The sequence below is a fragment of the Scyliorhinus torazame genome, chromosome 14 (genome assembly GCF_047496885.1).
Source record: "Scyliorhinus torazame isolate Kashiwa2021f chromosome 14, sScyTor2.1, whole genome shotgun sequence".
In the NCBI taxonomy this organism is placed as follows: Eukaryota; Metazoa; Chordata; class Chondrichthyes; order Carcharhiniformes; family Scyliorhinidae; genus Scyliorhinus; species Scyliorhinus torazame.
This window is the reverse complement of record NC_092720.1, coordinates 5,808,987-5,869,934: the sequence shown is the minus strand read 5'-3', so window position 1 is coordinate 5,869,934 and position 60,948 is coordinate 5,808,987. Positions and strand designations below refer to the sequence as shown.

The following is a 60,948-nucleotide window of genomic DNA, read 5'->3' as shown; positions in this document are numbered from 1 at the left end:
CCACCCAGGTTGAGAGGGTTGTTAAGAAGGCGTACGGTGTATTAGCTTTTATTGGTAGAGTGATTGAGTTTCGGAGCCATGAGGTCACGTTGCAGCTGTACAAAACACTGGTGCGGCCGCATTTGGAGTATTGCGTGCAATTCTGGTCGCCGCATTATAGGAAGGATGTGGAAGCATTGGAAAGGGTGCGGAGGAGATTTACCTGAATGTTGCCTGGTATGGAGGGAAGATCTTATGAGGAAAGGCTGAGGGACTTGAGGCTGTTTTTGTTAGAGAGAAGAAGGTTAAGAGGTGACTTAATTGAGGCATACAAGATGATCAGAGGATTGGATAGTGTGAACAGTGAGAGCCTTTTTCCTCAGATGGTGATGTCTAGCACGAGGGGACATAGCTTTAAATTGAGGGGAGATAGGACAGATGTCAGAGGTAGGTTCTTTACTCAGAGAGTAGTAAGGGCGTGGAATGCCCTGCCTGCAACAGTAGTGGACTCGCCAACACTAAGTGCATTCAAATGGTCATTGAATAAACATATGGACAATAAAGGAATAGTGTAGATGGGCTTTAGAGTGGTTTCACAGGTCGGCGCAACATCGAGGGCCGAAGGGCCTGTACTGCGCTGTAATGTTCTATGTTTTATGTTCTACCCTGGCACTGTGAAGGGCAGGGCCTGAGAGGAGCTATGCCCATGAAAGGAGTGATGAGGCGGTATGTAGGGTGAGGAGGTGAGGGGCAGGTATGAAAAGACCTCATAAAGTTTGAGGGGATGAAGGGAGGGGGTCCCGAATAGAGTGAAGCCCTCAGTGACCTAATAGCGGGGCGTCCTCACTTGGTGGGGGGGGAGGGGTTATGCCCATATGTGTGTGTGTGGGTGGGGGGGGGGGGTGACATTGCCCATGGGTGGAGATGTGGGCGACCACCAAGCTCACTTAGAGATTTGGGCACCCTTTCAAACTGGCGGCCCGATCTCTGAGAAACCGGACTGCCCAGCGAGTTCAGCTCCCAGTGATGACAATAATTCTATCTGTGGGTTAAACCGTTTGGAAACTCCCCAGGGCCCCATGTCTAAGTGTGGTTAGATAGCGGGTTAGCTAGCGGTGGGGAACCCGCCGTCAGAGCCAGGGAGAAACCCCTCGTAAAAGCCACTTGAAATGATTCTTAGAAACATTTCTGTTAAATCGCGGCCAATGATGGATATTCTTTTTTTTAAACTTTTCCAATTAAGGGACAATTTAACGTGGCCAATCCTCCTACCTGCATGTGTTTTGGAGCTGTGGGGGTGAGACTCACACAAACACGGGGAGAATGTGCAAACTCCACACGGACAGTGACCCGGGGCCGGAATCGAACCTGGGTCCTCGGTGCCGTGAGGCAGCAGTGCTAACCACTGCGTCGCCGTGCCGCCCGAGGATGGATATCCCTGATAATGCCCCAACAGAAATGGACAGAGTTTTTCAGAACCAATATTGTCCAATAAAATGGACAGGGACTTGGTACAAGTCTGGTCTTGTGAGTGAGATAATGTGAATGGACAGTAGAGGGCGACGGAAGACAGCTCAATCTTTGAAATGTCGCTGGAGCGCACTGAGAAAATCAATTGGAATTTTGGCGGTAACAGCCGCAGCTGTGAGGTCGGATTTTGTGGGAGGTAGAGGCCTGTCTTTAGCCCCAGATGTTTTATCATTGTCTCTGGGCGCAATTCTCCCAAAAGTGAACAAAGTTCCCCAGTGAGCGTATTTAGCTGTGTTCACCCCGGCTCTCACAGTGCTGAGAAAAACATGGCTATTTAACGCGACTAGTGTTGTATAAGGGGCCTGAATGGGGAAGGCGGGGCCGAGGGCGCACACACACCCGTTCTGTACAGTGGGAGCTCCACACGCCGGAACTCCCCAGTGCAGCGAGAGATGGGTGGCGCCCTGATCTCCGAGGCCCCCCGAAGTGATCCCTGCCCTCCCCCCAGTGCGAACGCACTATGGGAGGGTTCTCAGCAAACCCCCCCAACCCCATCCCGGGGACCTCATTTCAGTCACCAGTTTCTAATCAGAATTTGGAGAAATATTGTAACTCCAACAACACACTGATGAGAACTTCACAGTGCTCTGATAATGGGCAGGACGGTCCGAAATAAACTGTTCACACAGATCTGTGCCCCCTGCTCTGCACCCCTTTGAATTATTCTAGTACCCTGGCCTCATCCTGGAGATTGTCGCTGTGTCTATGTTTCCTGGTCAGACTTTTATTTAATTATTCTTATTCATTCGAAGGATGAGGGGGAGGTCGGCCTGGCCAGCATTTAACGGCCATCCCGAATTGCCCTTGAGAAGGTGGTGGGAAGTCGCCTTCTTGGAATTGGATTTGGGTTTGTTTATTGTCACGTGTACCGAGGTACAGGGGAAAGTATTTTTCTGTGAGTAGCTCCAGCAGATCATTAATTACATGAAAAGAAAATATATAATATAGGAGATGGACAGGTCTGTGTGAGAGAGCTCAGTGTCGCCACACTCTGGTGCCATGTTGCAGCAGCTACTGACCTGTGGGAGTGTTTGATGGGGACAGTGTAGAGGGAGCTTTACTCTGTATCTAACCCCGTGCTGTACCTGTCCTGGGAGTGTTTGATGGGGACAGTGTAGAGGGAGCTTTACTCTGTATCTAACCCCGTGCTGTACCTGTCCTGGGAGTGTTTGATGGGGACAGTGTAGAGGGAGCTTTACTCTGTAACTAACCCCGTGCTGTACCTATCCTTGGGGAGTTTGATGGGGACAGTGTAGAGGGAGCTTTACTCTGTACCTAACCCCGTGCTGTACCTGTCCTGGGAGTGTTTGATGGGGACAGTGTAGAGTGAGATTTACTCTGTATCTAACCCAGTGCTGTGCCTGTCCTGGGAGTGTTTGATGGGGACAGTGTAGAAGGAGCTTTACTCTGTATCGAACCCCGAGCTGTACCTGTCCCTGGAGTGTTTGATGGGGACAGTGTAGAGGGAGCTTTACTTTGTATCTAAACACGTGCTGTAACTGTCCTGGGAGTGTTTGATGGGGACAGTGCAGAGGGAGTTTTACTCTGTATCTAACCCAGTGCTGTACCTGTCCTGGGAGTGTTTGATGGGGACAGTGTAGGGGAAGCTAAACTCTGTATCTAACTCCATGCTGCACCTGTCCTGGGAGTGTTTGGTGGGGACAGTGCAGAGGGAGCTTTACTCTGTATCTAACCCAGTGCTGTACCTGTCCTGGGAGTGTTTGGTGGGGGCAGTGCAGAGGGAGCTTTACTCTGTATCTAACCCCATGCTGTTCCTGTCCTGGGAGTGTTTGATGGGGACAGTGTAGAGGGAGCTTTACTCTGTATCTAACCCAGTGCTGTACCTGTCCTGGGAGTGTTTGATGGGGACAGTGTAGAGGGAAATTTACTCTGTATCTAACCCAGTGCTGTACCTGACCTGGGAGTGTTTGATGGGGACAGTGTAGAGGGAGCTTTAGTCTGTATCTAACCCCTTGCTGTACCTGTCCTGGGAGTGTTTGATGGGGACAGTATACAGGGAGCTTTACTCTGTATCTAACCCCTTGCTGTGCCTGTCCTGGGAGTGTTCGATGGGGGCAGTGCAGAGGGAGCTTTACTCTGTATCTAACCCCATGCTGTTCCTGTCCTGGGAGTGTTTGGTGGGGGCAGTGCAGAGGGAGCTTTACTCTGTATCTAACCCCATGCTGTTCCTGTCCTGGGAGTGTTTGATGGGGACAGTGTAGAGGGAGCTTTACTCTGTATCTAACCCAGTGCTGTACCTGTCCTGGGAGTGTTTGATCGGGACAGTGTAGAGGGAAATTTACTCTGTATCTAACCCAGTGCTGTACCTGACCTGGGAGTGTTTGATGGGGACAGTGTAGAGGGAGCTTTAGTCTGTATCTAACCCCTTGCTGTACCTGTCCTGGGAGTGTTTGATGGGGACAGTATACAGGGAGCTTTACTCTGTATCTAACCCCTTGCTGTACCTGTCCTGGGAGTGTTTGATGGGGACATTGCAGAGGGAGCTTTACTCTGTATCTAACCCCTTGCTGTCCCTGTCCTGGGAGTGTTTGATGGGGACAGTGTAGAGAGAGCTTTACTCTGTATCTAACCCCGTGCTGTACCTGACCTGGGAGTGTTTGATGGGGACAGTGTAGAGGGAGCTTTAGTCTGTATCTAACCCGTTCCTGTACCTGTCCTGGGAGTGTTTGATGGGGACAGTATACAGGGAGCTTTACTCTGTATCTAACCGCTTGCTGTACCTGTCCTGGGAGTGTTTGATGGGGACAGTGTAGAGGGAGCTTTACTCTGTATCTAACACCGTGCTGTACCTGTCCCGGGTGTGTTTGATGGGGACAGTGCAGAGGGGGCTTTACTCTGTATCTAACCCAGTGCTGTACCTGTCCTAGGAGTGTTTGATGGGGACAGTGTAGAGGGAGCTTTACTCTGTATCAAACCCCGAGCTGTACCTGTCCTGGGAGTGTTTGATGGGGACAGTGTAGAGGGAGCTTTACTCTGTATCTAATCCCGTGCTTTACCCATCCTGGGAGTGTTTGATGGGGACAGTGTAGAGGGAGCTTTACTCTGTATCTAACCCCGTGCTGTACCTGTCCTGGGAGTGATTGATGCGAATGTATTTTCTGAGCACAATAATTCATTAAATTGCTTTGTTTGAACTCCTTGCTGACAGTTTTTCGTTTATTGTGAAATGTGAGTTGGTGTGAATTTTAAGTCTTGCACAGTGCTCTGCGGCAGAATGACCTGTCTGTGTGCTGGAATTATGTAAAATGTTCTTTATTTCCCGAGTGGATCTTCACTCTCAGTCCTCAGACAGAAGGTCAGGAATCTTCTCCTTCCTGTGGCCTGCATGTTCTATACACGAGAATCAATGGCGTACATCTTTCCTAAGGCACTCCTGCCGGTCTGATACAGGGCCGGATTCCTCGTACTTGTGTCTGCAAAGATAAAGGGGACAATTCTGAAAAGATATTTTGTGTGAAGACATTCAGAGGCTTTGGAGTAACCAGGAGCTCAATGTTTTTCGGTGAAATTTGGGTTGTCACATCAGCCATTTTATTCACATCTGTTGGGAAATATTGTAAACCCTTTTTTATTGAACCGTTTCACAAGCAGGCATCCTAGTAGTCTCTTCTCTCTCCGCCTGCTTACCTCTCTCACTCTTCTCTCTCTAATTTGCTTTTCTTTCTATCTGTCTCCCTCGCTGCGTTTTTCTCTCTTTCATTCCCCTTCTCTCGCTCTCTCTCCTTCTCTTCATTCAGCTCGGGTCTAGCGCAGCACAGAGGGAGGAACACATGAGGATCTTCCTCGGCTGCTCCAATGGTTCACCTGACAGCTGTGGATCGTGTTGTCATGGCTTCAGCTTCCTCAACCAGCATCCTAAATAGATCATGTCTTCATTGCCTCTGGGTTTCCTATAAAGAGCTGGCCAGGCAGTGAAGGAGGTGCAGCCGAGACCCAGTGCGAGATTCCTACCACGATTGGAGCCATTGGGTTTTTGCACCAAAGCAGCTGGTTTCAAGGCTCAACTTTCCTGCTGCCGCGTGGATTTAATGGAGTTGGTTTCACAACTTGTCTGGATGAGTTTTTGTTTTAATTTGTTCACGGGATATGGCATCACTGACCGCGCCAGTAGCTATTGCACATCCCAAATTGCTTTCGAGAAGGTGGTTGGGAGTTGCCTTCTGTCATAGAATTTACAGTGCTGAAGGAGGCCATTCGGCCCATTGAGTCTGCACCAGCCCTTGGAAAGAGCACCCTACCCAAGCCCACACCTCCACCCTATCCCCGTAACCCAGTAACCCTACCGAACCATTTTTGGACACTAAGGGCAATTAATCATGGCCAATCTACCTAACCCGCAGATCTTTGGACTGTGGGAGGAAACCGGAGCACCCGGAGGAAACCCATGCAGACACACGGGAGAACGTGCAGACTCCACACAGACAGTAACCCAAGCTGGGAATCAACCTGGGACTCTGGAGCTGTGAAGCAACTGTGCTAACCACTATGCTACCGTGCTGCCCACATGACATTTTATGAAAATTCTATGAATTCTATCGTCAAGCCTCCAACCTGGGAATTATCCTCAGCTTCAACAGATAGTCCCTTATGATCATCAGCCCGGGACTTTTATTGAAACATGACAATACAACTTTTAGAATGATGGTCCTATGATACTGGGTTCAGCTCTGATTTCTCCATGGCAAAATAGCTCGTAGAGAATGGGCAGAAAGGATAGAGAAACAGTGGAGTGACAGGGATAATGGAGAGTAACCTACCTTTAAAAGGATAGAGGCAGCAGGTAAGGACAGCGCCAGAGAGGAAACAACCCATTGATCCAGCCATGGCCAGCCAGCAGGACCAACCCCACTGATATTGGATACCGAGGAAGACATTCTGGAAGACCAAGGTGGATCTCTCCACGTACACGTCGACAGCATACAAAACTGAACCAGCCATCCCTGGAACCCCTGTCAGATTTAACACAATGAAGAGCTATTATCTGCTGACATCAGCTTCATACAAACGGACAGCACGTCCAGTCTTGCTTCTTTTTGGATGTGGACATCACTGGGAAGGCTGCCAATTATTTACTGTTATTCCAATTGCTTCACAACGTGCGTCTGTGCCCTCAGCTGACTGGACCGCAAGAACGGGAATGACTTCCCTAAACCTCGCTCACGTCTTTAAATCCACGTGAGGAATTCTCCGTCGGCTGGATCCTCCGCTCTGCCGGCAGCGCACCCACATCCGCGGGTTGCCGGCCGGCGAGGGGTGGCCTCAATGGGAAACCCCATTGGTCCGCTGCGAGAACGGGGATTCCGGTTGCCGGTGAGGGCCCACCTCACTGGAAAGCGGGGCTGGTGGACTGCAGAATCCCGCCCAACCTCTTTGATCCCAGTCAATCCTGTGGAACACTTTGGGATGTTTTACTATATTAAAGGTGTTATATGTAAATGCGAGTTCTCACTGTACTCCTCGAATGTGGTGGTGGGCAGCCTTGTTGAACCTGAGCAGTGGGTTTGACACAACTGAATGGCTTGCTGGGCCATTTCGGAGGGAATTCCAGCACATTGTGCGGGCCTAGAGTTACGTATACTCCAGACTGAGAGCGGACAGCAGATTTCCAAAGCTTTAATTTAAAAGGGTAAGTCATGCCAGGAGAACTCAAAGGCTTGGTTTGCTCCTCTTGCTCCATGTGGGAGGCCGGGAACATTTCCAGTGCCCGGGGCCGGCATGTGTGCAGGAAGTGTCTCCAGCTACAGCTCCTGGAAGCCGGGTTTCACAGCTGGAGTGGCTGCTGGGGACACTCTGGAGCATCCACGACGCGGAGAGAGTCATGGATAGCACGTTCAGAGAGGTGGTCACACCGCAGGCTCAGACCCTACAGGCAGGAAGGGAATGGGTGACCACCAGGCAGAGCAAGAGAGCCAGGCAGGCAGTGCAGGAATCTCCTGCGGCCATTCCCCTGCAAAACAGATATACCGCTTTGGATACTGTTTCGAGGAATGACCTCTCAGGGGATAACAGCAACAGCCAAACTCATAAGACCATAAGACAGAGGAGCAGAATTAGGCCACTCGGCCCATCGAGTCTGCTCCGCCATTCAATCATGGCTGATATTTTTCTCATCCCCATTCTCCTGCCTTCTTCCCGTAACCCCTGATTTCCTTATTAATCAAGAACCTATCTATCTCTGTCTTAAAGACACTCAGTGATTTGGCCTCCACAGCCTTCTGCGGTAAAGACGTCCACAGATTCACCACCCTCTCGTGGCACCACGGTTGGTTCTGCTGCAGAGGGGAGGAGTAAAAAGGGAATGCAATAGTTATAGGGGAATCAATTAGATAGGCTTTTCTGTGGTTGCAAACAAGACTCCAGGATGGTGTGTTGCCTCCCTGGTGCTAGGGTCAAGGATGTCTCGGAGCGGGTCCAGGACATTCTGCAGGGGGAGGGTGAACAGCCAGTGGTCATGGTACACATCGGTACCAACAACAGAGGTAAAATAAAAGGGATTGGAGGTCCTAAAAGCAGAATGTAGGGAGTTAGGAAGAAAGTTGAGAAGTCGAACCTCAAAGGTAGTGATTTCAGGATTACTGCCAGTGCCACGTGCTCGGAGTAGAAATAATAGGATGCATCGGATGAATACGTGGCTGAAGGGGGAGGGTTTCTGATTCATGGGGCATTGGGACCGGTTCTGGGGGAGGTGGGACCTGTATAAACTGGACGGGTTACACCTGGGCAGGACCGGGATTGATGTCCTGGGAGGTACTTGCTAGACTGGTTGGGGAGGGTTTAAATTAATATGGTAGGGGGGTGGGAATCTATGTAAGGAGTCAGAGCAGGGGAGTCAAGAACAAGAGAAAAAGACAAAAAGGAGAATAAGAAATGTGATAGGCAGAGAAATCAAGGGGCCTGTATCAGATAATGACACTATAAAAAATAGTAGGGACGGGACAAGGAACCTCAATAAAGCATTAGTAATTGGGGACTCGATAGTCAGGGGCACAGATAGGAGATTTTGTGGGAGCGTGAGAGACTCACGTTTGGTATGTTGCCTCCCAGGTGCAAGGGTACGTGATGTCTCGGATCGTGTTTTCCGGGTCCTTAGGGGGGAGGGGGAGCAGCCCCAAGTCGTGGTCCACATTGGCACTAACGACATAGGTAGGAAAGGGGACAAGGATGTCAGGCAGGCTTTCAGGGAGCTAGGATGGAAGCTCAGAACTAGAACAAACAGAGTTGTTATCTCTGGGTTGTTGCCCGTGCCACGTGATAGTGAGATGAGGAATAGGGAGAGAGAGCAATTAAACACGTGGCTACAGGGATGGTGCAGGCGGGAGGGATTCAGATTTCTGGATAACTGGGGCTCTTTCTGGGGAAGGTGGGACCTCTACAGACAGGATGGTCTACATCTGAACCTGAGGGGCACAAATATCCTGGGGGGGAGATTTGTTAGTGCTCTTTGGGGGGGTTTAAACTAATGCAGCAGGGGCATGGGAACCTGGATTGTAGTTTTAGGGTAAGGGAGAATGAGAGTATAGAGGTCAGGAGCCCAGATTTGACGTCGCAGGAGGGGGCCAGTGTGCAGATAGGTGGTTTGAAGTGTGTCTACTTCAATGCCAGGAGTATACGAAATAAGGTAGGGGAACTGGCAGCATGGGTTGGTACCTGGGACTTCGATGTTGTGGCCATTTCGGAGACATGGATAGAGCAGGGACAGGAATGGATGTTGCAGGTTCCGGGGTTTAGGTGTTTTAGTAAGCTCAGAGAAGGAGGCAAAAGAGGGGGATGTGTGGCGCTGCTAGTCAAGAGCAGTATTACGGTAGTGGAGAGGGTGCTAGATGGGGACCCATCTTCATGGGTAGTATGGGCTGAGGTTAGAAACAGGAAAGGAGAGGTCACCCTGTTGGGAGTTTTCTATAGGCCTCCAAATAGTTCTAGGGATGTAGAGGAAAGGATGGCGAGGATGATCCTGGATAAGAGCGAAAGTAACAGGGTAGTTATTATGGGAGACTTTAACTTTCCAAATATTGACTGGAAAAGATATAGTTTGAGTACATTAGATGGGTCGTTTTTTGTACAGTGTGTGCAGGAGGGTTTCCTGACACAATATGTTGACAGGCCAACAAGAGGCAAGGCCACGTTGGATTTGGTTTTGGGTAATGAACCAGGCCAGGTGTTGGATTTGGAGGTAGGAGAGCACTTTGGGGACAGTGACCACAATTCGGTGACGTTTACGTTAATGATGGAAAGGGATAAGTATACACCGCAGGGCAAGAGCTATAGCTGGGGGAAGGGCAATTATGATGCCATTAGACGTGACTTGGGGGGATAAGGTGGAGAAGTAGGCTGCAAGTGTTGGGCACACTGGATAAGTGGAGCTTGTTCAAGGATCAGCTACTGCGTGTTCTTGATAAGTGTGTACCGGTCAGGCAGGGAGGAAGGCGTCGAGCGAGGGAACCGTGGTTTACCAAGGAAGTGGAATCTCTTGTTAAGAGGAAGAAGGAGGCCTATGTGAAGATGAGGTGTGAAGTTTCAGTTGGGGCGATGGATAGTTACAAGGTAGCGAGGAAGGATCGAAAGAGAGGGCTAAGACGAGCAAGGAGGGGACATGAGAAGTATTTGGCAGGAAGGATCAAGGAAAACCCAAAAGCTTTCTATAGGTATGTCAGGAATAAGCAAATGACTAGGGAAAGAGTAGGACCAGTCAAGGACAGGGGTGGGAAGTTGTGTGTGGAGTCTGAAGAGATAGGCGAGATACCAAATGAATATTTTTCGTCAGTATTCACTCAGGAAAAAGATAATGTTGTGGATGAGAATGCTGAGCCCCAGGCTAATAGAATAGATGGCATTGAGGTACGTAGGGAAGAGGTGTTGGCAATTCTGGACAGGCTGAAAATAGATAAGTCCCCGGGACCTGATGGGATTTATCCTAGGATTCCCTGGGAGGCCAGGGAAGAGATTGCTGGACCTTTGGCTTTGATTTTTATGTCATCATTGGCTACAGGAATAGCGCCAGAGAACTGGAGGATAGCAAATGTGGTCCCTTTGTTCAAAAAGGGGAGCAGAGACAACCCCGGCAACTATGGACCGGTTATTGCAGAAAATACGGAGGCTGGGGATTGAGGGTGATTTAGAGATGTGGATCAGAAATTGGCTAGCTGAAAGAAGACAGAGGGTGGTGGTTGATGGGAAATGTTCAGAATTGAGTTCAGTCACAAGTGGAGTACCATAAGGATCTGTTCTGGGGCCGTTGCTGTTTGTCATTTTTATCAATGACCTAGAGGAAGGCGCAGAAGGGTGGGTGAGTAAATTTGCAGACGATACTAAAGTCGGTGGTGTTGTCAATAGTGTGGAAGGATGTAGCAGGTTACAGAGGGACATAGATAAGCTGCAGAGCTGGGCTGAGAGGTGGCAAATGAAGTTCAATGTAGAGAAGTGTGAGGTGATGCACTTTGGAAGGAATAACAGGAATGCGGAATATTTGGCTAATGGTAAAGTTATTGGAAGTGTGGATGAGCAGAGGGATCTAGGTGTCCATGTACATGGATCCCTGAAAGTTGCCACCCAGGTTGATAGGGTTGTGAAGAAGGCCTATGGAGTGTTGGCCTTTATTGGTAGAGGGATTGAGTTCCGGAGTCAGGAGGTCATGTTGCAGCTGTACAGAACTCTGGTACGGCCGCATTTGGAGTATTGCGTACAGTTCTGGTCACCGCATTATAGGAAGGACGTGGAGGCTTTGGAGCGGGTGCAGAGGAGATTTACCAGGATGTTGCCTGGTATGGAGGGAAAATCTTATGAGGAAAGGCTGATGGACTTGAGGTTGTTTTCGTTGGAGAGAAGAAGGTTAAGAGGAGACTTAATAGAGGCATACAAAATGATCAGGGGGTTGGATAGGGTGGACAGTGAGAGCCTTCTCCCGCGGATGGAAATGGCTGGCACGAGGGGACATAGCTTTAAACTGAGGGGTAATAGATATAGGACAGAGGTCAGAGGTAGGTTCTTTACGCAAAGAGTAGTGAGGCCGTGGAATGCCCTACCTGCTACAGTAGTGAACTCACCAACATTGAGGGCATTTAAAAGTTTATTGGATAAACATATGCATGATAATGGCATAGTGTAGGTTAGATGGCTTTTGTTTCGGTGCAACATCGTGGGCCGAAAGGCCTGTACTGCGCTGTATTGTTCTATGTTCTATGTTCTAAAGGTAACCATGGTGGTCTGAGGCATGAGTTGGCTATGGTGGACTGGGAAACATTACTGAAAGGAAGGACAGCGGACAGGCAACGGCAGCATTCAAGGAATGAATAGTTGAAAGTTATTTATTCCTATTTGGCACAAGAATAGAAAGGGAACTGTGTCCAATCCATGGCTCACAAGGGAAATTAGAGATAGTATTAGATTCAGAGAAGAGGTATACAAATTAGCAAGAAAAAGCAATAGACCTGAGGATTGGGAACAGTTTAAAATTCAGCAAAGACAGACTAAGTGATTGATTAAGAAGGAGAAAATACAATTTGAAAGTAAACTAGCGGGGATCATAACTGACTGATAAATTTCATCCCAGAGTACTTAAGGAAGTGGCCCTAGAAATAGTAGATCCATTGGTGGTCATTTTCCAAAATTCCTTGGACCCTGAAATGTTTCCTCCAGATTGGAGGGTAGCGAATGTAACCCCGCTATTCAAAAAGGGAGGTAGAGAGAAAACAGGGAACTATAGACCAGTGAGCCTAACGTCGGTAGTAGGGAAGTTGCTGGAGTCCATTCTCAAGGATTTCATAGCACAGCATTTGGAAAGCAGTGGTGTAATCAGACAAAGTCAGCATGGATTTACTAAAGAAAATCTACGAGACAAATCTACTAGAATTCGTTGAAAGATGTAACTAGTAGTGTTGACCAGGGAGAATCAGTGGATGTTGTTTATTTGGACTTTCAGAAGGCCTTCGACAAGGTCTCACACAGCAGATTACTATATAAAGTTAAAGTGCATGGGATTCTGGGTAGTGTCTTGAGATGAATAGAAAGCTGGTTAGCAGACAGGAAGCAAAAGGTTGGAATAAATGGGTCTTGTTCTGATTGGCAGGCAGTGACTAGTGGGGTACCACAGGGATCTGTGCTAGGACCCCAACTGTTCACATTATATATTAATGATTTGGACGAGAGAACTAAATGTATCATCTTCACATTTGCAGATGATACCAAGTTGGGTGGGAGGGTGAGCTGTGAGGAGGATGCAGAGATGCTTCAGTGGGATTTGGACAGGCTGAGTGAGTGGGTACATGCATGGCAGATGCAGTATTATGTGGATAAATGTGCGGTTTTCCACTTCAGTAGCAAAAATAGGAAGGCAGATTATTATTTGAATGAGTGTAAATTGAGAGAGTTGGATACTCAGCGAGATCTTGTTGTCCTCGTACATCAGTCGCTGAAAGTAAGCTCGTAGGTACAGCAGGCAGTAAAGAAGGTAAATGGTGTGTTGGCCTTAATAGCAAAAGAATTTGAGTACAGGAATACGGATGCCTTGCTGCAATTGATATGGAGGTGCCGGCGTTGGACTGGGGTGAGCACAGTAAGAAGTCTCGCAACACCAGGTTAAAGTCCAACAGGTTTGTTTCAAACACTAGCTTTCGGAGCACTGCTCCTTCCTCAAGTTAAATTGCTGCAATTGAATAGAGTGTTGGTGAGGCCACACCTGGAGTATTGTGTCCAGTTTTGGAGGAAAAGGGTTCTTGCTACAGAAGGAGTACAGCGAAGATTTACCAGGCTGATTCCTGGGATGGCGGGACTGTCATATGAGGAGAGACTAAGTCGGTTAGGATTGTATTCATTGGAGTTTAGAAGAGTGAAAGGGGATCTCATAGAAACGTTTAAATTCTCACAGGATTAGACAGGGTAGATTCAGAAAGAATGTTCCTGATGGTGGGGGAGTCCAGATCTAGGGGCCGTAGTTTGAGGATAAGGGGTAAACCTTTTAGGACTGAGGTGAGGAGAAATTTCTTCACCCAGGGAGCGGTGAATCTGTGGAATTCACTCCCACAGAAAGTGGTTGAGGCCAAAATGTTGTGTAATTTCAAGAAGGAATTAGATATAGCTCTTGGGGCTAAAGGGATCAAAGGATATGGGGGGAAGGGAGGGTCAGGGTATTAAAATTGACGATCAGCCATAATCATAATTAACTGGGTCAGAGGGTCAGTACTGAGGGAGTGCTGCACTGTCAGAGGGTCAGTACTGAGGGAGTGCCGTACTGTCAAAGGGTCAGTACTGAGGGAGTGCTGCACTGTCAGAGGGTCAGTACTGAGGGAGTGCCGCACTGTCAGAGGGTCAGTACTGAGGGAGTGCTGCACTGTCAGAGAGTCAGTACTGAGGGAGTGCTGCACTGTCAGAGGGTCAGTACTGGGGGAGTGCTGCACTGTCAGAGGGTCAGTACTGAGGGAGTGCCGCACTGTCAGAGGGTCAGTACTGAGGGAGCGCTGCGCTGTCAGAGGGTCAGTACTGAGGGAGTGCCGCATTGTCAGAGGGTCAGTACTGAGGGAGTGCTGCACTGACAGAGGGTCAGTACTGAGGGAGTGCTGCACTGTCAAAGGGTCAGTACTGAGGGAGTGCTGCACTGTCAGAGGGTCAGTACTGAGGGAGTGCCGCACTGTCAGAGGGTCAGTACTGAGGGAGTGCTGCACTGTCAGAGGGTCAGTACTGAGGGAGTGCTGCACTGTCAGAGGGTCAGTACTGAGGGAGTGCCGCACTGTCAGAGGGTCAGGTCTGAGGGAGCGGTGCACTGTCAGAGGGTCAGTACTGAGGGAGTGCTGCACTGTCAGAGGGTCTGTACTGAGGGAGTGCTGCACTGTCAGAGAGTCAGTACTGAGGGAGTGCTGCACTGTCAGAGGGTCAGTACTGGGGGAGTGCTGCACTGTCAGAGGGTCAGTACTGAAGGAGTGCTGCACTGTCAGAGCGTCAGTACTGAGGGAGTGCTGCACTATCAGAGGGTCAAAACGGAGGAAGTGCTGCACTGTCTGATGGTCAGTACTGAGGGAGTGCCGCACTGTCAGAGGGTCAGTACTGAGGGAGTGCAGCATTGTCAGAGGGTCAGGACAGAGGGACTGCTGCACTATTAGAGGGTTATTACTGAGGGAGTGCTGCACTGTCAGAGGGTCAGTACTGAGGGAGTGCTGAACTGTCAGAGGGTCAGTACTGAGGGAGGGCCACACTGTCAGAGGATCAGTACTGAGGCAGTGCTGCACTGTTGGAGGGTCAGTACTGAGGGAGTGCTGCACTGTCAGAGGGTCAGTAATGAGGGACTGCTGTACTGTCGGAGGGTCAGTAATGAGGGAGTGCTGCACTGTCGGAGGGTCAGTACTGAGGGAGTGCCGCACTGTCAGAGGGTCAGGTCTGAGGGAGCGGTGCACTGTCAGAGGATCAGTACTGAGGGAGTGCTGCGCTGTCAGATGGTCAGTACTGAGGGAGTGCGGCACTGTCAGAGAGTCAGTACTGAGGGAGTGCTGCACTGTCTGAGCATCAGTACTGAGGGAGTGCTGCACTATCAGAGGGTTATTACTGAGGGAGAGCTGCACTGTCAGAGGGTCAAAACGGAGGAAGTGCTGCACTGTCTGATGGTCAGTACTGAGGGAGTGCCGCACTGTCAGAGGGTCAGTACTGAGGGAGTGCCGCACTGTCAGAGGGTCAGTACTGAGGGAGTGCAGCATTGTCAGAGGGTCAGGACAGAGGGACTGCTGCACTATTAGAGGGTTATTACTGAAGGAGTGCTGCACTGTCAGAGGGTCAGTACTGAGGGAGTGCCGCACTGTCAGAGGGTCAGTACTGAGGGAGTGCAGCATTGTCAGAGGGTCAGGACAGAGGGACTGCTGCACTATTAGAGGGTTATTACTGAGGGAGTGCTGCACTTTCAGAGGGTCAGTACTGAGGGAGTGCTGAACTGTCAGAGGGTCAGTACTGAGGGAGGGCCGTACTGTCAGAGGATCAGTACTGAGGGAGTGCTGCACTGTCAGAGGGTCAGTAATGAGGGAGTGCTGCACTGTCGGAGGGTCAGTACTGAGGGAGTGCTGCACTGTCAGAGGGTCAGTAATGAGGGAGTGCTGTACTGTCGGAGGGTCAGTAATGAGGGAGTGCTGCACTGTCGGAGGGTCAGTACTCAGGGAGTGCCGCACTGTCAGAGGGTCAGGTCTGAGGGAGTGGTGCACTGTCAGAGGGTCAGTACTGAGGGAGTGCTGCGCTGTCAGATGGTCAGTACTGAGGGAGTGCTTCACTGTCAGAGAGTCAGTACTGACGGAGTGCCGCACTGGCAGAGGGTCAGTACAGTGGGAGGGCCGCACTGTCAGAGGGTCAATGCTGAGGGAGTGCTGCACTGTCAGAGGGTCAGTACTGAGGGTGTGCTACACTGTCAGAGGGTCAGTACTGAGGGAGAGCTGCACTGTCAGAGGGTCAAAACGGAGGAAGTGCTGCACTGTCAGAGGGTCAGTACTGAGGGAGTGCCGCACTGTCAGAGGGTCAGTACTGAGGGAGTGCAGCATTGTCAGAGGGTGAGGACAGAGGGACTGCTGCACTATTAGAGGGTTATTACTGAGGGAGTGCTGCACTGTCAGAGGGTCAGTACTGAGGGAGTGCTGGACTGTCAGAGGGTCAGTACTGAGGGAGGGCCTCACTGTTAGAGGATCAGTACTGAGGGAGTGCTGCACTGTTGGAGGGTCAGTACTGAGGGAGTGCTGCACGTCAGAGGGTCAGTAATGAGGGAGTGCTGTACTGTCGGAGGGTCAGTAATGAGGGAGTGCTGCACTGTCGGAGGGTCAGTACTGAGGGAGTGCCGCACTGTCAGAGGGTCAGTACTGAGGGAGTGCCGCACAGTCAGAGGGTCAGTACTGAGGCAGTGCCGCACTGTCAGAGGGTCAATGCTGAGGGAGTGCTGCATTGTCAGAGGGTCAGTAATGAGGGAGTGCTGCACTGTCAGGCGGTCAGTACTGAGGGAGTGCCGCACTGTCAGAGGGTCAGTACTGAGGTAGTGCTGCACTGTCAGAAGGTCAGTATTGAGGGAGTGCCGCACTGTCAGAGGGTCAGGACTGAGGGAGTGCTGCACTGTCAGAGGGTCAGTACTGAAGGAGTGCAGCATTGTCAGAGGGTCAGGACAGAGGGACTGCTGCACTATTAGAGGGTTATTACTGAGGGAGTGCTGCACTGTCAGAGGGTCAGTACTGAGGGAGTGCTGGACTGTCAGAGGGTCAGTACAGTGGGAGGGCCGCACTGTCAGAGGGTCAGTAATGAGGGAGTGCTGTACTGTCGGAGGGTCAGTAAAGAGGGAGTGCTGCACTGTCGGAGGGTCAGTACCGAGGGAGTGCCGCACTGTCAGATGGTCAGTACTGAGGGAGTGCTGCACTGTCAGATGGTCAGTACTGAGGGAGTGCTGCGCTGTCAGATGGTCAGTACTGAGGGAGTGCTGCACTGTCAGGGAGTCAGTACTGACGGAGTGCCGGACTGGCAGAGCGTCAGTACTGAAGGAATGCTGCACTGTCAGAGGGTCAGTACTGAGGGAGTGCTGCACTATCAGAGGGTTATTACTGAGGGAGTGCTGCACTGTCAGAGGGGCAAAACGGAGGAAGTGCTGCACTGTCAGAGGGTCAGTACTGAGGGAGGGCCGCACTGTCAGAGGATCAGTACTGAGGGAGGGCCGCACTGTCAGAGGATCAGTACTGAGGGAGTGCTGCACTGACAGAGGGTCAGTACTGAGGGAGTGCTGCACTGTTGGAGGGTCAGTACTGAGGGAGTGCTGCACTGACAGAGGGTCAGTACTGAGGGAGTGCTGCACTGACAGAGGGTCAGTACTGAGGGAGTGCTGCACTGTTGGAGGGTCAGTACTGAGGGAGTGCTGCACTGACAGAGGGTCAGTACTGAGGGAGTGCTGCACTGACAGAGGGTCAGTACTGAGGGAGTGCTGCACTGTCAAGGGTCAGTAATAAGGGAGTGCCGCACTATCAGAGGGTCAGTACTGAGGGAGTGCTGTACTGTCGGAGGGTCAGTAATAAGGGAGTGCTGCACTGTCAGCGGGTCAGTACTGAGAGAGTGCTGTACTGTCGGAGCGTCAGTACTGAGGCACTGCCCCACTGTCACAGGGTCAGTACTGAGGGAGTGCTGCACTGTCAGAGGGTCAGTACTGAGGGAGTGCCGCACTGTCAGAGGATCAATACTGAGGGTGTGCTGTACTGTCAGAGCGTCAGTACTGAGGGAGTGCTGCACTGACAGAGGGTCAGTACTGAGGGAGTGCCGCACTGTCAGAGGGTCAGTCCTGAGGGAGTGCCGCACTTTCAGAGGATCAGTACTGAGGGAGTGCTGCACTGTCAGAGGGTCAGTACTGAGGGAGTTCCGCACTGTCTAGCACTGTCAGAGGGTCAGTACTGAGGGAGTGCTGCACTGTCAGAGGGTCAGTACTGAGGGAGTGCCGCACTGTCAGAGGGTCAGTACTGAGGGAGTGCAGCATTGTCCAAGGGTCAGGACAGAGGGACTGCTGCACTATTAGAGGGTTATTACTGAAGGAGTGCTGCACTGTCAGAGGTCAGTACTGAGGGAGTGCTGGACTGTCAGAGGATCAGTACTGAGGGAGGGCCGCACTGTCAGAGGATTAGTACTGAGGGAGTGCTGCACTGTTGGAGGGTCAGTACTGAGGGAGTGCTGCACTGTCAGAGGGCCAGTAATGAGGGAGTGCTGTACTGTCGGAGGGTCAGTAATGAGGGAGTGCTGCACTGTCAGCGGGTCAGTACTGAGAGAGTGCTGTACTATCGGAGCGTCGGTACTGAGGCACTGCCCCACTGTCACAGGGTCAGTACTGAGGGAGTGCTGCACTGTCAGAGGGTCAGTACTGAGGGAGTGCCGCACTGTCAGAGGATCAATACTGAGGGTGTGCTGTACTGTCAGAGCGTCAGTACTGAGGGAGTGCTGCACTGATAGAGGGTCAGTACTGAGGGAGTGCTGCACTGTCAGAGGGTCAATACTGAGAGAGTGCTGCACTGTCAGAGGGTCAGTACTGAGGGAGTGCTGCACTGACAGTGGGTCAGTACTGAGGGAGTGCCGCACTGTCAGAGGGTCAGTCCTGAGGGAGTGCTGCACTTTCAGAGGATCAGTACCGAGGGAGTGCCGCACTGTCAGAGGGTCAGTACTAAGGGAGTGCTGCACTGTCTAGCACTGTCAGAGGGTCAGTACTGAGGGAGAGCTGCACTGTCAGAGGGTCAGTACTGAGGGAGTGCTGCACTGTCAGAGGGTCAATACTGAGAGAATGCTGCACTGTCAGAGGGTCAGTACTGAGGGAGAGCTGCTCTGTCAAAGGATCAGTGCTGAGGGAGTGCTGCACTGTCAGAGGGTCGGTACTGAGGGAGTGCCGCACTGTCAGAGGGTCAGGTCTGAGGGAGCGGTGCACTGTCAGAGGGTCAGTACTGAGGGAGTGCTGCGCTGTCAGATGGTCAGTACTGAGGGAGTGCTGCACTGTCAGAGAGTCAGTACTGACGGAGTGCCGCACTGGCAGAGCGTCAGTACTGAAGGAGTGTTGCACTGTCAGAGGGTCAGTACTGAGGGAGTGCTGCACTGTGAGAGGGTCAAAACGGAGGAAGTGCTGCACTGTCTGATGGTCAGTACTGAGGGAGTGACGCACTGTCAGAGGGTCAGTACTGAGGGAGTGCCGCACTGTCAGAGGGTCAGTACTGAGGGAGTGCACCATTGTCAGACGGTCAGGACAGAGGGACTGCTGGACTATTAGAGGGTTATTACTGAGGGAGTGCTGCACTGTCAGAGGTCAGTATTGAGGGAGTGCTGCACTGTCAGAGGGTCAGTACTGAGGGAGTGCCGCACTGTCAGAGGGTCAGTACTGAGGGAGCGCTGGACTGTCAGAGGATCAGTACTGAGGGAGGGCCGCACTGTCAGAGGATCAGTACTGAGGGAGTGCTGCACTGTTGGAGGGTCAGTACTGAGGGAGTGCTGCACTGTCAGAGGGTCAGTAATGAGGGAGTGCTGTACTGTCGGAGGGTCAGTAATGAGGGAGTGCTGCACTGTCAGCGGGTCAGTACTGAGAGAGTGCTGTACTGTCGGAGCGTCAGTACTGAGGCACTGCCCCACTGTCACAGGGACAGTACTGAGGGAGTGCTGCACTGTCAGAGGGTCAGTACTGAGGGAGTGCCGCACTGTCAGAGGATCAATACTGAGGGTGTGCTGTACTGTCAGAGCGTCAGTACTGAGGGAGTGCTGCACTGACAGAGGGTCAGTACTGAGGGAGTGCCGCACTGTCAGAGGGTCAGTCCTGAGGGAGTGCCGCACTTTCAGAGGATCAGTACTGAGGGAGTGCCGCACTGTCAGAGGGTCAGTACTGAGGGAGTGCTGCACTGTCAGAGGGTCAGTACTGAGGGAGTGCCGCACTGTCAGAGGGTCAGTACTGAGGGAGTGCTGCACTGTCAGAGGGTCAGTACTGAGGGAGTGCTGCACTGTCAGAGGGTCAGTACTGAGGGAGTGCCGCACTGTCAGAGGATCAATACTGAGGGTGTGCTGTACTGTCAGAGCGTCAGTACTGAGGGAGTGCTGCACTGACAGAGGGTCAGTACTGAGGGAGTGCCGCACTGTCAGAGGGTCAGTCCTGAGGGAGTGCCGCACTTTCAGAGGATCAGTACTGAGGGAGTGCCGCACTGTCAGAGGGTCAGTACTGAGGGAGTGCCGCACTGTCTAGCACTGTCAGAGGGTCAGTACTGAGGGAGTGCTGCACTGTCAGACGGACAGTACAGAGGGTGTGCCGCACTGTCAGAGGGTCAGTACTGTGGGAGTGCTGCACTGTCAGAGGGTCAGTACTGAGAGAGTGCTGCACTGTCAGAGGGTCAGTACTGAGGGAATGCTGCACTGTCAGATGCTCAGTACTGAGGGAGTGTTGCACTGTCAGAGGGTCATTACTGAGGGAGCGCCGCACTGTCAGAGGGTCAGTACTGAGAGAGTGCTGCACTGTCAGAGGGTCAATACTGAGGGAGATCTGCAATGTCAGAGGGTCAGTACTGAGGGAGTGCTGCACTGTCAGAGGGTCAATACTGAGAGAGTGCTGCACTGTCAGAGGGTCAGTACTGAGGGAGTGCTGCACTGACAGAGGGTCAGTACTGAGGGAGTGCCGCACTGTCAGAGGGTCAGTCCTGAGGGAGTGCTGCACTTTCAGAGGATCAGTGCTGAGGGAGTGCCGCACTGTCAGAGGGTCAGTACTGAGGGAGTGCTGCACTGTCAGAGGGTCAGTACTGAGGGAGTGCCGCATTGTCAGAGGGTCAGTACTGAGGGAGTGCCGCACTGTCAGAGGGTCAGTACTGAGGGAGTGTCTGACTGTTAGTGAGCTTTCATTTGCCATAATAAAGCGAGGTGCCCTCTGCCCTCTGATGATATTATTCTGAAGATGTTCTCCCTCGTGTGCCTGGGCTCAATATTTATCCGTCAACCAAGATCACCAAAACTGTTTTACTGATCATTATCACGCTGATGTTCGTGGGAGCTGCTGTGCGCAACGTGACTTTTTAATTACACCAGTGCCTTCAATTTGAGAGTACTTTATTGGTTGTTAAGCACTTTGGGACATTAAAGTTGTGATTGGGCTATAAAAATGTAAGATTTTCTTTTCTGGACCCTGATTGGGCTCCAAGTTTCTAACTGGACCGACAGTTACCTCCTACCAGCAGGGTAATACCCGCCACTAAACAAATCCTCAGTTTGATGGCCAGGTTGTCCTTGAGAAACTTGATGCAGTCCAGGCCGAGGATGAGGATGATAAAGGCAAATCCAACCAGAATATCGGCAGTGATCATCAGAGCTCGTGTCATCACCAACTTGACTGTGAGAAGCAAAGCAGACGGGGTTAGTGGGGCAAAGACATAGGCGACATCTTTATTCCTCGGCCTTCTCCCACCATCATCGACAAGTACCCTGGAAAACAAATCCATGATCCACTAAGATTCAATTTGATTGGGTAAAAGCTCATTTCTGCGGCTGCTGGGGTCTGAAACAAAAACAGAAAATGCTGGACAGTCTCAGCAGGTCTGGCAGGCTCGTCTCCTGTGATCATCGAACTATCTTCCTGCCTTCTGCAAAATTGGCTGTAGAATCTTCAATCCCTGTACTGAAGTTGTTCATATAAATAGCTGGGGCCCAAGGACTGAACCCACTGGTACCCCACTAGTTCTATCCGATATCCAGAAAAAGACCCGTTTATCCCTCTCTCTGGACGGGATTCTCCGCCTGGCGGGATGCTCCATTTTGCCGGCAGTCCGGGGGTTTCCTGATGCCATGGGGCAGCCCCACAATGGGAAACCCCATTGACCGGCTGGCGTAACAGAGCATCCCGCCGGCGGGGTGAAACTGAAATGTGACGCAGCGGGGCGGTGAATCCAACCCCCTGTCTTCTGCCTGTCAGATAGTGTCCTGTCTAAGATAATAACTTACCTCTAATCCCATGTGATCTCACCTTGTGAATTAAACTTTTGTGCGGCACCTGATCAAACGCCTTCCAGAAAACCAGATATACTATGTCTACAGGATCCCCATTATCTACTTTGCTTGTTACATCTTCGAAGAAGTCAAGCAAATTAGTCCAACATGTTTTGCCTTTCATAAAACCATGCTGACTCTGATGGATAGCGTTTTGACATTCTAAATATCCTGATAATACTTCCTTGATAATTGATTCTTCCAATTTCCTAGCAACAGATTTTGAACTAACTGCTCTGTAATTTCCCCATTTCTGCCTCCCTCAGAGTGTAACATTAGTAGTCAAATCATTTGGACATGAGCACTGTTGTGTTCTGCTTCTTCATGTAGCATGAGCTGCTTCCTTGATGTATACTCTGACAAAGGAAGGTTCAGACTTGGAGATAGGTTTAACACATTTAGTGCACAGTTAACAATTCTCCTACTTGAATTCGACTCTCCTGCTGATCTTGCTATAGTAACTCAGTTTAACTAACCAGTCTGCTCTAATCCATGCGGTGGGTGTGATGCTTCCGATCTGCCCCTGTCCTTCTCTCTGAGTGTCGCCTGTGGAAAGAGAAGGAGCATGTGTGCCCTGTCCTTTTATACAGGTTGCCCCCTTGTGGTAGTGTCACCTCTGGGTATCGTGACTGCCCATTGGTCGTGTCCTATCTTACTGACCTATTGGTTGAATGTCTGTGTGTCATGTCTCTGGTGCTCCCTCTAGTGTTTATTTCGTCTTAGTATATTTGCATTAACCCCTTGTCTATTTACAGTGCTGCATATCACCACAAACACCAGATTGCCAACAATTCAAGATTGTTCTCCTCATAGTTGTTGAGTAACTAATGCGATCAAATTGCTGATCATTCGAAATGGGAGAAGTATGAAAACCATCAAACAAATTGATGACGATATCATAAAAATTTCAAAATTAGTTTTGTTTAAATTGATTCACGGGAGATGGGCATTGCTGGCCAGGCCAGTACTTATTGCCCATCGCTAATTGCCCTTCCCAAGGTGGTGCTGTGCTGCCTTCTTGAAACGCTGAAGTGCAGGTACACCCTCACTGCAGTTAGGGAGGGAGTTCCAGGGTTTTGACCCAGTAAGAGTGAAGAACGGGAGATATATTTCCCAGTCAGGGTGCTCAGTGACTTGCAGGGGATCGTGCAGATGAAAGATGCTGTTGAAGGAACCTTGGCGAGTTGCTATAGTGCGTCTTTGAGATAGTATTTGGCAGACATCGAGAGTGGAAGGAGTGATATTTTTAAGGTGGTGGATGGGGTGCTGATGAAATGGGCAGTTTTGTCCTGGATTGTATTGTTGGAGTCACATTGTACCAGGCAAGTGGAGAGTATTTTTTTTAGTATTTCTATTGCCATTTTCCACCTTCAACAGTATAACAGTTTAACATATAAAGCACATGATATTTACAAAGTAGCAGCTCAAGTGTGTCTGATATTTACAAGCCAGTTCATGTCTTGTGGATAATGGTTTTTACAAGCAGCGCCCCCGTCCCCTTTTCGTGTCGGAGGCACCTTTCACTTTGTTACTTCCGCCCCCCCCCCGCTAGATGTTTTATTCTTTGTTGTTTAGTGTGGGCGGGGGTGAGGGAGGGGAGGGGAGTGGGGGGGCCTGCATGGTCCCTCCCCTCCTTCCCCACCCCCACCCCCGTGCTCCGTTTTGTGCCCTCTTTGGGATCCCTTCCCTCCTTCACGGACAGTGACCCGGGGCAAGGTCCTCAGCACCGTGAGGCAGCAGCGCTAACCACTGCTCCATGGTGCCACCCGAGACCTCAGTCCTAAAAGGTTTACCCCTTAACCTCAAACTGTGACCCCTAGTTCTGGACTCCTCCACTAGACTCTCTGACAAAGTAGGTCCTGCTCTAATTAGATCTGCCAAAATGCATCACCTTACATTTATCCAAATTAAACTCCACCTGCCATTCATCAACCCACTGGCCCAATTGGTCAAGATCCTGTTGCTATCTTATATAACCTTCTTCCCTATCCACTATGGTGTCATCTGTAGGTTGCAATGAGGAAATAAGAACCTTACAGATGGATATCGATACGAGAGTGGGCCAAAATGTGGCAGATGGAGTTTAACGTGGATAAGTGTGAGGTCATGCATTTTGGTCGAAAAAGTGGAACGGCAACTTATTATCTAAATGGAGAGAGACTTCGGGGAGCTCTGATACAGAGGGATCTGGGGGTCCTTGTTCATGAGTCACAGAAAACGAGCATGCAGGTACAGCAGATAATTAAGAAAGCGAATGGAATGTTGACATTTAGAGCTAAAGGAATAGAGTATAAAGGTAAGGAAGTTGTTGCAACGATACAGACATTGGTGAGACCACATCTGGAGTATTGGGCACAGTTTTGATCCTCTTATTTGAGGAAAGATGTAGTGACATTGGGGGCAGTTCAGCGGAGATTCACTAGGTTGATTCCAGAGATGAGGCGTTTGTTGTATGATGAGAGATTGAACAGTTTAGGCCGATACTCTCTAGCATTTAGAAGAATGAGGGGAGATCTAATTGAGGTATACAAGATGCTGAAAGGTCTGGATGAAGTAGACGTGGAGATGATGCTTCCTCGTGTGGGGCATTCTAAAACCAGAGGTAGGATAAGAGGTAGCAAATTTAAAATGAAGTTGAGGAGAAACTACTTCTCCTAAAGGGTTGTGAATCTGTGGAATTTGCTACCCCAGAGTGTGGTGCATGCTGGGACAGTGAGTAAATTTAAGGAGGAGTTAGGCAGATTTTTAATTGGTAATAGGTTGAAGGGTTATGGAGAACGGGCAGGACGGTGGAGTTGAGGCCAGGGTGGGATCAGCCAGGATCGAATGGCGGATCAGAGTTGATGGACCATATGGCCTCATTCTGCTCCTGTGTATCTTATCTTATGAAGAGGTAACATTCCATATGGTGGTCAGTTTCAAGTGGAGCCGAGATTGGAGAATTTGTGTCACTGTTTGCAGTGCTCTGTTTGAGTGTCGACCCGATCTTGGAGTGTGGCAATCCCCCTGCACAGATGACTGGAAAATCTTAACGGATTGAAACAGAGAAGAATTGAATTTATTTATTACATCACAAAACTAAGGCACAAAACCGAGTAGATAATACTCACAGGGAAGGTCAGACAGAATTGAATCGTAGTCATCGCAGGTTCGAATCCCATCAACTGTACTCGTCACACATTCCCACCAGAGGCCACGACACTTCTGACTCACCTGAGCAAATGAACAGGAACAAAGAGTCAGAGCTGATTCTAATAATTCGAATCACTTGCTGACGCAAAGGTAGAAATTGTCTTTTTTTTGTTCGAAATCAGACGATGGGGCTTTATGACAAAAGCTTTTAAAATGATGAAAAGTGGACAGGGTCATGTAGAGAAAAGGGTTGACATCAAAAGCATCGATGATGCCGATGTAATAATGGTGTCAGGCCACATGACTGAGAAGTAAGAATGATCTGGAATGAGGAGAAGCTTCATGCTGACATCCAAACCTGTGAATACTCCCTGAAAATAAAGAGTAATACTTCTGAGAAGCCACAGACTCGAGGAACAACGAAGAATACCGCACAGGAACAGGCCCTTCGGCCCTCCAAGTCTGCGCCAATCATGGTACCTGCCTAAACTAAAACCATATGGACGTACAGAGTCCGTATCCTTCCATTCCCACTCTATTCATATATTTGTGTTGATGCCCCTTAAATGCCGCTATCGTACCTGCTCCCACCACCTCCCCAGGCAGCGCGGTCCATATATTTACCATCCTCGGTGTAGAAAACCTGCCTCACACATCTGTTCTAAACTTTTTCCCACGCACTTTAAACCTACATCCCCTAGTACTTGACTCTCCTACCCTCGGACAGAGCATCTGACTATCCACTCTGTCCATGCCACTCATAATCTTGTACACCTCTATCAGGTCGCCTCTCAACCTCCGTTGTTCCAGTGAGAACAGACCGAGTTTATCTAACCTCTCCTCATAGCTGATGCCCTCCATACCAGGCAACATCCTAGTAAACCGCTTCTGTACCCTCTCCAAAGCATCCACATCCTTCTGGTAGTGTGGTGACCAGAATTATACACAATATTCCAAACGAGGCCTAACTAAGGTCCTGTACAGCTGCAACACGACTTGCCAATTTTTATATTCAATATCCCGACCGATGAAGGCCAGCATGCCGTAGCCTTCTTGACCACCTTGTCCACATGCGTTGCTACTTTCAGTGATCGGTGGAAATGCCCAGATCTCTCTGCCTGTCAGAACTCACAATACCATTTATTGTGCAATTCCGACATGCATTGGATCTTTCAAAGTGCATTACCTCACACTTGTCTGGATTAAAGGGCAGCACGGTAGCACAGTGGATAGCACTGCGGCCTCACAGCGCCAGGGTCCCAGGTTCAATTCCCCGCTGGGTCACTGTGCGGCGTCTGCACGTTCTCCCCGTGTGTGCGTGGGTTTCCTCCGGGTGCTCCGGTTTCCTTCCACAGTCCAAAGATGTGCAGATTAGGTGGATTGGCTGTGATAAATTGCCCCTTAGTGTCCAAAAAGGTTAGGTGGGTTATTGGGTTACGGAGTGGGGTGGGGTTGGAGGTGTGGGCTTCTGTTGGTCGCTTCATTCTTCACTGTAGCGATTCTATTCTATTTCATACTTCCTTCAGGTCCTCCAGCTTCGCAGATTTGCTCCCCGTAAATAGATCGCCCAAACGCTCCATCCCTGCCTGCCACCACCCTCAAAACCTCGCGTGCAGCCCTGCCGGAGCAAACCTATGGTTATCTCAGATTGGCAGCCTCCAGCCCCCGAATCTGCAGCCACCGCTCCTGCCCCACATCCTTCGGGCCGACACCACCACTGGGCTCATGGAGTACCTGGCCGGCAGGAACGGTAAGGGCGCCAACAACGAAGTCTCTGCGCGATGCCGCCTCCATTCATCCCCACACCGACTACGGAGTCTGCACGTTCTCCCCGTGTCTGCATGGGTTTCCTCCGGGTGCTCCGATTTTCGCCCACAGTCCAAAGACGTGCAGGTTAGGTGGATTGCCCTTAGTGACCAAAATAGTTAGGAGGGGTTATTGGGTTACGGGGATAGGGTGGTGGAAGTGAGGGCTAAAGTGTGTCGGTGCAGACTCGATGGGCCAAATGGCCTCCTTCTGCACTGTATGTTCTGTGTTCTATGTTCTAAACTCTATCTGCCATTCCTCCGCCCAAGACTCCAACCAGTTGATATCCTCTGACAATCCTGTTCACTATCTGCAACTCCACCAATTTTTATGCCGTCTGTGAACTTACTAATCAGACCAGCTTCGGGGCTAGTTTAGCTCAGTGGGCTGGACAACTGGGTTGTGATGCAGAACAAGGCCAGCAGCGCGGGTTCAATTCCCGTACCAGCTGAGATTCTCTCTCTCTGTACCCGAAACGGCACCGGAGTGTGGTGGCTCGGGGATTTTCACAGTAACGTCATGTTAGCCTACTTGTGACAGTAAAGGTTATATATTTCGCTACATTTTCTTCCAAATCATTTATATACACCATGATCAACGACTGGCCCCTGTGGAACGCCACTAGTTACAGCCCTCCATTCAGAAAAACATCCTTCTACTGCTACCCTCTGTCTCCTGTGCCCAAGCCAGTTCTGTATCCAACTTGCGAGCTCTGCTCTGATCCCATGTGACTCCACCTTTTGTAGCAGTCTACCATGAGGTGCCTTGTCAAAGGCAATATTATTGGGGACTAGACAAGCCTATTTAGAGACCAACCACACGGCAAAACATGGTGACAGTGAGTAAAGGACCCAGCAAATCCTAAACAAAATATACAAGGTGTGGAAGGGAAATTAACATAAATGAAATACTGCTGAAATATTCTGGTTTCGGCCTTATTCTGAAAACACATTGTCCTCCGAAAGATAACAAAGCCAAGGGCAAGAACATACGTGCTACGTATTTCTTCGTACATACTTTCCAGGGTCTATTTAATATAAACATGCCTGGTTACTCCAGATCATAAAAACATGCTGTCTTCAATCGGACCTCAGAGTGCAGTGCCCTGGCTTTTGCAAATATACTCTCTCTCCGCAAATATATTTGTGTAAATAAATTTCCTTAAATCGAACCTCGAGGAATTTGTCTTTATTATGATTTCCACGACAACAGGACAGGCAAGAAAAGAGACCCTTGAAAGAAGGACAAAAGACAAAGAAAGTTAAGACTCACCAAGATGTCAGAATATTGTGAGAGCAACAGATGCGAGCTGAGATATAGGCCTGGAGACTGGGCCACAGTGAGGGGACGTCACAGCACAGAAGCAGGGCCAATTCCAGGGCTCATCAGCAACATGGACTCCACACTGTCACCCCCAGAACCATTTCAGAACACAGGTTGTCTGAATTGGGATTGGGATTGTGGATAGTTACTGCTGTGGGCAGATTATTGCAAAGAGTTTAAATAAATCTGTGTTTCCTTCCACTGGCTTCCTCGGTCATTAAACTGGCGACGAGGACAAAGGAGACACCAGGTTCGCTTGTGGAACTGCCCAGCCACCCCAGATGATTACAGTACAGGAACGCGAGGATAACGTTTGAAAATGCTGCTGTTTGGTAACCTTGAAGCCTTTGACTCGGACCTGGAAGTTTGGATCCAATACGCAGAATGCATTGGCCAATGGTATCTTGGGGGAAGACGGTTTAAAAAGCGATCATGCTGACTGCGTGGGGCCCTGACGTTTGGAACTATAGAGTCTCATTTAACCAGCTGCACCAGACTCCAAACCAATTGATGAGCTGGTTGAACCAGTGGCTGAACATTATGATCCTAAATCTTCTGTTAGAATGCAATGGTATAGATTCAACACAGCTGGGCGGTCTCCGGGTGAGCCATAGGAACAGGAGGAGGTCATTCAACCCCTCAAACCTGTCCTGCCATTTGCCTGGGTGAGTGCAGCTCCAACAACCCTCAAGGATTTGAGTGTAGGAATAGGGATGTTTTACTGTAATTGTACAGGGCGCACCTGGAGTATTGTGTGCAGTTTTCGAGGAAGGATGTTCTTGCTCTCGAGGGAGTGCAGCGAAGGTTTACCAGGCTGATTCCTGGGATGGTGGGACTGTCATATGAGGAGAGACTAAGTCGGTTACGATTATATTCATTGGAGTTTAGAAGAGTGAGAGGGGATCTCATAGAAACTTACAACATTTTAACAGGATTAGACAGGGTAGATTCAGAAAGAATGTTCCCGATGATGGGGGGAGTCCAGAACTAGGGGTCATAGTTTGAGGATAAGGGGTAAATCTTTAAGGACCGAGGTGAGGAGAAATTTCTTCACCCAGAGAGCGGTGAATCTGTGGAATTCACTCCCATAGAAAGTAGTTGAGGCCAAAGCATTGTGTGATTTCAAGAAGGAATTAGACGTACTACTTGGGGATGAAGATATCAAGGGATATGGGGGGAAGGTGGGATCAGGGTATTGAACTTGATGATCACCCATGATCATAATGGATGGGATCGAAGGGCCGAATGGCCTCCTCCTGCTTCTATTTTCTCTGTATGTTTATCTATGTATGTTCCTGCGAGTGACAGGATGTAGGCAAACATTGACTGAAAAATGAGAGTTCACCAAACCGATGATCATATTGCTGGATCACAAGTTACAACCACCGGAATCATGGTTAATCCACAAAAACAGAAGTCATTTGCACAAGTCAGGAACATTCCTGAGTTTCAGGGATTGCTCGGGATTTTGCTGACATGGTGCTGAAGAAGGAGACCCAAAAGCTCACCATCCTTGGACATGAGGATGTGGTTAGCAGACCCACACGACCACTGCTCATACCTGCCCTCCACACCTGTGAACACATCCTAGTCTTAGATAGGTGAGCCCTGTGCACCAGCTCAAGCTGAATCAGGCTGAGCCTCTGTACAGGAGGAAGTGGAGTTCACCCTGTGAAGGGCCTCACACCACACGTCCTCATCCAAATAGGCCCCAGCTTTCCCTGCCACATCACCCTCACCTGCTCCAGCAAAACAGCTTCTAATGACATCATCTGCCCTAAATGGACAAGCCCAGAACATGTGGGTGTGGTTGGCCGGGCCCCCCTGGCACCGTTCACATTTGTCCTCCGCCTCCGGGAAGAACCTGCTCATTCGGGTTCTGGTCAGGTGCGCTCTGTGCACCACTTTGAGCTGCATTAGGCTGAGCCTTACACAGGACGAGGTGGAGTTGGCCCTGCTCAGTGCTTCGCTCCAGAGTCCCCATCACAGCTCTGTCCCCACTTTGTCCTCCCATTTTCACCTGGCTTCTTCCAGTGGGAGTCTTGCTCCTTCCAGAAACAGCCCATAGATATTCCCACAGTTCCCCCCTCCTTACTCTCCCTGTTTATGAGCTTTTCCACTAAATTGTCTCTCGGGTCTCTGGGGTATTTGCCGCCTCCTTGCGGAAAAAGTGTTTAATTTGAAGGTCCAAGTCTGTCCCCTATGTAAGTGTCCCTGACTGTTACTATCCCCCGTCCTGTCTCCATTTTGTGAGGTGGCGTCGAGCATGGCTGGCAGGAATTTGGGGTTACCACAGACGGAGGACATCTCGGTTAAACCGAAATCCCGCCTAATTTGGTTCCTTGTCCTTAATCTGGCTCCCACCACTGGGCAGGATGTGTATTTTGCCGGGGGGGGATGGGAGTGTTGATGTGGCGAGGGCCTGGTGGGTCGTTACCTTGCAGGAGTACCCCGTCACCCTCACCCATTCCGTATTCGGCTCTCTTACCCATCCCCTCACCCTCTCGGCTGTGGCTGCCAGTGGGAGTATTGCAGGTTCGGTAGGGCCAGGCCACACATATATCTTCTCTATTGCAGTTAGTCTTGTGGATTCCAGGGTTCTTCCACCCCTACACAAACACCATGTTCATTTTGTCTATCCCTTGGAAAAAGGCCTTGGGGATGAAGATCTGTATGGAGCTAAACAGGATGAGGAACCTGGACAGTGCGTTCATCTTGATCGTCTACCCTCTCCCCACCATGGAAAGCGGGAGTGCATCCCTTCTCTGTAGGTCCTTTTGAACTTCCTCCGCCAGGCTGGTCAGGTTCCACTTGTGGATCTGTGTCCAGTTCCTGGCTATCTGGATCCCCAGGTAGTGGAATTTGCTTTGGGCTGGTTCGAATGGTAGACCCTCCAGCTCTGCCCCTCCCCCGTTTGTGTTCACCGGGAATGCCATGCGCTTGCCCAGGTTGGGTTTGTAGCCCGAGAAGATCCGAACTCTTCCAGGAGTTTCATGATTTCCTTCAAGCCATTCTGTGGGTCCGTGATGTAGAGGAGCAGGTCATCCGCATAGAGTGAGTCTCTCTTCGGATGCCCTTCCAGCCTTTAGCATCTTGCACAGCAGGGTGATCACCAGGGGTTCAATTGCCAGGGCAAACAGGAGCGGCGGCAGCAGGCACCCCTGCCTTGTGCCTCTGTGCAGCTGGAAGTTTCAGAGCTGGTGGTGTTGGTTTGAACGTTCACCTTGGGAGTGTTGTACAGGAGATTCACCCAGGTGGTGAATCCCACTCCTAGCCCAAACCGTTCCAATACCTCTATGAGGTACTTCCATTCGACTCGGTCCAGGGAGACGATCACCTCTGGTGTTCTCTCCCCGGACGGGGTCATGATCACTTTCAGCAATCATCTGATGTTCGCAGTTAGCTGTCTACCCTTGACAAAGCCCAAGTGCGGGCAACTGGGACTAGCTTAATGGTAAAAACTGGGTGGCATGGACTGGTTGGGCCGAAGGGCCTGTTTCCATGCTGTAAACTTCTATGATTCTATGATCTGGTCGTCTGCGACCACCTCTGGTACACAGTTATCCAGTCTCTGGGCCAGGACGTTCCCGAGTATCTTCGCATCTACATTGAGTCGCAAAATGGGTCGGTATGATTCGCATTCTGTTGGGTCTTTTCCTTTTTTGGGAATCAGCGATATCGTGGCCTGTGTTAGTGTAGGAGCTAAGGTGTGCCTCGCCAGCGAGTCTGCGAACATTTCCCGTACGTGTGGGGCCAGGGCTGCTGCTAATTTCTGATAGAAGTCCGCTGGGAACCCATCGGGTCCCGGTGCCTTCCCCACCTGCATGGAGCTGATACTCTCCATGACTTCTCCCAGTCCTATAGGTGTTTCCAGCTCCCTCCATCTGACATCCCCCACGACTGGCAAGTCCAGTCCGTCCAGGAACCATTTTATCCCCGTGACCCCGTCGGGGGGAGGGGGGGGGGGGGGGGTGTTGGAGGTGTACAGACCGCGGCAGAAGGTCTCAAATGCGCAGTTGTCCTCTTTTGGTTCTGCTATCAGGCGCCCCTGCTGTCCTTCACCTGGGCTACCTCCTTCCTGGCTGCCTGCATTCTCAGCTGGTGAGCCAGTAGACGGCCAGCCTTTTCTCCGTGTTTATAGAAGGTCCCCCGTGTCTGGCGGAGTTGGTGCACTGCTTTCCTGGTGGATAGCAGGTTAAAGTCCATTTGTAACTTTTCCCTCTCTGTGAGAAGCTCTATGGTCGGGGCTACGGAGTACTTTCTGTCAACCTCCAGGATGGAGTCGATCAGTTGTTGCCTGACCGCCCTCACTTCCCTGTCTCTATGAGCCTTATAGGCTATAATCTCTCCCCTAATCACCTCCTTCAGTGCCTCCCAGAACATGGAAGGTGAGACTTCCCCGGTGTGGTTGCAGTGATGTACTCGCCTGTGGCCTGTGATATTTACTGACAGAAGACCTTATCGGCCAAAAGTTGTGTGTCCAACCTCCACCTGGGGCGTTGGACACGGTCGGTCTCCAACCTCACATCCATGTAATGTGGAGCGTGGCCGGAGATGATGATCGCGGAGTATTCCGCCCTTACTATTTCTGGAAGCACCGATTTCCCCACAACAAAGAAGTCTTGTGCACTGGCGAAAAGAACGGGAATTCCCTCTCGCCGGTGTGCAGGAACCACCAGGGGTCCACCGCTCCCATCTGCTTCATGAATGCTCCCAGTTCCCAAGCCATGCCAGTCTCTTTCCCCATCTTGGGGTTTGATCGGTCGGCCAGTGAAGTCACCCCCCGTGATCAGCCGATGTTTGTCAAGGTCGGGATTTCCGCCATCGACTTCTTTATAATTCTGTGTCATCCCAGTTGGGAGCGTAGACATTTACCAGTGCCACCGGTGCCCCGTCCAGGACACCGCTGACCGTGACGTATAAAATTATGAAGGGAATAGATAGGATAGATGCGGGCAGGTTGTTTCCACTGGCGGGTGGAAGCAGAACTAGGAGGCATAGCCTCAAAATAAGGGGAAGTAGATTTCGGACTGAGTTTAGGAGGAACTTCTTCACCCAAAGGGTTGTGAATCTATGGAATTCCTTGCCCAGTGAAGCAGTTGAGGCTCCTTCATTAAATGTTTTTAAGATAAAGTTAGATAGTTTTTTGAAGAATAAAGGGATTAAGGGTTATGGTGTTCGGGCCGGAAAGTGGAGCTGAGTCCACAAGAGATCAGCCACGATCTCATTGAATGGTGGAGCAGGCTCGAGGGGCCAGATGGGCTACTCCTGCTCCTAGTTCTTATGTTCTTATGTACCGTCCCCCTGGATCCGTAACCGCCCTTGTCGCGGTAAATCGTCCTCTTACTAATCAGTGGCTACTCCCCTGCCCCTCAGTCCCGTAGCATGAATGGTATGCCTATCCCACTCAGCCCTTCCTTGCCCGCAGTCGGTCCTTCTCCCTCAGGTGTGTCTCTTGCAGGAAGACTATGTCGACTTTCAAACTTCTCAAATGGGCGAAGAGGAGAAATGATTTCTAACTCCTATTTGTGCTGTAAACAGCCTAAAACCCGCTGATACCTTTACCCGTTTACCATCAGGGCCTTATGAGCACCTGGGAGTGGATCCTTTTAATTCAGGTGGAAAACCTTCCTGAAGGTTTCAGGAATAATTCCTTAGTGTCAATGATGACGAATAATGGCTTTGCAAAACTCCAGACCCAAGCCTCACCCTTTTTGGGAAAATAGACAATCCCCAAAATCCTGACTAAACCCAACCCCACCACAAAACAGGTGAATAGAAGCAGACGGTTTCCGGTTGAGGGGTCCAGATGATGCAGTCAGAGGGTAAGAGGCTGAAGGGATTTAGACCAGAGAGCTGCAGAATTCATTCCCTCCATACAGAGAGCTGTCAAGCTGTTGATTTCTCCACCAGAGCTGGTGTTTGAGGCAGAAGCGATGTCGATACTGATGTTTGGATGGAGCGGGATAAGGAAAAGGGATGTGGGAGGGTGCTCAAATGGAGTGCAAACATCAACACAGACTGGATGGGCCGAATGGTCTGTTTCTGTGCAGTGACTTTGATGTAAATTGCTGCCACAGTCTTAGCCCAGTGGAAAGGTCACAGCCAATCACATTGTGAACTTGGTGTGACCGAATTTGAAAGAAGAAGGGGATTCTCAAGCACGTCTGAGGCATTGAGGGAGGTAATATCCCCAATCAGGTAGAAATTACTAAAGTTAATGTGTATTAAATGAAGTTAATCATTGCCCTGAATTACACTGCACCTTTCAGACTGAGAGGGCAGCTCATTCTAACACAGCGAGTGTAAAACACACTTTGCTTGATTAATGCGGTCTGAATACTAACAAATTCGGAGACTCAAAGTTCATCTATATTACACACTCCATTAATCACTTGATGGGCAGAATTTCACCCGCAGAGCGCCCGCTCGGAGCAGCAGTGCTTCCCCATCCCTCCTGCCATCAATCCAGAATCGCAACATTACCTGTCTGGCCACCTAGGTTGGAGTCGGCGTGAGATGCGGCCGCATTGGGTCAGCGGGACCAAGTGCGCGGGGGGCAGCAGGTGCAATGGCGGCCGCCAGGAGGTCAGCACACTGAACCGGGAGGATGCAGAATGTCACCTGCTGGAATTCGCACTGTGCGGGACGGGGGATCTGACAGTCAGCAAGATCCTCGTTTCTCCAACGACTGTTCACGAGCCCTGGGGGCAGGTGGTGACAGCCGGGAAGGACATCCTAATGCCCCTGGAGGGAAGAAGAGGTTCCCCCTCCGACCTAATAAACGAGGCCTGGGCAGAGGGGCAACTGAGGCCAGGGGGCGTGAGCTGCTTCGGTGCACCAGCATCCAGTGCCTGAGGAGGTCCATTGGCGTTCAGCGCTGGGCAGGGCTGAGGTCTGAGAGGGCATTGTGCAGCGTGGTGGACAGGGGAAGGGTGCCCAGCTACAGTTACAATCAAGCATGTGGACTTCCGAGCGTCTCAGAGACCAATCAGCCCATCTGTCTCAAGGCTGGAGAGATGAATCTGAAGCCTCGGGTCCATCAATGTGTCAGGTGTTCAAAGGGGTGAGAACGTTCTGTATCCAGCCTCTCGAGGGTGATCCGAGTTGGGGGCAACACGGTTTCGAGCTGGAGGTGGGGGGTTGAGTACTCAATGGAGCTTTGCACTTACTTGCAGGAGAAATGTACTCACAGCCGGGAGAGAGCAGCCACTGGGGGTGGGGTACAAACCCAGCCATCCTCACCAGGGGTCAGCTGGAACCCCTGGAGCTGGGGTGCGAACGGGGAGGTTGTCGGGTCGCAGGGAGGCTGGCATCTCGGAGGAAGTTAAGATCCCGCTGGGCTTATTGGCAGGATGAGGGGGGAAATGATGAATGGGAGTCTCGCCCCCTGGAAGAACCTCATTGGTGCGGCAGTCACTGGGACACCTCAATGCAGCTGTGACCTATCCCAGTGGGCGGCTTGTGCTGAACTTTGACCCTGTGTGATATGGGAGATGTTTCTGAAGATTATTGACATCGCTCAGGTCACCAGAGGCCGACCACACTCCATTGACACCGGAGGAAACCTCACAAGGTGGACCCACAGCAGGTCAGCACCAGCGCAGATACTGCCCGATCGTTTGGCATTGCCGTGTCGGCTCAGCCTGAGTGCCTAGTAGTGAGGGCACATCATGCCCGCTGGTGGAGGCAGGGAATGCCCAGAGTGCCGGCAGTCGGAGGGCTGCCAGAGACCAAGATCCTGCTGAATACGAGGGAGATAACGAGCCTCTGGAGTCACTCACAGAGCAGCAAATGCTGGATATCAAGGGGGAAGGATAGAGAGATTGGGAAGAGATTCCGGAGGGCCTCCATATTCCGGTTTCTGTCATGGAGGAGACCCTGCTGAACATGATCCAGCAGAGGGCAGTAGAGTGGAGCTGCTGATTGGCTGTTGTGGGGGCAATTTGCATACATCTGTTGTGTTCACCCTAACGTGCAGGTGTACCTGAGCAAGAGACCCTAGCTGTTCAAGTGAAGACAAGCATCCAGCAGAGGGCAGTAGAACGGAGCTGCTGATTGGCTGTTGCGGGGGCAATTTGCATATGTCTGTTGTGCTCACCCTAACTTGAAGGTGTACCTGAGCAAGAGACCCGAGCTGTTCAAGTGAAGACAAGCATCCAGAGGGCTCACCCTAACTTGAAGGTGATTTGTGGAGGAGCTGTTGTCAAGTGACATTTAAACCCGAAACACTTCTTCGGTGTTTCCCTCCCTACCCTCTCCTCTAACCAAAAAACCCAGCTGCTGTAAAGATCAAGAGGAAAGCTCAAGGGCAGGTAGAAGTAGAAATAAGTTGAACTGCGAAGTCACAGCCTGCAGGTAAGGGATTGGCTGGTGACTGGTAAGTAGTTTTTTATTTTTTAAAATTTATTTTCCCTCAGGGGTTATCGTGTGGGCGCAGAGGTTGCTGAGTGAGTGCTTGCTGAGAAGGGGAGTGAATACTAGGTAAACTCTTTCGTTCTTTTTCTTTTTTTATCTAGAGGGGATGGCAGGGAAGGCAGTGCAATGTTCGTCCTGCAGAATGTTTGAGGTGAGGGACGCTGTCAGTGTCCCTGCTGATTTCATCTGTGGGAAGTGCACCCATCTCCAGCTCCTCAGAAACCGCGTTAGGGAACTGGAGCTGGAGCTGGATGAACTTCGGATCATTTGGGAGGCAGAGGTGGTCATAAATAGAAGCTTCAGGGATGTAGTTACTCCAAAGAATAAAGATAGATGGGTGACGGTGAGAGGGGCTGGGAGGAAGCAGTCAGTGCAGGGATCCCCTGTGGTCGTTCCCCTTAGTAACAAGTATACTGCTTTGGATACTGTTTGGGGGGGGGGGGACTTACCAGGGTTAAGCCATGGGGTACAGGTCTCTGGCACAGAGTCTGTCCCTGTTGCTCAGAAGGGAAGGGGGGAGAGGAGTAGAGCATTAGTCATTGGAGACTCCATAGTTAGGGGGATAGATAGGAGATTCTGTGGGAACGAGAGAGACTCGCGGTTGGTGTGTATCCTCCCAGGTGCCAGGGTGCGTGATGTCTCGGATCATGTTTTCGGGATCCTTAAGGGGGAGGGGGAGCAGCCCCAAGTCATGGTCCACATAGGTACCAACGACATAGGTAGGAAAAGAGATTGGGATGAAAGGCAGGAATTCAGGGAGCTAGGGTGGAAACTTAGATCTAGGACAAACAGAGTTATTATTTCTGGGTTGTTACCTGTGCCACGTGCTAGTGAGACGAGGAATAGGGAGAGAGAGGAGTTGAACACGTGGCTACACGGATGGTACAGGAGGGAGGGTTTCAGATTTCTGAATAATTGGGGCTCATTGTGGGGTCGGTGGGACCTCTACAAATGGGATGGTTTACACCTGGACCAGAGGGGTACCAATATCCTGGGGGGGAAATTTGCTAATGCACTTCGGGAGGATTTAAACTAGTTCAGCAGGGGCTTGGGAACCTGAATTGTAGTTCCAGTAAACAGGAGTATACTGGAGAGTAGTGAGGTCATGAATAAGGTTTCAAAGTTGCAGGAGTGTACCGGCAGGCAGGAAGGTGGTTTAAAGTGTGTCTTCTTCAATGCCAGGAGCATCCGGAATAAGGTGGGTGAACTTGCGGCATGGGTTGGTACCTGGGATTTCAATGTTGTGGCCATTTCGGAGACATGGATAGAGCAGGGACAGGAATGGTTGTTGCAGGTGCCGGGGTTTAGATATTTCAGTAAGCCCAGGGAAGGTGGTAAAAGAGGGGGAGGGGTGGCATTGTTAGTCAAGGACAGTATTACGGTGGCAGAAAGGACGTTTGATGAGGACTCGTCTACTGAGGTAGTATGGGCTGAGGTTAGAAACAGGAAAGGAGAGGTCACCCTGTTAGGGGTTTTCTATAGGCCTCCAAAAAGTTCCAGAGATGTAGAGGAAAGGATTGCAAAGATGATTCTGGATAGGAGCGAAAGCAACAGGGTAGTTGTTATGGCGGACTTTAACTTTCCAAATATTGACTGGAAACGTTATAGTTCGAGTACTTTAGATGGGTCCGTTTTTGTCCAATATGTGCAGGAGGGTTTCCTGACACAGTATGTAGATAGGCCAACGAGAGGCGAGGCCATATTGGATTTGGTACTGGGTAATGAACCAGGACAGGTGTTAGATTTGGAGGGAGGTGAGCACTTTGGTGATAGTGACCACAATTCGATTACGTTTTCTTTAGTGATGGAAAGGGATAGGTATATACCGCAGGGCAAGAGTTATATCTGGGGGAAAGGCAATTATGATGCGATGAGGCAAGACTTAGGATGCATCGGGTGGAGAGGAAAACTGCAGGGGATGGGCACAATGGAAATGTGGAGCTTGTTCAAGGAACAGCTACTGCGTGTCCTTGATAAGTATGTACCTGTCAGGCAGGGAGGAAGTGGTCGAGCAAGGGAACCGTGGTTTACTAAAGCAGTCGAAACACTTGTCACGAGGAAGAAGGAGGCTTATGTAAAGATGAGACATGAAGGTTCAGTTAGGGCGCTCAAGAGTTACAAGTTAGCTAGGAAGGTCCTAAAGAGAGAGCTAAGAAGAGCCAGGAGGGGACATGTGAAGTCTTTGGCAGGTAGGATCAAGGATAACCCTAAAGCTTTCTATAGATATGTCAGGAATAAACGAATGACGAGGGTAAGAGTAAGGCCAGTCAAGGACAGTAGTGGGAAGTTGTGCTTGGAGTCCGAGGAGATAGGAGAGGTGCTAAATGAATATTTTTCGTCAGTATTCACACAGGAAAAAGACAATGTTGTCGAGGAGAATACTGAGATTCAAGCTGCTAGACTAGAAGGGCTTGAGGTTCATAAGGAGGAGGTGTTAGCAATTCTGGAAAGTGTGAAAATAGATAAGCCCCCTGGGCCAGATGGGATTTATCCTAGGATTTTCTGGGAAGCTAGGGAGGAGATTGCTGAGCCTTTGGCTTTGATCTGAAAGTCATTTTTGTCTACAGGAATAGTGCCAGAAGACTAGAGGATAGCAAATGTTGTCCCCTTGTTCAAGAAGGGGAGTAGAGACAACCCAAGTAACTGTAGACCAGTGAGCCTTACTTCTGTTGTAGGCAAAATCTTGGAAAGGTTTATAAGAGATAGGATGTATAATCATCTGGAAAGGAATAATTTGATTAGAGACAGTCAACACGGTTTTATGAAGGGTAGGTCTTGCCTCACAAACCTTATTGAGATCTTTGAGAAGGTGACCAAACAGGTGGATGAGGGTAAAGCAGTTGATGTGGTGTATATGGATTTCAGCAAAGCATTTGATAAGGTTCCCCATGGTGGGCTACTGCAGAAAATACGGAGGCATGGGATTCAAGATGATTTAGCAGTTTGGATCAGAAATTGGCTAGCTGGAAGAAGACAAAGGGTGGTGGTTGATGGGAAATGATCAGACTGGAGTCCAGTTACTAGTGGAGTACCACAAGGACCTGTTTTGGGGTGTTGCTGACTTTCTCCTTGGTTCAATTGCTCTGTTTTATTACCTTTGCTCTCGAGTCGCCAGGTATCTTTATGATACCGACACGAGGTTCAAGTCCGAGTAATGATCAATAATCCAATACACCAATTAGTAAGATTTAAATCAAAGCACATTTATTATACACAGTAATCGCTACTCATGCACAAATTCTATGTCTAAGCTACTTCTACAACTAACAGACCTATACTTAACTTCGGACTGGCCCACCAGGTCAGGGGAACAAATGGCCTTTCGTTTGGGTTCTGAGTCTGAGGGATTCGAAGTTGGTACGGATTGGTAGCTAGGAGCGCCTATCTCGTAGCGAGCATTAAATTAAGGCTTATGGGCTTCGGTGATCACTGGAGTCACTGCACCGGTCACGGTCAATGTTGGTTCGTGTTGCTGGGTGACCCGGGCAGGACGCAGAGGTGAAGAAGAGCTGCTGAAGAGCGATTTGAACTTGGGGCTTAACTCTTATAGTCCCCAGGGGCTTCCCGCCTTTCGGGGCGGACCCTGTACCTAGTCCCAAGTGATTGGACTTTGTCCCAATCGCTTGGTTCGATTTTCTCCAATACTGGAGCGGTTCCCTGATCGATGGGCGGTCTTGAGGTGCTCGTTCACCTCCTTTGTGTTTGCTCCTGCTGGCGCCGGGGAGTCTGGCTTTGCTTTGTGTGTCCAAAATGTTACTTATTGTTCCCGGGGATTGCTCATTAGTATGCAGATGGCTGTTCACTTTGTTATGCTGATGGTTGCTGGTATCGATGTTGTCTGGTTTTTGCAGAGGTAAATACACAGCAGACCTGCAGCCAATGGTTTCTGTCTATGTTGGCTGACTTTCCCATCAGCCTTTGCAGTTCGAAATTTTAAATTGGGAGTTGGCCAATTTAGGTGGCTACAGGGGCCGCTGCTGTTTGTCATTTTTATAAATGACCTGGAGGAAGGCGTAGAAGGATGGGTGAGTAAATTTGCAGATGACACTAAATTTGGTGGAGTTGTGGACAGTGTGGAAGGATGTTACAAGTTACAGAGGGACATAGATAAGCTGCAACGCTGGGCTGAGAGGTGGCAAATGGAGTTTAATGCAGAAAAGTGTGAGTTGATTCATTTTGGAAGGAATAACAGGAAGTCAGAGTACTGGGCTAATGGTAAGATTCTTGGCAGTGTGGATGAGCAGAGAGATCTCGGTGTCCATGTACATAGATCCCTGAAAGTTGCCACCCAGGTTGAGAGGGTTGTTAAGAAGGCGTACGGTGTGTTAGCTTTTATTGGTAGAGGGATTGAGTTTCGGAGCCATGAGGTCACGTTGCAGCTGTACAAAACTCTGTTTTTTTTTCATAGAATTTACAGTGCAGAAGGAGGCCATTCGGCCCATCGAGTCTGCACCGGCTCTTGGAAAGAGCACCCTACCCAAGGTCAACACCTCCACCCTATCCCCATAACCCAGCAACCCCACCCAACACTAAGGGCAATTTTGGACACTAAGGGCAATTTATCATGGCCAATCCACCTAACTTGCACATCTTTGGACTGTGGGAGGAAACCGGAGCACCCGGAGGAAACCCACGCACACACGGGGAGGATGTGTTGCGGCTGCATTTGGAGTATTGCGTGCAATTCTGGTCGCCGCATTATAGGAAGGATGTGGAAGCATTGGAAAGGGTACAGAGGAGATTTACCAGAATGTTGCCTGGTATGGAGGGAAGATCTTATGAGGAAAGGCCGAGGGACTTGAGGCTGTTTTCGTTAGAGAGAAGAAGGTTAAGAGGTGACTTAATTGAAGCATACAAGATGATAAGAGGATTGGATTGGGTGGACAGTGAGAGCCTTTTTCCTCGGATGGTGATGTCTAGCACGAGGGGACATAGCTTTAAATTGAGGGGAGATAGATATAAGACAGACGTCAGAGGTAGGTTCTTTACTCAGAGAGTAGTAAGGGCGTGGAATGCCCTGCCTGCAACAGTAGTGGTCTCGCCAACACTAAGGGCATTCAAATGGTCATTGGATAGACATATGGACGATAAGGGAATAGTGTAGATGGGCTTTAGAGTGGTTTCACAAGTCGGCGCAACATCGAGTGCCGAAGGGCCTGTACTGCGCTGTAATGTTCTATGTTCATGTTCTATGTTCCTGAGCACTGTGGTGACCCTGAGCCCTGAGCCCACAGCCTCATCCATTGAGAGAGAAGCGACTCACATGGAGAGCAGCTCCAGGATTGGAATGAGGTGTTCCTGTGGTTGCATTCAGCCTGTACCCCCCTCACCCGGGCACTGACCAACCTCTCTGATGGGTGCCTAATCTTCATTGGTGAGCAGGGAGGTGATCGCTCACCTCCCAATGCGGACGGGCTGGCTGTTGTGTCTGTGGACCTCTCTCACGGTGCCCCAGATGAGGGCAGCATCTCCTCCGCATCTCTGCCAGTCACCGCGGTGACTAGGAGTGTCCGGCCCTGCCGCTAACCACACCCTCCCAGGCCAGTGCCTACTCCGGCCCCACTAGCCAGTGGGTAGCTGCCAATGTCATCTACTCCAGGGCATCAAGGTCAGCAATCTGCTTCCCACACCCTGTCAGCAAGGGGGAGGGGCGGGGACACACATCCACAAACCGAAGCTGAAGGCAGCGTGAGCACATCCAGGGTTTTACACAGAGTGGCTTTGTTTACTTTCCCTATCATTGTGCACTCGATGATCGTGGGGACGTCCTCCTTGCCGTCCCTGCTGACCCTGATCACACTGAGCCTGCCCCTCTGCCTGAGGGCAATGCCTGCAACCACCAGGCCTCCACTCTCTTTGTCCCATGTTCTCTTCCCAGGAGGAGGAGTTTATGCCTGCTAAATTGACTGTACCCATCTGCAGGTTTGCAAATGGGGCTGACCTGTCTGCAGAGGGTAACAGAGGGACCGAGATCCGGGGTGCCAAGGGGTAGCACTTTCCTGTAAGCTCCACACCATGATGGACCCCACACAGAAAACACTCAATATTCACAAACACCTCACTCCCAAAACCTCCTTATTCCTCAGCCTGCCATTGCTCCCGCCTCCTTTATATCCTGCCCTCGACTGAAAAGAGTCAAAAAATGGTTGGTCCAACACACAACGCTTAAAATCACCCGGGCAACATAACATATTGGAGAGAGAATCCCCTCAAGTGGCTGCATTAATTGTCAGTGGGCACGTTGCCGATCCACACCTGGGCCCTCTGACCGGGATATCACACGAGTGCACGATGACATCAGGAAGTACTATTTAACACGCAAAAGAGACTCCAGGATGATACGTTGGTGCCAAGATGAGGGATGTCACTGAAGGGCAAGGGCAAACACACAGATATCGTGGTGCATATTGGTACCAACAATATGGGGAAAAGAAAGGGATGAGGTCCTGCAAGCAGAGTTTAGGGAGCTAGGAAGTAGATTAAAAAATTGGACCCAGAAGGTAGTAATCTCAGGATTACTTCCGGTGCCATGTGCTGGTGAGTATAGAAATAGGAGGTCTAGATGACTGCGCTGGAAAGATGGTGCAGGAGGGAGGGCTTTAGATTTCTGAGGCATTGGAACTCTTTTGGCGGACAATGGGACCTGTACAAGGCGACGGGTTGCACCTGAACCAAAATAGGACCAGTGTCCTTGCAGGGAGGTTTGTTGTTTGGGAGGGTTTAAACTAACTTGGCAGGGGGCTAGGATCCTGAGAGCAGGTTCAGCAGGGAGAGATGCACAGCCAAATTGAGAAGAGCCATCAAGTCAGTCAGGCAGGTGTAGAATGTCTAGACTAGTTCAGTCACAAGGGAGCTTGGCAAGATTGGATGGTATTTATTTTAATGCAAGGAGTCTGATGAACAAGGCAGATGAGTTGAGGGCACAAATTAAAACCTGGGCTTTTGATGTTATTGCTGTCACTGAGACATGGTTGAGAGAGGGGCAAGATTGGCTGCTCAATATTCCAGGATACAGGATCCTCAGGCGAGATAGGAAAAGAGGAGGGGGTGTAACAATTTAGATCAGGGAATCAATTACAGCAGTAAGGAGGGATGACATCTTAGAAGGCTCATCAAATGAAGCCATATGGGTAGAACTTAAAAACCAAAAAGGAGCAATCACATTGCTGGGAGGGTTCTATAGGCCCCCTAACAGTCCGAGAGAACTGGAAGAGCAGATATGTTGGCAAATTTCAGAAGTGTAAAAATTAATCGGGAAATGATAGTGGGGATTTCATCTTCCCCAACATTAACTCAGGTGGCCATAGTGTGAAATGTTTAAAGGGAACAGTATTCTTAGAATGCATGCAGGCGAACTTTAAGCCAGTACGTCGAAGGTCCTAAAATAGAGGGGGCGGTCCTGGACTTAATTTTAGATAACGAAGCCGGGCAAGTGGTTGAAGTATCAATGGGGGAGCATTCTGCAGACAGCGATCATAACTAAAGATTGTCATGAAAAAGGACAAGGATGGGTCTGAGGTCAAAGTTCTAAACTTGGAGCAGGCCAATTTTGATAAGATGAGATATGATTTGGCCAGAGTGGACTGGGAAAAGACACTTTTAGATAAATCTGAAAGAGTGGGACACATTCAAGAAGGAAATAGAGAGAATACAGGAACACTGTATTCTAATCAACAAATCCAGTGACCATGGATATGGAGGGATATACAGCATTGGATCAGGAGAAAATGGGAGGCCTATGGCAGATATCGAGGGCTCAAAACAGCAGAAGACCTAGAGGCGTATAGAATGTGCAAGAGGGAACTTAAAAAAGGAAATTAGGGAGAGTAAAATGGGGACATGAAAGGATACTAGAGGACTGGAGGTGTGTTGCTATTATTCAAGAAGGGAGGAAGGGATAAACCAGGAAACTACAGACCAGTCAGTTAGTGGTGGAGAAACTATTGGAAGCAATTCTGAGAGACTGAATTAATCTGCATTGAGAGAGGCCGGGATTAATCAGGAACAGTCAGCATGGTTTGGTTAAGGGGAGGTCATGTCTGACCAACTTGATGGAATTTTTTGAAGAGGTGACCAGGTGTGTAGATGAGGGAAATGCATTTGACGTAGTCTACCTGGACTTCAGCAAGGCTTTTGATAAGGTTCCACATGGGAGGCTGATAGCGAAGGAAAGAGTCCATGAGATCCAAGGATTGGGTCCAGAATTGTCTGAGTGGCAGGAAGCAGAGGGTGATGGTCGAGGGGTGTTTTTCTGACTGGAAGCCTGTGTCCAGTGGGTCCCACAGGGATCAGTGTTGGGCCCTTGCTGTTTGTGGTTTATATAAATATTTAGATATGAATGTAGGAGGGGTGATCAGTAAGTTTGTGGATGATACGAAAATTGGTGGGTTGGTAAATAGTGAGGAGGATAGCCTCCGATTACAGGAGGGTATAGACGGGCTGGTCAGACGGGCTCCAGTCTGGATAAGTGTGAGGTGATGCACTTGGGCAGGACAAACAAGGCAACGGAATACAGGATAAACGGCAGGACCCTAGGAAGCACCGAGGATCAGAAGGACCTTGGTGTGCATGTTTGCTGGTCCCTTATGGTATCAGGGCTGGTAGATGCAGTGGTTAAGAAGGCCAATGGTATTGATTAGGTGAAGGCCTTGATTAGGTGAAGCATAGAGTTTAAGAGCAGGGAGGTTATGCTGGAACTGTTTTAAACGTTGGTTAGGTCACAGCTAGAGTAGTGTGTGCAGGTCTGGAATCCACATTATAGGATGTGATAGCCACTGGAAAGGGGGCAGAGGAGATTTACCAGGATGTTGTCCGGGCTGGAGAGTTTTAGTTATGAAGAGAGATTGGATAGACTGGGGTTGTTTTCCTTGGAGCAGAGGAGACTGAGGGGGACAGGATTGAGATGTATAAAATTATGAGGGGCACAGATAGAGGAGACAGGAAGAAACTTTTCCCCTTGGTGGAGGGATCAATGACCAGGGGGCAGAGATTTAAGGTGAGGGGCAGGAGGTTTCGAGGGGATGTGAGGAAATACCTTTCACCCAGAGGGGGGTGGGAGCCTGGAACTCGCTGCCTGAAAGGTGGAGGCAGAGACCCTCAGAACATTTCAGAAGTATTTAGATGTTCACTTGCAATTGGAGGGCAGACACGGCGATGGGCCAAGTGCTGGGAGTTGGGATTCGAATAGTTAGGTGGTAGTTTTGGGCAGAAGCGATGGACTGAAGGGTCTTTCTGTGCTGCAGACTCTATGACCTGTGTGTCAAAACCTTTTTACAATATCCGGCATTGTGAAGGCTTTTATAGCCAAAGAGTAGCCACTGGTGTAAGGCAGAAATGCAGCAACCAAGATCCCACAGACACGACTAAAATCTGCTTTAGTGCCATTGGCTGAGGGATTAAATTGCAAATGCCCAGCTCTTTGCTGAAATAATTGGATCTTGTCCATTCCTGAGGTAAGGCCACTGTTTAATATCTGTCCCAAAGACAGACGCTCCAACAACACAGCACTCCTTGCACTGGGTGTGTCAACCTAGTGTTCAAGTCTCCAAATGGGATTTAAACCCATGGGGCTGGATTCTCCGGTTGCCGACACCAAAATCGCGGTCGGCGATCGGCCGGGGAATACCCGATTCCGACCAACCCGGTGGCAGCTCCGCCCCCTCCGAAACGCCGTATCGACGGCCTCAGGACATTGCCTGAGGCCCGCCCCCCCGATGTTCCGGCCCTGACCAGCCGAGTTCCCAATGGCGTGGGACACGTGTGGGACACGTGTGGATGTCTCCTCATCTCTGTCCGAAATGGTTTACCCTGAATCCTCAGACTGTGACCCCCTGGTTCTGGACACACCCATCATTGGTAACATCTTCCCTGCATCTACCCTGTCCAGTCCTGTTAGAATTTGATAAGTCTCTATGAGCTCCCCCCTCATTCTTCTCAACTCCAGCGCGAACAATCCCAACCTAGTCAATCTCTCCTCATATGACAGTCCCGCCATCCCTGGAATCAGTCTGGTAAACCTTCGCTGCACTCCCTCGAGAGCAAGAACATCCTTCCTCAGAGAAGGAGACCAAAACTGCCCACAATACTCCAGGTGTGGCCTCACCAAGGCCCTGTATAATTGCAGCAACACATCCCTGCTTCTATACTCGAAACCTCTCGCAATGAAGTCCAACATACCATTAGCCTTCTTTACCACCTGCTGCACCTGCATGCTTACCTTCAGCGACTGGTGCACAAGGACACCCACGTCCCGCTGCACACTCCCCTCTCCCAATTTACAACCATTCAGGTAGTTATCTGCCTTCCTGTTTTTGCTTCCAAAGTGAATAACCTCGCACTTATCCAAATTATACTGCATAGTTGATCTGATATAGTTGGGATTACGGAGACGTGGCTCCAAGGTGACCAAGGGTGTGAACTAAACATTGAGGCTATTCAGTGTTTAAGAAGGACAGACAGAAAGGAAAAGGTGGTGGAGTTGCATTGTTGATTAAAGAAGATAGTGATATAATATTGAGGAAAGATATTAGTACAGATGATGTGGAATTTGTCTGGGTCGAATGAAGAAACATCAACGGGCAGAAAACATTGGTAGAGCTCATATACAGACCACCGAATTGCAGTGATAATGTTGGGAATAGCATTAGATTGGGTGACTCACATTAGTCACGGTACAATAGAGGAGGAATTTCTGGAGTGTATACAGGGTGATTTTCTCGACCAATCTGTTGAGGAACCACCAAGGGAACAGGCCATATTGGACTGGGTGTTGTGCAATGAGAAAGGATTAGTTGGCAACCTAGTTGTGAGAAGTTTGGGGATCAGTGACCATAATATGGTAGAGTCCTTTATTGAGGCGAATCGTGAGTTAGTTGATTCTGAGACCAAGGTCCTGAATCTCAGTGAAGGTAACTATCATGGTCTGAGACATGAGTTGGCGATGATGGACTGGGAAACATTACTGAAAGGAAGGACAGCGGACAGGCAACGGCAGCATTCGAGGGATGAATAGGTGAACTCCAAAAGTTGTTTATTCCTATTTGGCACAAGAGTAGAAAGGGAACTGTGGCCAAACCATGGCTTAAAAGGGAAATTGGAGATAGTATTAGATTCAAAGAAGAGGTATACAAATTAGCAAGAAAAAGCAATAGACCTGAGGATTGGGAACAGTTTAAATTCAGCAAAGGCGGATCAAGGGATTGATTAAGAGGAAAATACAATATGAAAGGAAACTAGCGGGGAACATAAAAATTGCCTGTAAAACTTTCTATAGGTATGTAAAGAGAAAGATTAATAAACTAATGTAGGCCCCTCACAGTCAGAAACAGGGCAATTCATAACAGGGAACAAAGAAATAGCAGAGAAACTAAATTTGTACTTTGCTTCTGTCTTCACAAAGGAAGCCATGAATGATGTGTCGGAAACACAAGGTTCAGTGAGGAGCTGAAGGAAATTAGTACCAGTAAAGAAATGGTTTTGGGGAAAATAATGAGATTGAAGGCCGAAAAATCTCCAAAGCCTGATAATCTTCACCCCAGAGAACTTAAGGAAGTGGTACTGGAAATAGTAGATCCATTGGTCATTTTCCAAAATTCTTTGGACTCTGGAATGTTTCCTACAGATTGGAGAGTAGCGAATGTAACCCCGCTATTCAAAAAGGGAGGTAGAGAGAAAACAGGGAACTATAGACCAGTGAGCCTAACAACGGTAGTAGGGAAGTTGCTGGAGTCCATTCTCAAGGATTTCATAGCACAGCATTTGGAAAACAGGGGTGTAATCAGACAGTCAGCATGGATTTACTAAAGGAAAATCATGCTTGACAAATCTACTAGAATTCTTTGAAGATGTAACTAGTAGTGTTGACCAGGGAGAACTGGTGAATGTGGTTTATTTCAGAAGGCTTTCGACAAGGTCTCACATAGCAGATTAATATGTAAAGTTAAAGTGCATGTGATTACGGGTCGTGTCTTGAGATGGATAGAAAGCTGGTTAGCAGACAGGAAGCACAAAGTTGGAATAAATGGGTCATTTTCTGATTGACAGGCAGTGACAGGCAGACAGGGTAGATTCAGAAAGAATGTTCCCGATGGTGGGGGAGTCTAGAACTAGGGGTCATAGTTTGAGGATAAGGGGTAAACCTTTTAGGACTGAGGTGAGGAGAAATTTCTTCACCCAGAGAGCGGTGAATCTGTGGAATTCACTCCCACAGAAAGTAGTTGAGGCCAAAACATTGTGTAATTTCAAGAAGGAATTAGATCCAGCTCTTGGGGCTAAAGGGATCTATGGATATGGGGGGGGGGGGGGGGAAGGCGGGATCAGGGTATTGAACTTGACGATCAGCCATTATCAGAATGAATGGAGGAGCAGGCTCGAAGGGGTGAATGGCCTCTTCCTGCTTCTATTTTCTATGTTTCTGTAAAAATGGGAAAGTCTTTCTGAAACTGTACAAGACTGTTAGATCACAACTGGAATACTGTGAATCATTTTAGTCCCTTATCTAAGGAAAGATGTCCTGGCATTGGAGGCAGTGCAGAGAAGGTTCACAAGGTTGATCCTGGGTTGGGAGGGGTTTTCTGAGTAGAGGCTGAGTGGGTTGGGCCTGTGCTCATTGGAGTTTAGAAGAGTGAGAGGTGACCTTATTGAGACACAGAGGGCTCTCAGGGAGACAACCTTCCTCAGATAAAGAGACCAAAATTGCACACAATGCTCCAGCTGTGACCTTACCTGACCAGTAACGCCACCCCTGGATCGAATGTACACAATGTGCTGTTAGATCAGTAAATTACACTTGATTTAGCCTCACTGACACTTCCTTAACTGTTCCACAGTGAGCGAGCTGTGATTGATCCCCTTACAGGAACATAGGAATGAGAGAAAGCAATTCAACCCCCTCATGCCTGTTACAATTTAGCAGGAGGAGGCCATTCAGCCCCTCAAGCTCATTCAACCATTCAATGGGATCATCCAACTCATTTTACATCTTAACTCCATCTGTCCACTTTGGTATCATAGAAGTGGGCCATTCAGCCCATCCAAGTCTGCATCCAACGTAGCCCACTCCCCCACATAACCCACACATCTCTGAATACTAAGGAGCAATTCAGCATGGCCAATCCACCGAACCTGCACATATTTGGAATGTGGGAGGAAACCGGAGCACCCGGAGGAAACCCTTTCTTTTTTTTCAATAAATTTAGAGTACCCAATTATTTTTTCTCCAATTAAGGGACAATTTAGCGTGGCCAATCCACCTAACCTGCACATCTTTGGGTTGTGGGGGTGAGACCCACACAGACACGGGGAGAATGTGCAAACTCCACAGGGACAGTGACCCAGAGCCGGGATTCGAACCCGGATCCTCAGCCCCGCAGTCCCAGTGCTAACCACTGTGCCACATGCTACCCTAATCCGGAGGAAACCCACACAGACACAGGGAGAATGTAGAAACTCCACACAGCCAGTGTGACCCACGGCTAGAATTGAATCCAGGTCCCTGGTGCTGTGCGGCAGCAGTGCTAACCACTGTGCCACCGTGCCGTCCATACCACTTAATCTCCTTACGTATCTTTCAACCCCGATTTAAATTAATGAATGCAAAAATCAGGAGATCCATTGGTGTTTGCATTGCCTCTCCCCTCTTGGACTTACCAAGATCCCTGCACCATCTCATCCAAAACGTTGGCCAGATTTAGGAGAAACTGCTTGGATAAGATTGGTTTTGTTAAAATCTAAAATAAATATATGTTCAGTATTGTAAGATATTGTCGTTCCTTCACTGTTGCTGGGTCAAAATCCTGGAACCCCCACCCTAAGAGCACTGTGGGTGTACCTACACTACATGGTCTGCAGCGGTTCAAGAAGGCAGCTCACCACCGCCTTCTCATGGGCAATAGAGATGGGAAACAAATGTTGGCCTGACCAGCGACGCCCACATCCCGTGAACAACTACATTTTAAATTTAGGAACATGTTTAACTCCATTGCAGAAATTTAAAAAACTTTCAACACATTAGTTAAATGCACCTGAAACATTTATCTGAACTTGGGACAGGGAAAATCTCCAGCCCTATCTCACCTCTAAACTATCGTCAGCATTCACCATCCAGCAGTCTGTCCATGTGGCCACGATAAGAAAGGCCGCAGAAACCAGGCAAATGAAGAAAGCGACAAACTGGAGTACCTCCCTCATGGCGCAATCAAGACTTTCAGATCAACCTGATCTCGTCTGAGGGTTCGGCGACTCGCTCACAGTAGACTCCTGTCCAAAACCGACTCTGACCAAACTGTCACCTGGCTACCAGGTGACTGTATCACCTGAACGGAGACTCTGGCCAATCAAGCTGCCCCATTAATACAAATCACACTTTTTTTTTAAGAATTGAGGAAGTCAGCTGTGAGCTCAAGGACATTGTGGAGGACAACAGGAGGGGAACTGGGATAAGTAAAAGGTCATAGTTAGTAAATTATTTTACAAATCTGAATATCGGAGCATGAGGAATGTTGATGGACAAAAGCTGGGAACAGCACAGGTGAGTTGGTTGACAGGAATAAATGCCAGAAGAGAAATGTTGTAATAGAAACATAATCCAATCAAAAACCTCCATTCATACCAAATTTCCACGAACAGCAACCGCAATGTTTTGATCAGGAGTCGGTAAGGAACTGATCACCGACTTCAGAAAGCACAGCACGACACACTCGCACATCTGCATAAATGGCTCCGAAGTGGAGATGGTCTATAGCTTTTAAGTTCCTGGGGGTCACCATCACCAACAGTCTGTCCTGGTCCGCTCATGTTGATGCAACAGACAAGAAAGCCCAGCAACGTCTCTACTTCCTACGGAAGCTAAAGAAATTCGGCATGTCTGCATCGACTCTCACAAACTTCTACAGATGTGCCATAGAGAGCATCCTGTCTGGCTTAGTATGTCAACTGCTCGGCCTAAGATCGCAAGAAACTGCAGAGTGTGGTGAACTCAGCCCAACGCATCACACCAGCTTGCCACCCCCACAATGATTCTGTCTACACCTCCTGCTGCCTCAGGAAGGCAGACAGCATTATTAGAGACCCCTCCCACCCAGGCATTGCCTTCTTCCAGACCCTTCCATCAGGCAGAAGATACGGAAGTCTGAAGAATTGCAAATCCAGACATAGAAACAGCTTTGACTCCCCCTCGGACTGATCTGTTCCCTGTGAGAACACTATTCACGACGCCCTATGCTGCTCTTGCTCATGTATTTGCTTTGTTTGGCCCCTTGTTCCGCACTGTAACCAATCACTGTTTGTCGATGTACCATTAATGTTCTCTGTTGATTATTCTTTTTGTCTACTATGGCCGCAGAAATATACTTTTCACTGTGCTTCAGTACATGTGACAATCAATCAAACCTTTCATTTCATTGAGGAGTTTAACATCAGGAGGGGCCAGAAATTTAAGGCGATTGGCAAGAGGACCGGAGGGGCCGTGAGGAAAAGTATTTTTAATACAGTGAGTGCCAGCTCCAATAGAATCCTTCAAAGGGTATTGGTTAAATGTTTGAAGGAGGAAATTGCAGAGATATTGGGGATAGTGCAGGTGGAATGGGAAGGACTGGATTGGCCAATTAGCTGGTTCTATGGTGCATTATTCTCAGATTGTATAATTCATGTGTGTGTGTGTACGGAGGGACATGGAGCTAAGACGCTAGGAAAGATAAAGGAAGTGCTGGAGAGACAATCTGAAGAGTCACTTGTCACAGAAACAGATACAGACAGTGAAAGCAGCCAGCCGAGTCGCAAACGGGCAGTGAAATGGATTCTTTGTGCTCCATCATTGCATTGGACTGGAATTTTGATGTTATGGTTATGGAACACCTTTGACATTCCGGTTCATTGGAGTTACAACAAGACAGCACCAATTCCCATAACATTTTGGAATTTGGGGTATCTTAGTCACTTACCCTTTAACCTCGAACCGTGCCTCAAAGTGATATCCCTGTGATGACAGCGGTTATACTATATTCAGTATAAGGTCTGACACGTACATGAGCAGTCATACCAAAGGCTAATTCCCCTTCAGACTGGTTTCTTTATCCCAGAGTTCATCACACACACAGGGTTAAAAATATTGTTCAGTGTGAGATTCAGTAGAAACAAGGAAATTGTAAACGTTCACAGGTTCTTGCCGTTTATAAATTAGTCACGATAAACGATGCATAGTTTTCCCAGGTTTTTCCAAACCCTGGACCACTCTCCCACCGGGCCAGCAGGGAGAGTGGAACTGCTGAATTGTAATTCACAGAGGATGTGTTTAAACACTGGGAACAGAAGAAGATATCAGCAGCACAGACATGGGATTTCTGAGCATGTTCAGGATTTAACCACTTCCCCTTCGGTACAGTAACCTCCACGATCCAAGCACCCCGGAATGTGGCGACTAGGGGATTTTCACAGTTAGTTCAATGCAGTGTTAATGTAAGCTTACTTGTGACAATAATAAAGATTATTACTACAATAATAATCTTTATTGTGACAATTAGGAGCACCCGGAGGAAACCCACGCAGACACGGGGAGAACGTGCAGATTCCGCACAGACAGTGACCCAAGCCGGGAATCGAACCTGGGACCCTGGTGCTGTGAAGCAACAGTGCTAACCACTGTGATACCGTGCCACCCACATGCTGGAAAGTAAGTGGACCTTTAAACTAAATTATTAGTTTCTTCACTGGGCCTTGTTACTTTGTCCCCCAAACAGTGAAAAAGAGGCAGGCACCCTGTTATAATCTGCCTACTTACCATTGGCTGGGGACTAATGATTATCCCACAATCCTGTGGGAGTATGAGCTTCCCCAATGAGGGGGGGGGGGGCGGAGAAACCACTAGTAAACTCCTAGTATAAATAAAGCTGGCCAGTTCAGGAACCAGCAGGAAGGAGTATGTAGCAAGGGAAGTTACTGCTACTGTTATGTACATATTATGCTCAGTCTCAGTCTGGGCAGGAGCGGAGCTCAGTCTCAGTCCGGGCAGGAGAGGAGCTCAGTCTCAGTCCGGGCAGGAGCGGAGCTCAGTCTCAGTCTGGGCAGGAGCGGAGCTCAGTCTCAGTCCGGGCAGGAGCGGAGCTCAGTCTCAGTCCGGGCAGGAGCGGAGCTCAGTCTCAGTCCGGGCAGGAGCGGAGCTCAGTCTCAGTCCGGGCAGGAGCGGAGCTCAGTCTCAGTCCGGGCAGGAGCGGAGCTCAGTCTCAGTCCGGGCAGGAGCGGAGCTCAGTCTCAGTCCGGGCAGGAGCGGAGCTCAGTCTCAGTACGGGCAGGAGCGGAGCTCAGTCTCAGTCTGGGCAGGAGCAGAGCTCAGTCTCAGTCCGGGCAGGAGCGGAGCTGAGTCTCAGTCTGGGCAGGAGCAGAGCTCAGTCTCAGTCCGGGCAGGAGCGGAGCTCAGTCTCAGTCTGGGCAGGAGCAGAGCTCAGTCTCAGTCCGGGCAGGAGCGGAGCTCAGTCTCAGTCTGGGCAGGAGCAGAGCTCAGTCTCAGCCCCGGCAGGAGCGGAGCTGAGTCTCAGTCCGGGCAGGAGCGGAGCTCAGTCTCAGTCCGGGCAGGAGCGGAGCTCAGTCTCAGTCCGGGCAGGAGCGGAGCTCAGTCTCAGTCCGGGCAGGATCGGAGCTCAGTCTCAGCCCAGGCAGGAGCGGAGCTGAGTCTCAGTCCGGGCAGGAGCGGAGCTCAATCTGGGCAGGAGCGGAGCTCAGTCTCAGTCCGGGCAGGAGCGGAGCTCAGTCTCAGTCCGGGCAGGAGCGGAGCTCAGTCTCAGTCCGGGCAGGAGCGGAGCTCAGTCTGAGTCCGGGCAGGAGCGGAGCTCAGTCTGAGTCCGGGCAGGAGCGGAGCTCAGTCTGAGTCCGGGCAGGAGCGGAGCTCAGTCTGAGTCCGGGCAGGAGCAGAGCTCAGTCTCAGTCCGGGCAGGAGCGGAGCTCAGTCTCAGTCCGGGCAGGAGCGGAGCTCAGTCTCAGTCCGGGCAGGAGCGGAGCTCAGTCTCAGTCCAGGCAGGAGCGGAGCTCAGTCTCAGTCCGGGCAGGAGCGGAGCTCAGTCTCAGCCCAGGCAGGAGCAGAGGTCAGTCTCAGTCCGGGCAGGAGCGGAGCTCAGTCTCAGTCCGGGCAGTTTCGGAGCTCAGTCTCAGTCCGGGCAGGAGCGGAGCTCAGTCTCAGTCCGGGCAGGAGCAGAGGTCAGTCTCAGTCCGGGCAGGAGCGGAGCTCAGTCACAGTCCGGGCAGGAGCGGAGCTCAGTCTCAGTCCGGGCAGGAGCAGAGGTCAGTCTCAGTCTGGGCAGGAGCAGAGGTCAGTCTCAGTCCGGGCAGGAGCGGAGCTCAGTCTCAGTCCGGGCAGGACCGGAGCTCAGTCTCAGTCCGGGCAGGAGCGGAGCTCAGTCTCAGTCCGGGCAGGAGCGGAGCTCAGTCTGAGTCCGGGCAGGAGCGGAGCTCAGTCTGAGTCCGGGCAGGAGCGGAGCTCAGTCTCAGTCCGGGCAGGAGCGGAGCTCAGTCTCAGTACGGGCAGGAGCGGAGCTCAGTCTCAGTCCGGGCAGGAGCGGAGCTCAGTCTCAGTCCGGGCAGGAGCGGAGCTCAGTCTCAGTCCGGGCAGGAGCGGAGCTCAGTCTGAGTCCGGGCAGGAGCAGAGCTCAGTCTCAGTCCGGGCAGGAGCAGAGATCAGTCTCAGTCCGGGCAGGAGCGGAGCTCAGTCTCAGTCCGGGCAGGAGTGAAGCTCAGTCTCAGTCTGGGCAGGACCGGAGCTCAGTCTCAGTCCGGGCAGGAGCGGAGCTCAGTCTGAGTCTGGGCAGGACCGGAGCTCAGTCTCAGTCCGGGCAGGAGCGGAACTCAGTCTCTGTCCGGGCAGGAGCGGAGCTCAGTCTCAGTCCGGGCAGGAGCGGAGCTCAGTCTCAGTCCGGGCAGGAGCGGAGCTCAGTCTCAGTCCGGGCAGGAGCAGAGCTCAGTCTCAGTCCGGGCAGGAGCGGAGCTCAGTCACAATCCGGGCAGGAGCGGAGCTCAGTCTCAGTCCGGGCAGGAGCGGAGCTCAGTCTCAGTCCGGGCAGGAGCGGAGCTCAGTCGGGCAGGAGAGGAGCTCAGTCTCAGTCCGGGCAGGAGCAGAGCTCAGTCACAATCCGGGCAGGAGCAGAGCTCAGTCTCAGTCCGGGCAGGAGCGGAGCTCAGTCTCAGTCCGGGCAGGAGCGGAGCTCAGTCGGGCAGGAGAGGAGCTCAGTCTTAGTCCGGGCAGGAGCAGAGCTCAGCCTCAGTCCGGGCAGGAGCAGAGCTCAGTCTCAGTCCGGGCAGGAGCAGAGCTCAGTCTCAGTCCGGGCAGGAGCGGAGCTCAGTCTCAGTCCGGGCAGGAGCGGAGCTCAGTCTCAGTCCAGGCAGGAGCGGAGCTCAGTCTCAGTCGGGGCAGGAGCAGAGCTCAGTCTCAGTTGGGGCAGGAGCGGAGCTCAGTCTCAGTCCGGGCAGGAGCAGAGCTCAGTCTCAGTTGGGGCAGGAGCGGAGCTCAGTCGGGCAGGAGAGGAGCTCAGTCTTAGTCCGGGCAGGAGCAGAGCTCAGCCTCAGTCCGGGCAGGAGAGGAGCTCAGTCTCAGTCCGGGCAGGAGCAGAGCTCAGCCTCAGTCCGGGCAGGAGCAGAGCTCAGTCTCAGTCCGGGCAGGAGCGGAGCTCAGTCTCAGTCCAGGCAGGAGCGGAGCTCAGTCTCAGTTGGGGCAGGAGCGGAGCTCAGTCTCAGTCCGGGCAGGACCGGAGCTCAGTCTCAGTCGGGGCAGGAGCGGAGTCCAGCTGAGTTTGCGAAACACCAAGGTCGGATTCCTGTACTCATTGACTTCACCGTCAGTGTCACAGTGAAGCAGTCGGGAGTTTAAAACGTGTTATTATTTTGAGGACGGTATTAACTGAGAAAGAAGACAAGCAAGTGAAATTCCGGTTATTATAACAAAATAAAGTTAGCATAATGGAGGTCAGTTAATAATCTTATATAAGCATACATATTTGTTAAAAAGGGAGTAAATAAAGGGCTTAAGGGTAGTCCTGACAGGAGAGCTCGCCCCCGTGATATGCTCCTCCTGTGTTATCTGGCAAATCGTGGAAGCTCCAGTTGTCTCTGGTGACCACGTGTGCAGGACGCGTGTCCAACTGCAACGACTGACTAATCGCCTTTCAGAGCTGGAGCGGAGGGTGGATTCACTGTGGAGCATCCGCGATGCTGAGCAGGTCGTGGGCAGCACATTCAGTGAGGTGGTCACACCGCAGGTGAGGATCGAACAGGCAGAAAGGGCACGGGTGACCACCAGACAGAGTCGAGGAAGGCAGATCGTGCAGGGGTCCCCTGTGGCCATCCCATTTCTAACAGATAGACTGTTTGGGATACTGTTGGGGCGATGGCGGAATCCTCGGAGCTCTCCTCCGAGGTGTTCTCCTGGATGGCGGAGAGGGGGCTCCCCCGGATGGCGGAGAGGGGGCTCCCCCGGATGGGCCGGCTCCATCGGATGGAGATCCTGCGGGAGAATGGTCATGTGGTCAGTGAGAGGACAGGATCATCGTCCTATCATGAGTAATTCACTTGTGACGGGTCACCATGGGGGGAAGGGTGGGTGGTGGTCGCTCACCTCCCAACCTCTGCGTCGGTCACAGATCTGTCCTCGGCCACTCCCACGACCTCCAGGACCCATTCCTCGGAGGGGGTGAGAGCCCTGAGGTCCGGCACTCTGCCGCCTGTCTGGGCCCTTTCCCGACTGGTGCAGGTCAACTTCTCCTGCGGGGAAGCAGGAGCGGGGGTCATCGTGAGCTACATGCTTCATACAGCACAGTTTTGGGGGCATGCTGGGGGTCAGGTGGGTGCCGTTGGGCATAAGTGGGGTGTGCTGGTGGATGCAGGGTATGCTGGGGCGTGTCATGGGGTGTGTGGGTGATGGCGGTGCCAGGCGCAGGGTCGTCGGGGGAAGGCCCTCCTGGGTTAGCAGGCGGGACCAGTGCCAGGGGGCTGGTTCCAACCCACCGGCACAGCTTCGTGTGATACAATGTTGTAGTGATCTGTCCATCTGTACATACATCTGCACATCCACCAGGGACTGCAGCACAGATGTGACAGCCACAGCATCACTAGAGGGAGCATCAGAGACGGGTATAAAGGGTCGAGCCCAAGGTAGGATCCGCCTCTTTGAGAAGCTCAGAGCTAGTGAGCAGCAGCACACAGGGATAGCTCAGCATAGGCAGCTTACCTTAGCTTCACTGGTCATACCTCTTGACTGTTTTACATCTGGTTGAGCTCTGGAAGCAGAACAAACCCTTTGAATAAAGTGTTTGTGTTAACTGTAAGTCTACAGCCGTTATTCAGAATTAGACAAGAACATAAGTGTGGGGGTCCGCCTGGTCACACTCCCCATGCTGACGGTTGCTGCCACTTCCTCCCAGACGGCACTGGCTGTCCTGTGGCTGACATTCCGAACCCCTCAGGGAAACAGGACATCCCGTCTGGGCTGCACTGCGTCCATCAGTCTGGCCAGGTCGACATCCCCGAATCATCGTGGTGACACGACTGCATGCTGTCTGCGGTTTGCTCTGCGGGATCCGTTTAAATGTTGCTCCCCCTCGTTAGCGGGGAGCAGTTGGTTGCGGTCCTGGCAAATCAGCTGGCAGTACAGTCATTTGCGGCCTAAAGCCGGTGGGGCATCATTAGTGTCCTAATTAACGTTAGATACCGGTGACGGCCTCACCGAGCCAGCTGTCGGGGTGCACCCAACATTTCCCGCTTGCTACCACACTTAGAAACATTCCCGTTAGATCGTGCCCAATGTCTTTAACATCCTAAGGTGCACCATTATCAAAGTGAGCATTATCAATCAATATTTGGCACCAAGTTACATAAGGAGACATTAAAATGGATAACTAAAAGAATCAGGAATGAGGAGAGCGAGGAGAGAGGTTTAGGGAATTGCAGAGCTTAGGGTCCAGGGACCTGAAGGCATGGTCTTTAATGATGGGATCGTTAAGATCTGAGATTCACAAGACACTAGAATTGGAAGAACACATATCTCAGTGGATTGTCGGCCTGGAGGAGGTTTCACAGTTAAGTCGGGAGTGAGGCATAGAGGGAGTTAACAAGGATGAAAATTTTAAAATCAAGGTGTTATTGAGCAGTAAGCACGGGGGAAGAAGGGCGGGGTGCATTCAGTATTGACTCCTTCACTTCACGGGGATTTGGGAAGGCTGATATTTCTTGGTATCGGCTCTTCCTCTGATTGACGAACCCTGCTGCATCCTTAATTCTTGTGACTCCTTTTGTTGCTGCATGTTTTTGCACTGTTAGTTTTGCATTCCTATTGCCTGTCAGTGCATGTTCTCAAAACTGTCCACCTTTCACACACATTCCCCAAGCAGGGAGCAGAGCATGAGGTGCAGTAACATTGTTCCACAACACAGAGTACTGCTCAGGTTACCATGGTTTCTGGTGTCTGTTTACATTCCATAATCTGAGATTCCGCAGCCCCTCCATCAACAGACAAAACGACACGTATCCAGAAGGGGGTGCTTCTTTTTAATTCATTTACCTGGCCTTTCTTGCAAGGCTGAAGTTTCGTTGTCCCATTCCGAGCTCCCTGGGAAAGAAGCCAGAGGACTTTCTTCCAGAACCACCGCAGTCAGCGTGGTGCTGTTTTCAAATAGCTCTATGGCTTTGTTCCCTATCTCTGTCATATCCTCCAACCCTATTGGTGGCCGTACAGTCATAGTGTTTTACAGCGCAAAGGGAGGCCCTTCAGCCCATTGCATCTGTGCTGGCCAGCAAGCACCTATCTATTCTAACCCCATTTTCCAGCACTTGGGCATAGCCTTGTGTACAATGGCATTTCACGTGCTCATCTAAATACTTCTTAAATACTGTGAGGGTTCCCGCCTCCACCACCCTTTCAGGCAGCGAGTTCCAGACTCCCAACACCCTCTGGGTGAAACGTTCCTTTCTATCCACCCCATCGTTGTCCCTCATACATTTGTACAGCTCAATTAGGTCCTCTCTCCGTCTTCTCTGCTCGAAGGAGAACAACCTCGGTTTAGCTGGCCTCTCTTGATAGCTGAAACAGTCCAACCCGGGCAACATCCTGGTGAATCTCCTCTGCACCCTCTCCAGTGCAATCACATCCTTCCTATAATGTCGTGACCAGAACGGCACACACTGCCCCAGCTGGGGCCTAACCAGCTCCAACATAACTCCCCTGCTCTTATATACAATGATGTGGAGATGCCGGCGTTGGACTGGGGTGAGCACAGTACGAAGTCTTACAACACCAGGTTGAATTCCAACAGGTTTGTTTCGATGTCACTAGCTTTCGGAGCGCTGCTCCTTCCTCAGGTAAACCATTGTTTGCAGCAAACTACCCAGCCTTCAGAACAGTGACCACGACACCACACAACCCTGCCATGGCAATCTCTGCAAGACGTGCCAGATCATGACATGGATACCACTATTACACGTGAGAACACCACCCACCAAGTACGCGGTACATACTCGTGCGACTCGGCCAACGTTGTCTACCTCATACGCTGCAGGAAAGGGTGTCCCGAAGCGTGGTACATTGACGAGACCATGCAGACGCTGCGACAACGAATGAACGGACATCGCGCGACAATCACCAAGCAGGAATGTTCCCTTCCAGTCGGGGAACACTTCAGCAGTCAAGGGCATTCAGCCTCTGATCTCCGGGTAAGCGTTCTCCAAGGCGACCTTCAGGATGCGCGACAACGCAGAATCGCCGAGCAGAAGCTTATAGCCAAGTTCCGCACACATGAGTGCGGCCTCAACCGGGACCTGGGATTCATGTCGCATTACATTCATCCCCCACCATCTGGCCTGCAAAATCCTACCAACTGTCCTGGCTTGATACAATTCACACCTCTTTAACCTGGGGTTACCCCATCTCTGGATCTGTAAAGATTTAATCACCTGCTAATGGTCGCATTCCAAGCATTGTCTGGCATCTTTGAATCTGTCTATATATGTGTTTCTGGAACATACCTCTTCATTCACCTGAGGAAGGAGCAGCGCTTTGGGAGAGGCCGGACTGCCCTTGGACCCGGGTTCTTGCTGGGCTTGATGTATCGACTCTCGGTGGACGGCCATTCAATGTGGTTGGAGATCCACAGGATGGCGACGATCACCTCTCGCGCAACTGAAGAGAAACTGCCTTCTCTTTTTGGACGCATGGCAGCCCCAACATCCTCGTTTCCCCAGGTCCCCTCTAAACCACTTACTCCTTACCTTAAACCTGTGCACTCGGGTCTTAGACACCTCTGCCAT

General features: G+C 50.4%; 1 protein-coding gene across 1 annotated transcript; it reads right to left on the bottom strand.

The window, feature by feature from the left end:
* Positions 1 to 4,654: 4,654 nt before the first annotated feature.
* On the bottom strand, positions 4,655 to 50,963 carry LOC140389238 (claudin-16-like). Its single transcript, XM_072473409.1, has 5 exons — positions 50,749 to 50,963; positions 25,107 to 25,209; positions 21,179 to 21,343; positions 6,288 to 6,479; positions 4,655 to 4,943 (listed from the first exon to the last, which is right to left on the bottom strand). The coding sequence occupies exons 1-5, from the start codon at positions 50,860 to 50,862 to the stop codon at positions 4,861 to 4,863; spliced, it is 657 nt and encodes a 218-aa protein (XP_072329510.1). The 5' UTR covers positions 50,863 to 50,963; the 3' UTR covers positions 4,655 to 4,860.
* Between the last annotated feature and the right edge of the window lie 9,985 nt (positions 50,964 to 60,948).

Excerpts from the sequence above, each read along its gene's own strand:
- LOC140389238 (XM_072473409.1), bottom strand. The coding sequence starts at position 50,862 with ATGAGGGAGGTACTCCAGTTTGTCGCTTTCTTCATTTGCCTGGTTTCT. Across the intron at positions 21,344-25,106 it reads AATTCTGTCTGACCTTCCCT|TCAAGTTGGTGATGACACGA; the intron begins GTGAGTATTATC and ends TGCTTCTCACAG. Across the intron at positions 6,480-21,178 it reads TATTACCCTGCTGGTAGGAG|GGGTTCCAGGGATGGCTGGT; the intron begins GTAACTGTCGGT and ends TAAATCTGACAG.